We start from the raw sequence: 72,089 nt of genomic DNA, 5'->3' as shown, positions 1-72,089 counted from the left end.
TTCCGGTCTCCTCTCGTTTCGAGTCGACCGTGCAAGTGGTTATATTCAGAATTTACCGGCATAGAACCCGCATCCGAGATACTTTGTCGTAGCTACGTGCGGGTTTCGGGGTTTTTGCGTGAAAGCGTGTTTTTTTCTGAGGCCTGAGATTTTCTTTCAGAGCCATCAAAATTGCTGAGACTGACCGCGTCACAGCAAGGTCGCGCGTGCAGTAAACAAATCGGTCAAAGTGAGTTGCGTGTTTAGCACGAGTGGAAAGTCCTCATGCTCGGCTACCGGTACTTCGTTTACCGGGACGTCAGGTAAGAGGCCCGACGGTGGAGGTACCGGTATTTCTCTCGGTCTCCCCTGCTGTTCGGAGGGCATCCTCACAGTCTGTTTTTTCAGGCGGTGTTTTTACCAGATTTTACCGGCTTCAGCGAGGCTGTGCCCCTGGAGGCTTTCTTCCTATGGGGCCCGTTGCGGGTCTCTTTGTGGACCCTTCCTCGCACAGCGCCGGGTTTGCCTCCGAGTTGAGGGCTTTGGTCGAAGGACTGTCGGGGCAATTGCGTCCCTGGCAGGCCGAGTAGATCAGACGCAGTCGGAGCAAGCTGTCTCCACTGTGTCCCCTCGGTGGGCAACAGGAAGAGACATGAAAGCATGTCTGCATTCAAACACGTCTTATCCGGGAAACCCCCCGTTCCCAGTCACAGCTCTCCAACTATTTTGGGGGGGAGGCCGAGGCTCAGGCTAATTGCACCAGGCCTCCTCTGGAGCCTCGGGCACTGAATGCCAACGAGGTGCTGGCAGCCAAGCCTCCGATCTCGGGGCAGGGCTTTCAGGGTGGAGCACACGTTGACCCCCACTTTCAGCCAGCTAGGGCTCGTCACGCAGTAACGGTACAATGGTAACGAATTTATCCTTGTGTTCGTCTCCGCTGTGGGTTTTTGACTCCTTTCTTATCGACCCACGGGCGTCCCCAGAGGGAACCGACCCTGCCACGAGATGCACAGTCAAACACGCTCCCTCTCACATATTTAAAGTGAAAAATTACGCAGTTCGCTCGCGTTGGATACAACCGGTACTCCGGGCGGTCCCTCAGAGTCTTCCATCTGTATGACTCGGTGAGCTACGCTTTTGGGGTAAGGCGTATCATCGATCCCAGTGATACGATATAGATACCCCCACCCTTGATCCTAAAGAGACCACCTAAGGTTGCTTCAACGCTTATGGGATCACAGGCGTCGGGATCCAAAGCAACCCCGTCGACACATCTCTCCCTGTCCGTCTGAGTGCGAAGTGGGGCGCAGAGCACGCAAACGGTGTTGATGGGCGGCGTTGGTCAGCCGCGGAGGATGTAATGCTTAAGGCCCCCGGGTGGGGATAACATTAGGCAACACATCCCACTGGACCAAACGCTACCCGGTCGGTGTGGTTTCTGGATCAGACCCCATAGCGTGGGATGAGACCAGAACGCCCCCAACCGGATTCCAAGGCTCCTTCCCCAGACCCCGGTACCACGAATTTGGCAAACCAGGCAAAGGGGGATAGCCGCGTTCCATGGGTGTCCATGGGAGGCAGAACGCACCAGCCTCCTAGACCAGGCGACATTTTTACTGGTGGGCCACCGCACATCTACATGCAACACCCTCTAGTGTCGCCTGGCTCTCTTGGCCGGGGCCACTACTGTGCTACGAGACGCGGCCTTAGACGCACATGTTTTCGCCGACAAGCTGAGCCGGGGTACGTCCCCACCTCAGTGACGTAGACTGGACATCCTCCACCCTCTTTATTCAGGGAATGGTGGGTACAGTCTCAGAGCTACGAATCCGCTTGCCAGTTGGTCCTGCCATGGGCAAACGGAGGGCACCCCAAGCACAGAAAACGCAGTGCCCTAGGGCGTCGTCCGCTACCCAGAGTCAGCCAGGAGGCAAGCGCTTATACCCTTCCATGGGAGGGAAGGGTAGTGGCACGCCCCAGGGAGGTAAGAGCCAGGTTGTGGCTCCTCATCCTCTCTGGGCGTCTACCCGGCAGCAGGGGAAGCATGTTTGACGCTCACCTCTGCAACCGGGGGGGGGGGGGGGGGAGACAGGCACGTGTTCGGTGAGTGGCCAGGTCAGAACTTAGTGACTACTTCAGGCCTTGGGGAACTCGCCTCATGGGAGAGGGGAGCACCCCCCCTCGCAATGGCCGAACACATGGCCACACATTCCTGTCGTACAGATTGCGCCGATGTAGTCCGGTTTGGAGACAGCGGGTGACCGATCCCTGGACCTTTCCAGGTGGTGACATCCTGTTACGGGATACCGCTGAAATCTCCATTTCCCCCCGTCAGTGTCTTCCCTGTAGGGCACTGCCAGGGGACTCAATCAGACGGGAAGTAGCAGTTTGCTGGGAAGGATGCCATACACAGGATACATCAGCCGGAACTAAGTCCAAATGTGTTCGTAGTACCAAATCTACAAGTGGCAGGCGTCCAGTTCTGGACCTAGGCAGACTGAATCAGTACGTGCTCCTCGATCGGTTCCACATGGAGACACCATTCAGGGTTCTTCTCTCCATCCACCGTTTTGACTGGCTAGCCCCACTAGACTTAAGCGGGGCCTATCTGCACATACCGATGCACCCAGCAAGTTGCCATTTTCTTCAAATTGCCCAGCTGGGCCAAGTATTCGAATTTTGGGTGCCCCCCCTGTTCGGGTTAGGCACAGCACCCTACATGTTCACCAGAGTGATGAAACAGGTAGGGCTGCTGCTTCACCAGATGTCGGTACACCTTAATCTGTACCCAGACTACTGGTTACCAACAACCCGGGCAAGGGGTTAATAGCCAAACGTGTAAGGCTAACACAGGATTTACTTCACCAGTTGGGCTCGTGAGTAAATCGACAAGTCCCACCTCGACCCAACGCGCAGTTGGTGTCCCTGAGCATGGAGTTTTGACACAGAGGTAAGCTTGGCTTAGCTATTTCAAGCGTGTTGCTTAGCGCTAAGCAGCCTAGCCGAATGCCTAGTCAGCGTTCCCTCAATGTCCCTCCGTGAACTAATGCGGATCATCGGAATGATGACCTCGGTTCAAAGGGTCGTTCCCCAGGCCGCGCTACGCAGTCGCCCGGTATAACGCTTGTTATAACGCCAAGCTCTCCTGTGGGAACTAGATAGGCGGGTTTCGATCTCAGACCAAGTGAAGGAAGCCCTGCCCTGGTGGTCGCCACTGGCCAACCTTGGGCAGAGGGGCCCCCTTGGATCCACTCGCCGCAGGTATGACTCTGATAACAGATGCCTCCCTCCAGGGTTGGAGGAGCGCATCTATTGGACGAACAAGCCCAAGGATATGGCTCCCGCATTAGTTTCGGGACTACCATATCAACCGGCTCGAACTGAGAGCAGTGTACTAAGCACTACCACGCTTTCTACCCATAGTTCGAGACCACAGAGTCCTGCTCACACAGGCAACGCAGCGGTGGTCTCCTTCACGAAGGAGGGCGGCGCATTCCCCATCGTTGTCAGTCCTAGCGGAGCAAAATCCTCCTTTGGTGCCAAGATTATGTGGAGCTTACCACACACCACCTTCCAGGGGTAAGGAACAGTCTGGCGACGCCCTTTCAGGGCAACTTCCTCTCCAGAACACTGAGTGGCTGATACCCCAGTGGGTAGCCTCCAGGCTGTTTCGGCTGTGGATGGTCCAAGATTAGACTGGTTTGCCGCACCCCGGAACACCAAGCTCCCGACGTGTGTAACACTCCTGCTGACTCCAGGAGCCTGGGCCAGGGTCGCTTTGCCACCCCGCGGACCCACTTAGTCGTGTACGCCTTTCCTCCCTTCCCACTAGTTCACCGGGCACCGGAGAAAACTTCGACAGGTGCACACCTGCATATTATCATTGGTCGCACCCAATTGGCCAAGCAGGGCCTAGTTTCCACTTCTGTCGGAAACGATAGTCGAAACACCAGCAGTGCTTCCAGACTTACCGGACTTACCTTACACGCATAGAGGCTCTCATTAGACCCGCACATACGAAAGCTTCTATCTGAGCGGGCTGCCAACGTCCTGGCCAGGGCGAACAGGGATTCCACCAATGCAGCCTACATTTCTAGGCTGCGAGCATACACTGGTTAGTGTAGCGGAAGGGAGATTGATCGATACCATTCCTCTATTGGCCAGGTAGCAGGCTCCTTCGTCCACCTGTTTGACGAAGTGGGTTTGTCCTACGCAGCGATCGTTGGCTACAGGTCGGCCTTGTCCCCCCACCATTAATAATAATAATAAGTATGCACTTATATAGCGCCATATATCCAAAATAAATGTTCATAGGCGCTTTACAAGACAAAAATAAATAAAAATATTAAATCATGAATAAAACATTAATAGCAACAACAAAGAAAAACTACTGAGTTTCAAAAGTCTGTTTAAAAAGATGAGTTTTAAGTTTCTTCTTAAAAATGTCAATATTGTCAGATAGTTTGATATGTAGAGGTAGTTCATTCCATAAGGCAGGTGCAGCATGGCAGATGGCGCGTTGACCGTAAGATTTAGTGTTAATTCAAACGTACGGGAACAAGACTAACCGATTGTCCTATTATTAGGAGACTATTTACTGCTTTCCAGACGCTGAGACCCCATACGAGGGAACCGCCCAACTGGGACTTGTCGGCTGTGTTGTCCGCTCTAGACAGACCATCCTTGGAGCCTCTCAGATCAGCACCACTCAAATTTTTGACGTGGAAAATAGTCTTCCTACTGACCTGCTGGGGGCATTGTCCTTCTCGGATGATGTACCGCCGCTATGGACAATCAAGTTGTGCTAAAGACACGAATCGGGTTTCCCACCTAGAACCAAATCCCAGGACACGATCCTCACCCGATCGTCATCCCCCAGCAGTCAAATTTTGTCTGCCCGGAGGGTCAGGAGGAATTGCTTCTCTACCCGGTTCGAGCACGGAGTTGCCACCAAACCGTACTAAGAATTTAGAACGGGGTGCCAGGCACATATCTTTGTGTTATGGCCCAGGCAGGCAGGATATGCCGGCCTCCCCAATTTCCATAACCAGGTGGTTTACTGCGACTGTATTAGAGGTCTATAATACTTTGACTTCCTCGACAGAGATTGCAGAGACACCAAGTACGAGCGCATGAGATCTGTGCGATTGCTAACTCGCTAGTGCTAGCGTCAGGTGCCCCCCTTCGGGCACACATGGAGGGCAGGCTTCTGGAGAACGCAAAACGTCTTTATCAACTACCACCTAAGAGACACCGAATCCATTGAAAAGGGTCTCTCTAGGTTGGGTCCCGTCGTAGCGGGTCAGTCTTGGTTTGCTGACCCAGCCCGAACGACCGCTAGGGTCCCTGCGCATAGGCAATAAGTCAGTCCGGCATTTTATGCGGACAGATTTCTCTACCATCAGCACTCCTCTGGAAGCTCCCAGGTCCCACTTTACGGCCTATGCTCTCATGCAGAACTGCTTCGGTCTTTACTTTGAAAGCTTACTACCCCCAGTATTGGGTTGGGGTCTAGCCTTCTCAGGCACACCGAACCCTGTCACCATAGCAGCATTTTGGCTCCACAGGCAAGGTAAGACACCCCCAATTTTTTTTTTTTTGTTTTGTTTTTTTTTGGGGGGGGGGGCTTAACTAGGGTGTTGAGTTCACCGGTGACTAGACTAATAGGAGGCTCTGGACGTACACAAATTGCACGGCTATTCCTCCAGTCTAATGGCAGTGCAGAGATAATGCCATACCACTGAAGTAGCTGAACGTAATTGAGCCCTAGTGCATGGAGATTAGCCCAATTTTTAATTTTCCCATTTGTGTCAAATATATCTGCAATATAAATTATTCCTGCATTAAAAAACGTTCTGTAAAAGATACTTTTATTTTGAATGAGGATATTTTTGTTGTTCCATATGATTTCATATTCATGCGAGATGTTTTTTCTAGGCCCAACTTCACTCCACTGTTTTAGTAAAGTGTAATAGAATAATGGGAGTTTAACATTGAGTAAGTCAACAGAAAAATTACATTTAAAAATGAAATCTCCTCCCACATATTCCAGGTAATTGGTAAAAAATAATTTCCAAGGGTGAAATTTAGGAGATAGGTATCGTTTTACCCACCCAACATTAATGGCTTTTTGCATTGCATGTATATCAATCATACCCAAACCTCCTTGGCCTATGTCTCCTATCAGTGTGCTGCGTGCTACTCTATCGTGTCCTTGCCATATGATTGTATATATTTTAGTATTTATGAGTTTAATATCCCGTTGTAGAATTGGAATATGGTTGAAAATAAATAGTAATTTTGGAATAACAAAAGTTTTAATAATCTGAATTTTGCCAATAATTGTCAAACTACGTCTAGACCAGCATTGCAACACACTATTTAAGCACTTTATTGGTATATTTATGTTCATTTCATATGCTGCTCTAGCATCATAGGAAAAGAAGACACCCACAATTTTGATAGGAGACATAGGCCATTTCACCCTGAACGGTCTGTCTTGTACGTCCAGAGCCTCCTATTAGTCTAGTCACCGGTGAACAAATAATTATACTTGAAAATACCACCCAAAAGCAATTACGTAAGTTGTTCACCTCCCATGTTTTTACAACACCCAAAAGTCAACTCTTTCTTAATACGGTACTTTGTGTAATCTGGATAACAAGGATTGGGAATTTCATTATTCCATGCCTTTTTTGGTAACTCTATGCAGCAAACTACGACTGACTGGAGTCTATGGTGGGTATGAACTATGTGAATAGGCGGGTTTGGAGAACCCTCGCCTAAATCTCACCTGTATAATGACTAGTGAAGCATATCCAAATCTCACCTGTATAGTGACTAGTGAAGTATATTCAAATCTCACCTGTATAATGACTAGTGAAGCATATCCCAATCTCACCTGTATACTGACCAGTGAAGCATATCCCAATCTCACCTGTATAATTACTAGTGAAGCATATCTCAATCTCACCTGTATAATGACTAGTGAAGCATATCTCAATCTCACCTGTATAATGACTAGTGAAGCATATCTCAATCTCACCTGTATAATGAATAGTGTAGCATATCTCAATCTCACTTGTATACTGACCAGTGAAGCATATCCCAATCTCACCTGTATAATGACTAGTGAAGCATATCCAAACCTCACCTGTATAATTACTAGTGAAGCATATCTCAATCTCACCTGTATAATGAATAGTGAAGCATATCGCAATCTCACCTGTATAATGAATAGTGAAGCATATCCAAATCTCACCTGTATAATGACTAGTGTAGCATATCTCAATCTCACCTGTATAATGACCAGTGAAGCATATCCCAATCTCACCTGTATAATGACTAGTGAAGCATATCCAAATCTCACCTGTATAATTACTAGTGAAGCATATCTCAATCTCACCTGTATAATGACTAGTGAAGCATATCTCAATCTCACCTGTATAATGAATAGTGAAGCATATCCAAATCTCACCTGTATAATGACTAGTGTAGCATATCTCAATCTCACCTGTATAATTACTAGTGAAGCATATCTCAATCTCACCTGTATAATGACTAGTGAAGCATATCTCAATCTCACCTGTATAATGACTAGTGAAGCATATCCAAATCTCACCTGTATAATTACTAGTGAAGCATATCTCAATCTCACCTGTATAATGACTAGTGAAGCATATCTCAATCTCACCTGAATAATGACTAGTGAAGCATATCTCAATCTCACCTGTATAATGAATAGTGAAGCATATCCAAATCTCACCTGTATAATTACTAGTGAAGCATATCTCAATCTCACCTGTATAATGACTAGTGAAGCATATCTCAATCTCACCTGTATAATGACTAGTGAAGCATATCTCAATCTCACCTGTATGACTAGTGAAGCATATCTCAATCTCACCTGTATAATGACTAATGAAGCATATCCAAATCTCACCTGTATAATTACTAGTGAAGCATATCTCAATCTCACCTGTATAATGACTAGTGAAGCATATCTCAATCTCACCTGTATAATGACTAGTGAAGCATATCTCAATCTCACCTGTATAATGAATAGTGAAGCATATCCAAATCTCACCTGTATAATGACTAGTGTAGCATATCTCAATCTCACCTGTATAATGACCAGTGAAGCATATCCCAATCTCACCTGTATAATGACTAGTGAAGCATATCCAAATCTCACCTGTATAATGACTAGTGAAGCATATCCAAATCTCACCTGTATAATGACTAGTGAAGCATATCCAAATCTCACCTGTATAATTACTAGTGAAGCATATCTCAATCGCACCTGTATAATGAATAGTGAAGCATATCCAAATCTCATCTGTATAATTACTAGTGAAGCATATCTCAATCTCACCTGTATAATGACTAGTGAAGCATATCTCAATCTCACCTGTATAATGAATAGTGAAGCATATCCAAATCTCACCTGTATAATGACTAGTGTAGCGTATCTCAATCTCACCTGTATAATGACTAGTGAAGCATATCTCAATCTCACCTGTATAATGAATAGTGAAGCATATCCAAATCTCACCTGTATAATTACTAGTGAAGCATATCCCAACCTCACCTGTGTAATGACTAGTGAAGCATATCCCAACCTCACCTATGTAATGACTAGTGAAGCATACCCCAATCTCACCTGTGTAATGACTAGTGAGGCACATCCAAATCCACTCATCTAATTGATAATGTACATTAGATATTGTGTTTCACAAATTCTAGTTGTCAGTGAGAGAAATCTTGGAGCCTGCTATATGCCTTGCTGAAGATGGTTATCCTGTACATCCCATATGTGCTTATTCCTGGGAGAAGGGTTCCTTTCTGTTGAAAGATCCAAAGAATATATATGGTGGAGATATGTTATTGAACGGCAAGGCACCTCGGGTGGGAGAAATCATGAAAATGCCACTACTGGCAAATACTTTTAAGGTAAATATAATAATGATTTTCTGTCAGTATTGTGTCACAGCTTCAAAGGCTTCATGGAAGCCGTGTATTCTCATTTTGATTGGATTGAAAATAAAATTTAATGTAAATACATTTTTGAAATCTAAATAAAAATATGCATTAGCAACGTATACTGTATCATGTAGGGAATAAATTAAGTTTAAATAATTATTAATTATTATAACTGGCATATAAACATTATTTCCAGAATGTGACGTAATACAGGACAGATCGAAAATGCATATCACATATTTTGACGTCAGATATTGCTGATTTTTTTTTCATTGTACACACTGCCTGAAGATTGTGCAGAGCTTGCAGGTTTATATATGGTCTGATAATTATAGATTGTGGTAACAATGATTCATTTTGGCAAGCTCATGTGTGTATACTTTTGGAATTATTATACAGTCTCTCCAAAAAAAAGTTGAAATTATGCAAATATCGCAAATGAGCAGAATCGCCAGAATCAATTTTGTGTGAAATATAGAACATGGGGGCGTCAACAAAATTAGCATACAATGTGTATGCAATTATATATTTTTATTTTGTGTTATTTCAGCATTAGTCCCACCATTTCACTTTTTTTTTGGATGTGATTTAATAAATAATCACATGATAGGTGAATATCAGCAGACACAAATGATTCCCGCCCAAGTTTTGTATCAATCCGAGCCACAGGCAGGACAAGTAATATCGTGGGATTACATATAATAATAATAACAAAAAAAATATATATCTTTTAAATGAAAAATGCATGTTTCGCATGCAGTGTCACTTAACTATCTTACTATGATGAAATATTCCAGTAGGAATAGGAATGCGGTTGTCAGCATCAAAACAAAATGTATTTGTTAAAATGTTTGTGGGAATTATTCCTGTTTTGTGTTTTTTTAAAGGAGCTCGCCAGTGGTGGCAAATCATCATTTTATGAGGGGAGGATTGGTGAAGCTATTGTAAGCGTGGTTCAAGAACATGGCGGTGTCTTGTCATTAGATGATCTAAAGAACCATACCACTACGTACGATGAGCCGATAAATGTGGATTACAAAGGTGTACGTGTTTGGGAGATGCCACCGAATGGACAGGGTATTACAGCCCTCATGGCACTTAACATTCTGGAAGCATATGATCTTAAAGGTATTCATATCAATTGTAATTCAATTCATAGGTGTTAAAGAGTTGCCATGGTAATGCAGGGTATAGGGCCTGTCACAATGTTTGACTTTGGTTAATGGCTTGATAAAGTTTGGAATTTGTGGTTTACTTTCACCCATACACAACTACAGATGCTGAACTAATTACATTTAAACTTACATAATATTTTTATTTTGAACAAAATTATGTATATAGTCCATCATCTAGGTCCAAGAAACACAGCACAATGTTACTTACATATTGGATTATGCATGTATATTTGTTTAGCAATGATGTCTTACTTGATTGATTGATTGGTTAATTGATTGATTGATTGGGTTATTGATTGATGTATTGATTGATTGATTGATTGATTGATTGATTGATGTATTGATTGATGTATTGATTGATTGATTGATTGATTGATTGATTGATTGATTGATTGATTGTAAGACCTTGACCCTGTCGCATTGACTGATAAGCATCTGTGCATATTTACACCATACTGTAAACAATTGCACAAATGATTCATTGGACATGTCTGCACTGAACAAACATGTCACATGACACAAAATGCTTTGGTTGGTTTAATAGATATCCAGGTTAAATAGGTTGAGTTAAATAGGATGAGTTAAATAGGTTGAGTTAAATAGGTTGAGTTAAATAGGTTGAGTTAAATAGGTTGAGTTAAATAGGTTGAGTTAAATAGAATGAGTTAAATAGAATGAGTTAAATAGGTTGAGTTAAATAGGTTGAGTTAAATAGGTTGAGTTAAATAGGTTGAGTTAAATAGAATGGGTTAAATAGGTTGAGTTAAATAGAATGAGTTAAATAGAATGAGTTAAATAGGTTGAGTTAAATAGGTTGAGTTAAATAGGTTGAGTTAAATAGAATGGGTTAAATAGAATGAGTTAAAAAGAATGAGTTAAAAAGAATGAGTTAAATAGGTTGAGTTAAATAGGTTGAGTTAAATAGGTTGAGTTAAATAGGTTGAGTTAAACACAGTGCATGGCAGAAACCTGTACCTTAGTTTATAAATGCATTTATAAATATTTGTAAATACTGACGTTTCGCTTTCATTCAAATTTGATTTTGTAATTGTGATTGACTTGAATGCTCAATAATATCTACACCAATACTGCACATGCATGCCTTCAAATATATATATGAATGTAGCGTAGTATCTGCACCAGTCCAATTATTCAAATTAAAATGTTTGATGATAGGATGACATTGGACTAACCTATCAATATAATTAATTAATTAATTAATATTAATAATTAATATATTAATAATTAATATTAATATATTAATTAATACTTGAAAGTCTAATTTCGCTGTGATTTACAATGATGTGGATTCATTGATTAATTGTAGAGATAAATAAATCCTATATTCCAAATAATTAAGTCACGTGGACGATTACAATAACAATGGCAAATTTGAAGAAAAAAAAACTCTAAAAACGAAATATTCATCTTCATGGCATAAATGTTTTTCTTTCACACCAGTGTAGTTTCCAACTGCTTTAAAGGACACACACAAAAACCAGATGTGAACACACCAAATAATTTAAATAATTTAAAATGTGGATTGCAAACATGTTAATGAATCAAAATTGGATGGGTGCAATGAAGTAGATAAGGCCCTCTAAAAATAGCTTGTTTCTGGTAAATGTGTACATCAATAAAAGCAATTCATTTTATTTGCATTTTAACTCACTAAAAATACAGTAAACTGCTTTGATTTTGCAAGAGGCAAGTTTTGGTAAAGATTTTGTGTCAGTGAAAATTTTACTAATGACATGGAGATTACAACAACTTATTTGATATTATGTCTCCATGAACCCTATTAAATTAACAAATTTCAAAAAATTCTATTAGCAAAAAATAAACAGAATATTGAGGTTACTATAATAACTGATTTCCCACCTAAATCAGGAAGTATTTCAGGTTTCTTCAGATATCAGCCAAAGTGCATTGTACACAAACAAAACAGATACATGAAGCTAGTGGGGAAAGGCTACAATGGATGTAGTCAATTCCAAGCAAACAGGAAGTATTGAGGGCAGTAGACTAATGTTCACCGATTTCTGACTTACCTTGCAAACTGCAAGTAGAATGCAGGTGACGAGTAATCACCAGATTTTCATAATTTGAAAATACGCTTACCAAACTGTATGCGTCAATAGTATATTAATTGTATACATATTCTGTACAAAAAGTATACTTATTCAAAACTTGGTTTTGAATTTGGTATGTTTCTGTGTTTCAATGTAAAGTTAATGAGAACTCATTCTATTGAGAGCACATACCATACAGCACCATAATTGAATGTATTTGCAGGCATGGGTCACAATTCAAGTCAATATCTGCACACATTGATTGAGGCACTCAGGTTGAGTTTTGCCGACACTACTTGGTACTGCACAGACCCATCAAAAGTAAATGTACCAATCAAAGAACTGCTTTCTGAAAAGTATGCTGCTGAGAGAAGAAAGCTGATTGACGGGAAAAGGTAATTATATATTACCATACAGATATTCTATGAGCCTCAAACATATGATTAATCTGTGTGATGGCATACTTTGGACTATTGTGAACTTTATCATAGAGGGCATACTTTGAATTAATGTGAACTTGGTCATAGAGGGCATACTTTGAATTAATGTGAACTTGGTCATAGAGGGCATACTTTGAATTAATGTGAACATGGTCATAGAGGGCATACTTCTGATTAATGTGAGTGTTTTATGGGCTCATACCACTAATTGAATTTCCATAGACGACAATGTTAACATATGACGAGATTGCTATATGAAAATGACGAAGAAAGTTGAAAATATGGCTCAAAAATGGGAAATCAACATGCCAGTAATCAACCATATGAAAAAAACTAACATGTTGGCCAGCTCAAACTCTTGCAAATCTCAGGTAAACAAGACACACCTACTGTATTTGGATTGCACCAAGAGAAATCACTGGAAAAACACCAAGATTAGAACATCCATTAACACACAGAATAAACCCACAGGTACACAGCCGCTAAGTAGTAAACAAAAGACCACATGTTGGTCTCACCTCTGACCCAGGTGATTACGCCCTCAAACAGGGAGCACCTGAGAAAAATAATATTTAAAAAATTTCATTGGTTCTTGCTGGGCATTTAAATTGAGGGCTACGAGCAGCCATTGGTTAATTAGTGGCATGAGACCTTAACTCCTCGTGCATAGAAAACCATTACCCTATACCCAATACTGCTTGATTGGTTGTTTCAACAGAAATAATTCCAGTTTATAGAGTGATCAGCTAAGAAGAATGAATGAACAACTTTCCTGATAGAAGGGAACACATTGAAATCTGTACTCTACCCAGGCACCCTATTATTGCATAGCCTAAATTAGAAGTAGGCTGTACAAGTACATGGTGTCTATCACCATAGTTCACACAACATTTGCCACATGACCTATGTTTTACCAGTCACAGAACATTATTACCAACTTTATAATTGGTGCTGTTTTATAAATTTATAACGTTAAATTGTAACGAATAACATATATTTGATTTTAGAGCTATTACAGATGCAACTCGAGGTTCTCCGTATAGTAGTAGCGACACAGTATATTTCAGTGTTGTCGACGGCAACGGTAATGCCTGCTCCTTTATAGTCAGCAACTATATGGGATTTGGTACTGGATTGGTTCCATCTGGATGTGGATTTACATTGCAGGTGTGTAAAAGTGGTATTCTGGAATGCATTTAGTTTGTAGTCTTAGTTGTATGTGTCATATATGAAATGCAATAATTGCAATATTTGCAAGATATCCAGATAAGAAGCATCTTGCCAATAGCCAAGAATTTCAGCAGATTCAGATGTGATTGTGTTCTCAGCATCTTAGTGTGTTATATGTGTTCTAATCATATGGACTGTTTGACCAATGATTGGAGTACAGCCTTTTCAATAAATCACTATTTTTTCTAAAGCATTCCTATAGCCTTTTTTTTAATCAGAGTCTGTACCTGTACATTTACGCCTATTACTTCTGGATTTATGTTTCCACTGTGTACAAATGAACTTTGTATGTGTAACATTTCATACTTCCTTGTTGTGTTCCATGTGTTCTGAAACATGATTTGAAACTGCATGGTAAGATTTTAGGTAGTGCAGCGAAAAAAAACAACTTAGACTCTAAGTGTTATAGTGACTTCAGTTCTCAGCTCAGTTCTTGAAAATTAAAATTAAAGGTAAAAATTCAACTCAGTTTAACGAATAATACAACTTTAATAATAATACAACCTGCATTCCAACTTTGCAGATATGTAAAATATAACTCCAAGAACAAAATAGTCACAGGTGTCTGAATTATAAATAAGTTACTAACATTTGTTAAGCTATGTTGAAGACAAGCTAAAAAACACTCTTGTTGTTTTTAATTATTACCTTTTATATATTACAGAACCGTGGTGCCAACTTTACCTTGCAACCCGATCATCCAAATGTTGTTGCTCCAAATAAGAGACCATTTCACACTATTATTCCTGCTATGGCCACTTCAGCCAAGACCGGAGAGTTATTAGCCAACTTTGGTGTAATGGGAGGATTCATGCAGCCACAAGGACATGTACAGGTGAGTTATTATGCAACTTTGGTGTAATGGAGAATTCATGCAGCCACAAGGACATGTACAGGTGAGTTATTAGGCAACTTTGGTGTAATGGGAGGATTCATGCAGCCTCAAGGACATGTACAGGTGAGTTATTAGACATCATTGGTGTAGGGGGGATTCATGCAGCCACAAGGACATGTACAGGTGAGTTATTAGCCAACGTTGGTATAATCGGAGGATTCATGCAGCCACAAGGACATGTACAGGTGAGTTATTAGCCAACATTGGTATAATCGGAGGATTCATGCAGCCACATTTATAAAGACAACTATGTATACACTTTGCTTCAGGTACTGCTAAACATGGTAGAATTTGGCATGAATCCACAAGAAGCACTTGACCAGCCACGTTTCTGTATCGGACCTGGGCATACTGGAATCAGTTCAACCATTTCACTGGAGCACGGGATTGCCTCGAAAACAGTTCTCGAGTTAGTAAACATGGGACATTTAATTGACGGCCCAATAACTGGTTTAAACAGATCAGTTTTCGGCAGAGGACAGATCATTACAAAAGGAGCCTGGTGGTCAGCTGGCAGGAATCCAAGTGACCAATTATTTGTTTGTGATGATTGTAAAGTATTATGGGCTGGTTCTGATCCAAGGGCTGATGGGATGGCAGCTGCTGTTCTTTAGAGTAATGCTTTCTTGCAGACTATAAAAATAGCAATTTGAAATAGCAGTGGCGATATTTATAGTTGCATTTGATTAAATTTTGTGAAAAATCTGTGTATATTAATTAGCTAAGTTGCTTATTAATTGTTTATAGTATGTTTTTTGGTAATCCTAACAGAGGTTTTCAAAGATAGAATGAAACTTAATACATGGATACATATAGTTATAGTTAATTGTCTCACACTACTGTAATAAATCTGCATAGGCTAACTAGGTAATTTGCACATAAATAACAACTACATTCAGCATGTTGTGTTGTTTTGTAAATGCATACTTTTTGAGCAGTTAAGTGTCTAACATGACTTTAGAAATAGGTAATCTGCATATGTTAATTAGCTAATTTACTTGCTGCTTCCATGATTTGTTGATATCCTAGTAATAGTTTGCTGAATTAGAATCAAACTTGGCACATGAATGCTATTTTTGTAGTTGCATGCCTGATAATTTTTATTTCCATAAATCTGTGCATTTTTATTATCTGTTTCAGTTATGTTTGTATCTTTGAAGTGGTAAGGCCAAATGCAGAAAAAAAAAAACTTTGTATGCGTTTGTTGTATAGATGAATATCTGATTTAATTTAGTTTTTAATAATTAATTTTCAGCCTAATTTTACAGTTGCATACTGTATGTAGTTGAGTATCTGACATTATCTGAATACTAATTAAACATTTTCAGCTTCTAATGCTTCATTTTGTATTCTAACAACATTTTAGTTAAATGGATTGAATCAGAAGTGGCGTTCACGTTAGAGATCTCGGCACTTAAACTTGTGTGTGAACAGTCGGCCCGAGTCAGCTGTGGCGAAAAAAACTTGATCTCGGTCTGAACATATATGCTCGACAACACATTTGCTTCCTCAACGCTCGACACGAATCTTAATCATGCCCTCAGTGGTGAACACATTAAGTGTGGAAATATCCCCAAAATACTTTCAAGTTTGTTGAATCCCAGGCGTTGTCGCCAGTACGATGCTATGACCTTTGTTTTTAGGTTCCATTTCATGCAAAACTTGGCATCTCGCAGTGAACGAAAAATGGTCTATTAGCATTGAAGTGCAAGACTATAGTCAGTGTACATTTGGGATATACCATAAGCATAATTATTGCAAATAGCTTGTAATGACAATTATTGTAAAACATGATTGAGTCGGCTACCTGTTGGATAGAAGCTGTCTTCCAGTATCTGATCATGTAAACAATTATGAATATGTAATATTTCTAGATACCCCCAGTAAGATTAATCTTTCATAAATATATGGTACTGTACGTTAAGCATTTAAGCTGTCGGCAAAAATATTTGAGGTTTACTACCGGTAGATGGTCTTTATAAGCATGCTAGGGCAATATCAGATAGAACACAATGAGATACAAAGAAATAAAACGCTTTATTTGCACAAGTTGACTCTATAGAGTCCATATGGCACTTCCATCTCTCAATTCTAACCATGTTAAAAACACATTACAAACAAAGCATTCTCAATCTTGGACGCAGTGGGTTTGTATTTAAAATTCACCACTTGGAAATTTACTGTGGTGGTTGTATTTGTGATATCAAAGTTCAAATTTATGTTTATATGGGCCACATACAAAAACGCTCAGAATTTATCAGTATTTTAACATTGTCTAAAATAAATAGTTTTATAAATCTAATGTTAAACAGTTTATTATAATATACCAGTAAATTTTTTTTGCCAGTTGTTGAGCAGCAGGACATTAAATTTTGTGTAAATGATGCATTTTACAGTTGTTAATGCCGCATAAGACCAATATTGAACATAAGATGCAACTGTTTTGCTTCCAATGAGATATACCTATATTTGTAAACAAGATGTTTACACTTCATATTTGTTTATACAAAAAAAAAATAGACTACATGACTAATTGATTCCATTTGGAGAAAATACACAAAAATTGTACAATTTGATTGTAATATATAATTTATGCAGGGATCATGTTTAAAAAGAAAATATTTAAAAATAAATATCTGAAGATCATAATAATTTACCAGTTTCAGTTTTTGTCTTTTTAAATACATCAAAAAAACGCCTTCACATAGACAATAGATCAAAGCTTTCATGCATGTAAAAACTCACCCGCCCTTTTAAAAAAGTCTGGCGAGTAAAAGTGTAGCTGCGACCTAGTCTACATTTCCTGTTTACTACATAATAGAAAGCCTGTTTGTCTTGGTTTTGTTACAAGTTGAATACACATTAACATACATTTCCCACTTGAGACAGATACTAAGATGGTATTTAATTTCTGACTACTGTAAAACATTTTGAAAAAGCGACATGCAATTTTAGCGAATTGTGGGAAAATGACGCAATTGCGAAATGTTGATTTAGCGAATTGTGGGAAAATGACGTAATTGCGAAATGTTGATTTAGCAAATCTCTCTTGTCATTGTTGATTTCCTGTTTTCACAATACTTGTCTGTCGCGTGCCAAAACAAATGCGCAGTTAACAAAGAAAAACTGTCAAGTGTAATTAAGAAGCGCTCCAGATTACTGTATAAAAAGCCCCAAGCCTTGGCCATTTTGAATTTATAATAAAGTCATTAGCAACATTTTGAAATAGCGAATCAGTTCTCTCGCTAAAAAGACATGTTTTACAGTATCATCCCTCCCAAGTCAATGCTATGCATGCATGCTACATTTACATACAAATTTGAAACTATGCATTGCAATGAACACAAATACAGAAATACGTATAGCATTGTCACTTGATTGTGAGCCCCCACTTCAAAGAATGTGCAAAAGGGGCCAGAACACAAAACAGTTGTTTCTTGTATGCTTCAGGTACAACAAGATGGTTTGTAACTGAATATAGCACCAAACATTCGATAGAAACTTGGTTTAAAAACATAAGTTCACTTTATTAAAAGTCAATGACTGAGGGCACTTTCCATAGAAGCATCCAATCTTGCGCCAAAACAAACAGTAAAATAAATTAAGTCCTTTTAGAACTTCAACATTTGCATGAATAACAGTAAGTTAGACAGAACCTGGAAATAATGACTGCCAAAAAAAAAATTAAATATAAAACAAATATACAACAATGAGAATTAAGTAAGATAAATTGTGTATAATTCAGACTAGTTTAATCCAAGCTTGGTGACCCCCAGATAAAACTTCTATAAACCAAACCACTCTCTCACTTGTGTTCAGTTTATACAAATATTTAAATTCCTTGAGAGTCCAGTGGATGGTTCAGTGCATGTAAACCATTAGAAGCACATCTCAAATAGCAGTGCACATGAAGGCACAAATTGTTAATGTTGGTGGGATGTTAAACACACCAAACCCGAATCAGAAAATGGTTGACATTTGTTAATGCAAACCATTTACAGAGGTTTTTAATATACAAGCGTATGTGCTTCTAAGAACGGCGGCGGCGGCGGCGGCGGCGGCGGTCGTCTCGCAGCGAGTGTTTGAATTTCATGTAAATAAACAATGAATTTTACATGCGTTGTATACGTTGTTACGAGTCCCATATCGAACAGGACGCAGCACGACGACTACCGCCCTTTAAGAGAGTGCACTCAACTAAATAACTTTAGTCGCCGGGCAGCACATGTTTAAATTTAAAGTAAACGAAACAATGTAGTTTACACACTTAATATTTGTCGCTATGGGTCTCATATCGAACAGGATGCGATGCAACACCTGTTGCGCATTAAACTTAAATGCCCATCGTTTGCACTCGCCAATCCTTATCATTTCCTACAGTGATGCATCACTAGATTTGGTGAATCCTAATTAAAGCTGTATTGTCACCTGTATCAAATGTAACAGTTCCAGACTTTTGTCAATAGCAAACAATTGTATGACTAATCCTATCATTGGAACTTATAGAATAGCCTTTTTTTTACTCAAAATTCCACTGCTGAGCAAATGACATGTTTGCAGTTTTGTTTAAAGAGCACCTGAAAATGCAATAAATGATGACAATTCATAATGTCCAGTCAAAAAATAACCTTGTCAATGAGCAGCAAAATCAATCACGATTCTACACAAATATCTCACGAAAATCTCCATAACTTTTGAATTGATACGTGGCCCAAATCATTTCTTATATTACATGACTGCTATTGCATGGGACCCATATTGTAGAACGACACTATTACAGTGATGCGTTAGGATTGACCAATACAGTTTCATGAATGTTTTTATATTTTGTGAAAAGATTGCTTATTGCTCTACATGGTTATAAGGGAGGAGTGAACATTATATTATTTTACCTATATTCACGATTTTTAGGAACTAGAGATAATGAAACAATATGTCAGGAACTATATATTTGAAGATATACCGGGTAGCAGTTTTTTTTACATTATGCTAATACTTTGGTGATAGAGCAAGTTATTACATAAAAGCTCCTCCATGTCCACTTCAAACCAAACCAAACCAAACCACATTGCTGAAACTGTACTGGTCAACCTTATGGTGCATAAGCTGCATTATTTGAACTGGGTGGGTTTATACATCGCAGTATCTTAATATTACTAATGTTGTTCAAATCAAGTTAACAGGATACAACATTACGTTAAACTCCTGAGGTTGGTTATAACAACGGAATACTCTGGCTTTTAAAAAAAATGTGATACCAATGTTAACCGTACTGCTGATATTAATCTTTTAAGCGCCATAATCAACTTTTGTTACCTTTTACAAAATAAATATTAATTTTTTCAATAATTTTCCCATCTGATCCAAATTTGACAAATACATAAATACATGCAAATTGTTGCACAGAAATGTTGGTGGGCGCTCAATCCAAGATGAGAACATTTTTGTTTTTATATTACAATCATCCTATATTCAATCATTTTATTTTACCAGACATTTTTGTTCATATTTCGCTATCTTTCACGTCATCCAACAATATACAACAATTATTGAACCTCATAAGCTGTTATAAATATCTTTAGAAAAAGTTGTGTAGTTTATCATAAAAGTAGTTATCAGAAGTTTACAAATGGGACAAGTAAATTAACAAAACTATTCTACATAGGGACAACAGCAAGATTATAAACAAAAGAAAGATTGCACGGAATCAAAATGTACCAGAATTACTTTTCATTTTTTCTACACGGATTATATTCACTCAACTTATACACAAATTATTTTATATGCACATATTCTTTTTAAAAAAACAACGGAAGTTGGGCAATAACAATTATACAATATCCTCTTGGCACACCGTTCAACATACATACAAGTAGTTACAGCATTTAACTTTTTTTCAAAATTTGTACAAAAAAAAATTAAAAATGTCCTTATTGTGAAAAGCAATCAGCCTGATGTTATAATCGCTTCAATGTTCTCTTTTTATCCTTTTTCTTTTTTTCTAAGGCTTTTTTGTCACCGGCATGTTTCTTTGCCATTGGTCCATTACATGAATATTCGCTGGCAGCGGAAGTGGAGGGAACATCGTCCATAGTGTTTTTACATTCTTTGGATGTTCTAGGTGGGACAGCATGAATTTCTGTCATCATTTTTGCTCGTAAAGAATAGTCCTCATATTGTTCAAGTAAAAGTTTTCCTGCTTCTTCATTGAGCGCAGACTCCGGGTTAGGATAGATTAGGAGACATTTGATAGTCTGTAAAACAGAGAAAACAAGTGAACAACAATAGCAAGAGACTGGAACACTTGGGTCAAACCAACGTCATCAGGTGCAGGGCTTGAACTTGGTACTTCAGAGGACACCCAGTTTCAAGTTCAAAATTTATAAACTGGGATAAATTAGGATATAGGAATACACACCAATGCAATTGGCTTTGGTGCCTCTGTGAAGTTCAAGCTGCAGGAGACATCAATATAATACTGAGAGACATGTTTATTATCATTAAAAGAAGCAATTACATTTCACTCTATTTCATTCAATTGCAGAAATTGCTGAAGGAATAGCGAAGCAAATTAAACAAAATGTATGCATAGACAGTCTCAAATGTCAGGACACTGTCGCTTGTATGTGTCCTAGTGTGTGGCTTAATGCGCTATTAAAATTTGCACACACCCCTGTAAAAATAGTTTCACAGGTTCTCACTTTATAATCTCTAGATGTACAGAAAACTAATAATCAACTTTACTGGTAGCTGGATAGGTTGCTCACGGTAGCTTACAAACACTTGCATGAAAAGTAAGCCTTCGAGACATGTTAGATAGACAGGGCTGTGTGTTCATCTTCCTATTATGGCATTAAGGCAATTTAATGCACTTATTATTGTGTCATTCACACCCGGTTAAACTCAAGCACCTGAGGACCTGTGGACCCAAATGGGGTATATTTGTACACATTTTCTGTAAATGACACTGAATTTAATTTTAATTTTGAACGGGCCAAATCTGACATTGTTTCAAGTTTTATTGAATATTGAAATTTACACTACCATTTTCTGTGAAAAAAACAGACTATAAACTCTCGAGGATCCAGAAATTCAGTAAGGGGGTGTGGACTATTGATGTGGCCGAAGGCTGGGCTATGGCTGGGCTTGGTTGTCAATTTTTTTTTTTTTTGCCGGGTGAAGGGGGTAGGCCTCCCCCTAAATCCATGCATGATAAATGTTATTATTTTGGGGATTGTGCAGCACATTTAGCATATTAAGCTGAATTAAACAACCGGGCATAGTCCATCCTTTTTTAATTTTAAAATGTCTCAAACATCAACATGTACATTAAGCCATGATAATGCATTTGATGAAACTTCCAATATGTTTGTCATTCTAATTGAAATGAAAAACGTATTTAAAGAATTAATTGAAATAAATGTGTGTTGTCTAATTTGACAGTACATGCAAGTCTAGTTTTGCAACATTGCTAATTGTTGTTTTGATTAACGTTTGGGTCTGAGACTAATTTAAATATTATACAAGGCAAAGGGGTATCACAAAATAATTTAATAGAATTTGGCATTTATGACTATACAAGTACACTGGCATGATAATATAGACAATGCAAAAAATAGTCATGATATGGTGATCACACATACAAATACCATATTTGCTCTAGCAAAGATAACATCAATAGTTCCAGTAAACCTGTGTACAGCAGCCACCCTATGAAAAAATGGTCCTTATATAGAAGTTTTATGGATTGCCAACTCATACATTTGACATGAGTGCTCAAAAAAAAAAAAATGTTTTGAGTTGATCGAAATCAAAAACTAAATCAACAAGCCATGGATGGCACAGTCCTCGTTAGTTATCAAATTTAAGATATATAGTTTTGTTTATAGTAATATAGCTGGAATATAACCATGTCAGGAATAAGATTTTTTAACATTAAAATGATTGACATTTTGACATGGTCGTCAAACAAGTACTTGTCCATATTGAGAGATATTGCTCTGGAACAGCATTCAAAATCAGCCATTTTGAATACATATATATATATATATATATATATATATATATATAACATGATGTATAACGAATATATATAAAATTTGAATATAAAAATAAAAATAGAAATAGAATAGAAAAATAAAATGAGGTGCATCAAGAACCCGTAATGTCTAATGTATGTACCAAGTTTGAACGTAATCCATCCATAAATGCCAGAAATGCTTGATATATGATTTTTTAGCACAAAAATGGCCACCATTTAGCCATTTTGAATAAGATCGTCAAACCAATATATCTGTCTATGACATGATGTATAATGAATATTTAAAATTTGAACATAATCAGTGAAAGCAAGTCAGAGATACGGCACGAGAACCACATTCATTAAAACAAAATGGCTGCCAGTCGGCCATTTTGAATCTTATCTGAAAAACAAAATTATTTGCATCAAGGTCCCATAATGTCTAATGTATATACCAAGTTTGAACAAAATCCATTTGTAAACAGCTGAGAAATGCTTGATTTTTAAGATTTTTTAGCACAAAAATGGCAGCCATTCGACCATCTTGAATCAGATCGTGAAACAAATTGACGTGCATATGTATAATATCATGTATGATGTATGTGTGAAGTTTGATCGTGATTGGTCCAGGCATTTCTAAGATACAGGTCCGGATGCACGCACAGACGCACGCACGCAGACACACAGAGGTCAAAACATAAGTCCCTGTTTTCGAACTGCATCCGAACAGGAACTAAAAATACTCGTACCTGCAGAATGAAAATTACAATTGCAATATGGAATAGAACAAGTAGTTTTCAAGCACAACATATCTATGCACAAAAATATATACCTGTGGAAAAGGTAAATGTTTTACTTCAAAATGTTTGTGATTAGTGACAAACTCTGTAACTTGCATCAAAATCTAGGCAACCAGCTACACATGTATATGCAGAAAGATACAGCCAGTTACACTATACAATTACTGTGGTAGCCAATATTGAGGAAATGTACGTCGGCCAACTGATGAACTCGTGCACTCACCTGTTTATTTTAATTAAATTTATAAGGTTATTTTTGGTTCCACCAACATGGTTCAGTGTCGTTTTTGTTTACATAAGAATGTACAGCTGGTTTAATTACCTTTTTTTTTTAAATGTGTATACTAATATTTTATATTGACACACCTCACAATAATATAAATACTGTATTTGTTTGAGAAGTGTGTATCTTGAATGTTGTAGCTAGGATTGTTATTGTTTGTTCGATATTACATGCATTCTATTTGTGTTCATAAGTCTTGTTTCGTCATCAACAATGGCGACCAGACTTAGACCAACTTTACTTGGCTGTTTCATAAAGCAAAAGCAGCAGCAAATCAACACGCAAAAATTGTAAATCAGTGGGCAGAAACTTAAAAGAAACAGTTCATGCAATGTGGGAAGGTGCTTAGAAATAAAGGTACATGAAGAAAAAGACAAACAAACAATCTGAGAAGAACTAAGACTAATAACATGAAGTAATAATAATGAATGACTTACCAAAAGAACATGTTTAATTCCTAATTCAGGCTTCCAATCTTTTTTCAATGTATTCACACAAATTTCACCATTACTAGCAACATTTGGATGAAAAATTCGTGTGAGAAAAAATCCTTTAGGTGGAACTGATGGAAAACCTTTACCTAAAACTAACTTAACTCGAAATAAACCACCAGCATAGGGAGTTCCTCCTATGAATAGAAAGAAACATAATATATTAGAAACCATTTTTGGATATTATAATTATTAATAAGTTTGTACATAGTGAGATGACACAATTTGTACTACAGTGGTCAAAATTAAGCTATGTCCACCTAGAAATTGCCTGTCCCTGGGAACAGGTGAATTACAGCAAAATGCAAATTGGCTGCCCCAACATTTCTCAGACTTGCTGTAAGATACTTGCTAGCCAAATGGGAGTGATACATTCAGTAATTGTGACAGGCAACAGTATTCTCCAACCCTGTTTTTTCAACCCCTGTTATAGGCTACACACCACAATGTCAGAGAACCTAATTGAAATAGAGAAAGAGGGAGGTGGTTGACGGTGTTTCCTCGCTTCACCACATACATATACCATGTTCTACAGCATACGTACAAAAAAAATGCGAGCACCGTATTCCTCCCTATCTTGGTAATCCATAATATACAAAACTGCATGCTTTGGTTCTTGCAAAGGTCTACTGGAATCACAATCCCAGTCTATAAGATGCATAACATTATTACATTTTTATGTATTGCAGTTTATTTTCTTTCACCCCTAAAAACACGTTATTTCTACTACTGATATCTAAATCAGCAAAAACACAAAAAAATCCTGTCTGTTTCACTAGTTGCCACCATATGTGGGTTCATAATAAAAATCATAGAATGAGAAATGATAAATTGATGTCGTAACGGTGAGTCCACAAGTCTCCAAAAGTTATGACATGTCTGCCTGTCGATACAAAAATTAGTATGTTATCTCATGAATCGGAAAACACTGGACATCAGGAATGTTGCCTTTGAAATGCATGTATATTCTTTGATATAAATGTTGTTAATTTTCACAGGTTTTTAATCCACTATTTAGAAGCATATTAACTAGGTTTTAAATTTACAGATTTGCCAGTGAAACAATGAGTGTTAGAATTGTAATTTTATGTGTTCACATGGATTTATTTAGCAGATTCCCCATATTAATGAAAATTAAACCCAGTGAATAAAAAATGCATTTACTGTAAATTTAAATAAGACTGCCATGTCACATGGGAAGGCCCTCAATTATTGCGCACTTATACAGACATCTTGGATGATGTAGTTACAAATTTTCTTGTAAACATGTGTAAAATAAATCTCTTGGTCTTGCCCTGATGTTTGAGGGGTATGGAAGTTATTTTTATTTGTGATGCTATGAAACTATGCAATCTTTTATGGCTGCAGAATACACCACAAAACTAGAGAGCACTCGTAAAATGCAAACCTCCGCCAAGCAGCTCATTTTTCCACATACACTGACTTTATACAACCTAAAATTTTATCCACATTATTGGAAACATACAATTTGGAATTATACATGCATCACTATTATTTCAACAGTTATTGATATTTTTTCTGATGGCAGTTTTCTTTCGTATATAACTTTTTTTCGTAATGTTGGTAACAGACAAACCAACACTAGGTACTAAAAATATAACCTCTGTTGCAGAGAAAGTACTTCATACCTCTTGATCATCAGGGGAAGGCCATTAGATTCTGTCATACTACTGAACAAATCCTACCTGGCCCTTCTATCGTGGCCTGTATATCTGTAATGTCTTCTTCATTAGGATAAACTTTAATGCCTTCGGGTGGGTTTGATGACAATTCAGATATTTCTTTGGCAACCTGTCTTATGGTTTGAGGTGATAGATTTTCCACATTGGAGCTCTGCTGTAAAGATGGCAAAAAACAAAAATCTATTAATCCACAATTAATTTCTATAAAAGCTATTCCTGTAAATACCAACCAAATGTACATTTATACCTACTTTGTCAAGCAACCATAGGCCAAAAATAAATTAATGTTTCCAATAACGTTATTTTTTCGATAAAATCCAAGCGTTTATTTATTCTAAGCAAATGTGCTAAAATTTATTTTAAGCAAAGTAGCTATTGTTATTCAAACAATGTTGCATTTTTTGACTTCATGTACCATTGTACCAACTATGTAGTGAATGTATATTTTTAAAACTAACTTAGATGTCATTTTTCACATCTGTGATTATGTTTTTACAAAAAGTACAACTGCAGAGCAACAACTGTGTAACACTGTGAAATCATACATTTACGGTTATTAGGGTCTTGAGACTATGAACAAAAATATTTATGGTCTAAATTTGCATGAAATATGCAAAGAAGCCCCTAAACGTTGGCAGTTGTCTGTTTCCCCTTAGATAGTTTATTCAAATCAATGCTTCTGTTCTGAATTACTGTAGCCATACATGTAGTAAGTACCGGTAATTCAGAACAGGAGGAAGTGGTGAATCCTAACATATTTCCTATGACTCGTATTCCCACCATTTCAAGTAATAGTCTCAAGATCGCAATAAAGCATATGAAAGTTGTCAATGCCAGTAGCCATGTTAAGTTACTAGATACAGCTGTGAAGCACTGTTACCATATATCTGAATGAACTGCACAATGTCCACAATTACCGTAAAATCTCGCTTACTCTAAAAATTGTTTTTCTTGGATCAAATTTAGGCTTTAATTATTGAAAATGAAAAACCACTGAACTGATAGTACTTTGTGTTAAGGACACAAAACATCCTGAAAACATTTATCTACTGCTGTAGAAGTACACACAAAAATAACATACATTTCTGAAGGTTCTAATGGCATTTACTGTAAAACACTTACCATGTTAGCGAATTTGACTCAAAGCATGAATTAATTGAATCTTAATTTAGCTAAAGTGCCAATAATCTTACTGTGAAAATATACTCTATTCTAATTAGCGACATCTTAATTAGTTTTACAGTATTCAGTCATGTTTGAGTACAAAAACTGTTATTTCTTTGATTTGCTATGAAATATATGTAAACTTCAAGTTTGTTTTATCAAGAACGATTGTTTTAGAACACTCAATTGATTCTGTACAAATTCCGCATTCTGTCATGTTTTCTTGGACACAAGTTGATTAAGAATGCCGTTAACCAATCACAATACAGGCTAGTGCTGAAGACATCTTCCGATTATTGACTGGCAAAAACCACATTCTGGTATTAAATTTCGTAATTTGCATCAGGTTGCAATACGTTCCTATGGCATTGATTATTACATTTTAAAAGTTAAACAAGTACTGAAAGAATGTTAACAGCTTTCATGGTGATGAAATGTAAATATAGGGGAAAAGGTATATTTGCTGGATTTTATTCTCACTGAATCTTTCCTTCAGCGAAATAGCGAAAATGAATTCCGAGCAAAAATAAAGTACATTATTATACATCTGTCACCGTAACGTTACAGCGTGCAGTGATTTTGTGATATTTTACGGGGTATTTTCATCCTACCATATTAGGAAATGCGAATTCCAAATATGGAATGATTACGCGCTTAAGCGTCCACTAATAATAAAAACAAACATGGCTGCTGCCAAGGTTTGATCGGACTCCACACACAGAAGTTCACTGATTCTGTTCTAAACATTTTGGATTTCGGCATTCCCAATGGGTATCCTCAGAAGGAAACGATGTATAATAATAAGGTTAGTACAAGGATACCTCAAAGTATGCACTCAGACATTACACTTGTAATGGAGAATATAGAGCTTGAATTACTTACAGAATTTTAGTGCCAAAACAAATCAAGAATGAACAGCTTAGACAGTAATGTGACATACCATACCATACAATATATTTTATGTTAGTAACAATAACTATTTGTACCGGCATGTACATGTACTGTAGGTATTATATCATAGTATGCAAAACCGAATATATTATTCTATAGGCTGAACAAAATGAGAACAATTTCAACATCAGAAAAGTGTGACCTGATAAAACCAACGCTGTGTCAAATTTAAATAGCAAATGTATTAGTATGTAATATCATGCAGAAAAAAACAAAGGAATATCACTGTTTTCATTGTTAGAGAAAATTTGTGTAATCCTAAAAAATTACAGAAATCCATGACAAATTGACACATATGGTAATCCGACTACAGTTGTACATGTACTATTCAAGAGTACTGATGACTTTCTGAAAATGATGGAGAAGAAAAAGTAAAGATGAACATTGAAAGAATAATTATAAAATAAGCTCATCTTCTCTCGCTAAGGTACGCTTATTAGGTCATCGCCTCACCACTGATCCTCTGTTTAGACAATGTGTGTTAACGTTCGCAATTCAACTTTATGCTGCACTCACTCTGATTGGGCACATGTTTTACAGAAGCGTCCAATCAGATTTATTTCAGTGAGGTCAAATACGCAACCGTTAACCTTTTGATAGAATTATGACAGGTTTTTGAGGAAGAATGTTTCCATCAAGTTGCGTAAGCAGTCGATTCAGACGATAATGCTGCCCAGGATCATATAGTCTCACCTACTAGTATTTAGACCTGTATGTACTTGCTATCTACACTAAATACATGGGATGTTTCAACTATTACAATCCTTGGAGTTTTCTTTCTGTCATATAGCATAGAGATCAGTGAGGCCAAGAGATAAAATTTACTGATGGACATGTCAAGGCTACGAGTTCATAACTTAATGGTAATGGTAGTTGCTAATATAAAACTATGCAAATATATTGATTTCAAAATTTTAGCAAATTTGTTACTGACAAACTGAGATCATAAAAATACCAATTTAGACAAAATCCAGTATGGCATATGCAAAGATATAACTATGCACTGACGTGTAGTACCGACCATTCGTATAAATGAACACATCTCTATAGTCTGAAGGCTTTTCCAGCACAAACCATTTCATAACCGAAATTTTCAAATGTTCTATTTTTTTCTTCTAAACAGCAAGCCTGCACTGTATAATACACACTCGGAGTTTGCAAATTGCACGGATGCGGTTATCAAAGACACGATTGGCAACAGAGACCAGAAAAAAATCGCAAACAGAGAAAATGACAAACACGATCGGTGGACACAGCGCTTAGCTTGCCAGTAGCGAAACGAATCGTCAACAAAAAAAACAAGGCAGTTGGAACATTAAACGAGCCTCGCTGACGATATTACTCACTCAAAAATAAAATTCACAATATTGAATACTTACGCCAGACATTGTAGAGGACCAAAATCTAAAATACAACTGAAATTTGTAGAAAAATCGGTCAATTTTTAGGAAGGAATGCCAATAATGCCAATTCCTTGTCCACTGCGCTAAACAATATGGCTTCAAATACGAATATGAAAATGGACCAATCAGCGCACAAAGATTCGGCTGGCCGCGACCCAGAAACATCTCAACTAACCAACTATAGAGGGCAGTATTACAAATCATTACCTGTCGTAGCATGACTTTTTTAACGTTTTTTTAAATACATATTTAAATTGTACATTTGCAACAGATAAATTAAAATTCTAAAATTAGTTCATGTGCCCCATGAGTTTCTAGGAAACTTAATCAGCGATAAATTATCCTTATAATATCGCAATATTTATTACTCATACTTCGTCGGAACGCTTAAAATTTCCCTTAGGGAACAATGGCTACATTGGAACTGAAGACGAAATATATGCATTAAAGAGAGCAGAAAACTTCAACTACAATCATGGACTCTAAGATACAGTGAAATACATTGCATAAAAATACAAGCTCGCAAACTAAAAAGTAGAACACCTATACAATTTTAAATCCTGCTGGTGGGATACCAATGCTATGTATTCGTTGCAGTATTGTTTATTTCTTTTTTTGGCTTCTTCATCATATTTTTTTCTCTGATTGTTGTAAAATGTTGTGGAAAACTGCTGTAAGTCTTCCACTAGAATATGTTATTTATGTAACTTAAAATTTATTTAATGGGCGTAGCTTGGTAAATTTATTAACAAATTTACCCCCTCCTCCAAGGCCTTCAAATATTTAATGCATGTAATTTATACAATTTAAAAATATTTACACAACAATTTTAATAAAGACATATTGCAGTACGGGATTAAAAATTGAAGTAGACAATACTGTTTAAAAAATCAAAAGTTTCTGGCTCTGATTGACATGTACATGTACGGTGGTACATGACAAAGTTTATTTAAAAATTGAAAAACTAAATCCATATTTTTATATTTAATTCTATTGCAGAGAGACATAATATGCAAGAAGACAACAAATCTTTTGTTGGATGATTATGTTCATTTAAAATACGTAAGTCACGTTTCTGCAATTTATAAAGATTGTTGGTTTGAGCGATCACCCCGACACAATATAACAATAATCTAATAGTGAAAGAATAACAGCATTATTGTATGCCCACCTATTTTACACTGGCAGATAACATTTTATATATTCTCCTTAAGAATGCCTTTAACTTACCAACAAATTGACTCATAACCTAAATTGCACTTTTTTAGTAGGTCCTTATTCACGTGTATTAATTTCTGGCGTGTTGTCACTACTGTCTTTGTTTTACATGTGTTAATAACTATCTTTGGAAAGAAATATATTTTTTTTTATTTAATGTGTCTTCCTGTTTCGATTTGAATTTCGACAGATTTACACGAGTATACTATTATTTTGCCAGCATTTAATATCAGACAGTTTTTCATTTCAAATACTTTCTTGAATCAGTATGGCTTGTTATTTTTTTTTTTTACAAATATCTGTATTTATTTAATTGTTTCAATGAAGGATGGATAAGTTGTCTACTTTTTCTGTTACTTGTCTTTGTTTAGTGGTTGTCATAATATGTGTTTCGACTAATTATTTTTCATGTATCGTCAATAATACCATTTACTATTTAGTTGTCTATTTAAGGACACTGCCTTTTCACAAGTTCATTTTATGTATTCATTACTCGGTTAGAATATTTAATCATTTGTCTTTTGATAAATACATCTATTGGAAATTCTTCACGCATTATTTGGGATGCTTTTCCTAGGAATAATCTCAAGAAGTGAAACATCTTCTGACCCAAATATCACTAGTTAATTAATTTATCAAAGAGGGAGAATAGTGTTTTTAAATTTAGATTAGTTCTTTCAATGAGAACAAAGCATTCTGCTCTTTCCTCTTTTTAAAGATTTAATCGCCTCCCTGAATTTGCCATTCATGATTGGAGTGATTCCCAAATACCTGGCTGTATTCATTACTTTACCCTCATAGTGAAATATGTTTTCACTTACAGTCGATTATATTAAGAAGGTCAATAGTGTATTTTTTTAATTTAGATTAGATTTATCAACAATTTTTTCTTTCAATGGGAACAAAGCATTCTGCTCTTTCGCCTCCTTGATGTTTTCACTTAACAGTCGATTAGCTTTCATTCAAGTTATAATTTCTATTTTTTTTCCTGTGTTAATAGATAGCTTCCTATAATCTCCGTGTTTACGCTGAGAGATGATCTATTTTAGACGCTGTATATGATATGCATTATGTTGTGTGTATGAACTGTTGGTGTGTGAGTTGAAAATGTTGGACAAGTCATTGATAAAGAAATTAAACATAATTTGATTCAAGTTGCAAAATTGATAGATGGAATCGTGTAATCACTTTGACGATAATCATTAGCATAGTGTTGCCAACTTGGAGTATGGCAAGTGAACTTTCCGATTGAGACCGTATAGTACAACTTGGAGTATGGCAAGTGAACTTTCCGATTGAGACCGTATAGTACAACTTGGAGTATGGCATGTGAACTTTCCGATTGAGACCGAATAGTACGGCCAGTAAAATTGACAGATTACAATTGAATCAACGTCGAAACTATTTTTTTTACGGAAGTTATCGTCAAACTAGTAATCTAAGGGTAAGTAAGTGTTTGTTATTTTCATCATCAATTGCGCCATTACTAGTATTGTCAATATTTGGGAACAATAGTTTGTAATGTCAGTTTCAAAAGTTTGAAATAAGTCAAAACCTTTAATTTTGTATACCAGTGAATTTTCCGGAAAACATAAATACAGCCAATAAACCTGTGTTTTACACCAGAGGAGGTTGTCATTAGTACCGTTCATAATAGTGATGCATGGCAATATTTTTAGAAAGCATTTTTGCATAGTATCATGTTTGTTGAAACAGTTATATTTTGATTATAACCCACATGTTTTTTTTAAAAACACTATAGTTTCTTGTATTTGTTTTCTATGTCCAAAACAGCTATTTCAAAAGCAACCGTCCATTAATTCATTTATTCATAATTATGTACCTAGTTGAATACAGCGTAGTATGACAGTGCTCTTCACGAAATAATGATAGCTGGTTAAGTTGGTATAGAAGTGAAGTCTATATTATGTATTTTCAGACACGCCGTATGGCAGCTATAAAATAGTGCTTGAGTTAATTATATAACAACTGGCACTGTTAACACGCCTCAGTCGTCGTTCAGCGCGTATTCGAATTTTATGTGAACAAAACAGTCGTTGTATTCTTGGTAGAGACTTACACGCAGTCGCTTGTGTGTTTTGAATAAAATAAAATATTACGTATAGCGAAAGCCGGGTTACCGTGGAACAAACATATAAATAAAATAAAAAAAACATACGAGTGTATAAATGGCGAAAGCCGGGTTATCGCTAATACGTCTCATGTGACCCATGTCGAACACAGTGTCTACTCTGAAAGACGGCAGGCGGATAATTTAGCCTGCTGTCATATCCTGAATATGATATAAATTAGCTACACGCGTACCGTATACCATACAAACGCCAAGGTACTATGTTTACATGTATGTGAGTGTTGATACGAATATCAACAACATTCTAGCGCAGGTTGGCATCTTCTATGGGTGATATTTGGTCTTTTCTTAATTCACAACATTATAAACCTTTCTTTGGGAGGGTCATAAACGGGGAAACGGAATAGCGCCCTCAATCCTTCATTGCATTTCGCTTCTGCAGCATTGTCATAGTAGTTTTGTTTTGATTTGTTTTCTTACTCGTACCTTAATTTTTGTCCGGTATGTGTGTTTTTCTTACTACCAGTTATACTGATTATATTTTTGATATTTGTTGCACACACAACGTGGTGTATGTTCAAAGACAAGATGACCGAGTTATGGAATTTAGCAATGTGTATCAATAATAATAAGCAAATAACTTTTAGGGTGTAAATTTCAATGGGAAAACAAAATACGAAGTACACACAACACAGACAATGGTGATTACATGCCCTTGGCTCGTCGCACAGACCATTACTTACACCCTAGTAATAAAAATACTTTTAGCTGCTTGCACCCATATATGCCTGAGCTTTACGGGCACGCCACCTTCGGAAAACTCAATCAATCCATGGTTAGGGCGTAGACGTAAATAAATGTATTTCTATTGAACAGACCAGTAGAAAACAATATATAGTTATTGCACTATTGCCAGTAGGAGCCAATAGTCAGCTAACAAATACAATAGAAATGCCTTTATTTTCGTCTGCCTTGTCCAAGCATCGACCGAGTTTGCCGTTGGTGGCGTGTTCGCGAAGCCTCAGTCGATTTTATGAGAATGGATCATCACCGTTTTGTCCCGGAGAGTTTTGAAACAAATTTATGAGAAAACCCACCCCTTATTACATATACACTAGCTGAAAATAATATTATTGGCACATATCATGTACCTATCATTTACATATATCATTATCACATTATATCAACACAGCGAAAATACGACCCCCTTGATTCCTGAAAATCACGATGTCAACAAGGGAACCCTTAGGTGCCTCGTATATCGGTTTGGGGGTGGTCGTCTTCTAGTTTTCGTACTAATTTTGAACACGGGCGAATCCTCATATATCTCATGTAATCATAATTTGCGCATATTCATAAAATAATTTTCATCAATACTAATAGTAATCTCAGAGCACATTTACTAATCACCACATATACCGCCTACGTCGAACGACTATACTTAGTATATCCGGCTTTATTTTTGGCAATTGTGGCTGAAGTCCGTCTGAAATCGTGGGTGTCACTTTTGTCTGTTGTCACGACGCTTGCATGTTGCGGTTGATCCATCCAGAGCGAGCCTGGAAATTTGTCATGTGATCTTGACTACGTTGCATCTTGAATTGGGAAATCCCCATTCCACTGACACGCGTAATAATGAAACACTAGTACATGGTTTCTTTCGCTGCAATGGTTCTAGCTTACCTATGTGCATGATTGTACCTTGAAAATAAAATTGAATGAGAATTTGAAGAATCTCAAAGGCGGTAATAGTAGTGCACACGTTGTGCAATGAAGCCCTACGTACACAGTAGTAGTGCACGCGTTGTGTAATGAATCCTCACGTGCACAGTAGTTGCGCACGCGTTATGCAATGAAGCCTTACGTGCACGCAATATGCAATGAAGCCTTACGTGCACGGTAGTTGTGTTCGCGTTGTGCAATGAAGCCTTGTGTGCACAGTAGTAGTGCAAGCTTTGTGCAATAAAGCCTTACGTGCACAGTAGTAGTGCACGCGCTATGCAATGAAGCCTTACGTGCACGGTAGTTGTACACGCGTTATGCAATGAAGCCTTACGTACACAGTAGTTGTGCACGCGTTATGCAATGAAGCATTACGTGCTCAGTAGTTGTGCACACGTTGTGCAATGCAGCCCTACGTGCACAGTAGTTGTGCACATGTTGTGCAATGAAGCCCTACGCTTACAGTAATAGTGCACGCGCTGTGCAATGAAGCCCTACGTACACAGTAGTAGTTCACGTGTTGTGCAAGGAAGCCCTACGTGCGCGGTAGTTGTGCACGCGTTATGCAATGAAGCCTTACGTGCACAGTAGTTGTGCACGCGTTATGCAATAAAGCATTACGTGCTCAGTAGTCGTGCACGCGTTGTGCAATGAAGCCTTACGTGCACGGTAGTTGTGCACGCGCTATGCAATGAAGCCCTACGTGCACAGTAGTAGTGCACGCATTGTGCAGGGAAACCTTGTGTTCACGATAGTTGTGCACGCGTTGTGCAATGAAGCCCTACATGCACAGTAGTAGTGCACGCGTTATGCAATGAAGCCTTACGTGCTCAGTAGTCGTGCACGCGTTGTGCAATGAAGCCTTGTGTGCACGGTAGTAGTGCACGCGTTGTGCAATGAAGCCCTACGTGCACAGTAGTTGTGCCCGTATTGTGCAATATCAATACTTGTAGTTTACAAATATTATACACTGATAGCTACCAAAAACAATAGTTTACAAATACAATTTGAAGCTCATATTGTCACTGAGCATTTTCTAAATAAAACATGTTCCGTTTTCATGAACATTTGAGCATATGATGACACGATTCATCACATGTATGTCAATGGTCAACTTGCTACTGACACGCGGTATGTCAATATACACTCCGTACTTTTTTTTCTCATGTGTGTGTGGTACTGTGTGCTAAAATAGAACTCAAATCATTATTAACATTATAGTGTAGTGATGCAGAAGTATTAAGAAATAAAAACAAATAATGACAAATAATAAATCAAAAAAATATTTAAAAAATATAATAAAAACAATCCCAACAAAAAGTCATATTTAATCAGATTTGTTATCTGTCATATTGTATGAATATATTATAATTACAATAGCTGAAAACTGATGTAGCAATAAATCTGCATTTTAATCTACCCTGCCCTTCATCGGCGCTTCAATTTGAATTTCTATTGGACTAGACACTAAAGGTATATCACCGAGTTCAAGTACATGTACTATAACTTGATTTCATTCGAGGTAAACAACGGAGCTAGAACAACCCGCGACAAACTTTCAGGGCGTCGCAATAGCCAACTGTCTACTGACACAATATAGGATTTATAATTTCGAGAACTGTCTTTTTCCAGTCAGTGTTTGAAGTACAGTACTACATTTAGAAACATGCAAATACACACGTTCCGAAACAACATTACAACATCGAATTTGTCTACATTGTGATACACATAAAGTAGAAGATGAAGAACATTTACTCATAGTTTGTCCAAAATACATGACATTACGACAAGATTTGTTCTCACATATAATACTCCCAAAAGAAATTAAAACTAGTAATAAACAATTTCAATTTTTAATGAAAATTAAGCATGTCGCATAATACATTCCAACTACGCACAAAAAAACGTGATTTTAACTTATTCTTTTTTATTTCCATTTTTAAATTCATCTTAATAACTTTTTATATTTCACTGCTATATACTGAAAGAAATGTGTATTGTATTTCTAAAGATGCAATAAACAATTATTATCATTATTATATTATAATATGCCAGAGAACAAGGAAGTGTGATCCTGATCTAATTTATGCAGCTGGTCGAAAAGTCATCATCATGATGTCATACCCTACATCCGGGCATTTGTAATGGCGGCGATGTTTGCTGAAAAATACTGTTTGCAGGCACCCATTACCTTATCGGATACAGAAAGCTAGGTGAGCTTCCTCTACTTTCTTCTTATTCCCTAAGTATTGCAACAAGCGAATCAACGTTTTCACAATCGTTACCTCATATCTTGTTTTGTCTTGTACAAGCCCAATTACATTTTAGAGCTGAGATCACAAATTTAGACTATTGTATTGTGTCGATAACTGGAGTGAATGACATACGACCGAGTTGATGGAAGTCCGCTGTTTTGTAACTCTGTCCTCAAAAAAGTGACTTTTTACCCTTCTGTCGTGAAATGATGGGCGCCTGTTTGGTATTTACGTCCGACGAATTTCTGAAATGCCTTCGTGAGTGACAACAAGGGTAGTTTTTAATCCACCCACTGTATGCTGCACAGTACGCCGCGCTGTACATTATATGTATTATTTTTGTTGTCATCGTATTTTACGGTCACGGGTGCTTCCACTCTCTGGGCCACTGAATTGGAAACCAGGAACAATATTCTATATTCAAAGAATTGAAATAATTCATTTTAAATTATTTTAGATTATATTTTGCTAGTTTCCAAAGCTAATCCCCCCCCCCCCCCAGCTGCCTGTGCTCTCACGGTAGTGCAATCTGAAAGTACTGTCTCAATATACATTCATATAATTAATAGCGAGACTGGTTTTACAAAGCTATTTTTTGAGATTATACATTATAGATGTCGGAAGACCCAGTGATCCTAGTCCTGGAAAATATATATTCAGTATTTCTTAAAATTGAGTAATGCCGTTTGAGTAATATGTAAATCTAAATGTGGGTGTCTGTTTGATGAGCGTGTCACTGATTTGCCTGTCATTGCTTTGATATATTGCTGTAAGAGATATATTTTAATAAGGGAGAAGTAATGACAGTGTTCTTACTTTTAGATTCAGGTACCCATAAGAAGTGTTTTTCATTAATTGTTACAATAAATAGCGACAGAAGTTTTGATTGTTATTCAGGGTTGTGGGTTTTATCAGGAAGTAGTGATAGCAACTTCATATATTATCTTGTTAACATTTAATAGTAGTTTCAGTTCTCCTTATAACGAACTTTACAGTACATCTACTTATTCACAGAAACACAAAGATGACAAACTATATGACTAGTAAAGAGTTTGTCACCTTTGGGTTTCTGTCAAAGATATAATGACAAATCTTTAATAATATGTCAACAGTGATTAATCGCTCACGTTAGTGACTTTTGTCATTTGCATCAAATGGATTCTAGTCCCACCCCTAGTAATGCAAGATAACATCTTTGCGTAACGATCTTCTGATTTCACAGTCAGCTGGTGTACAAGTGGTAATAAAATAAATACGACTAATTTGCCGATATTTACTACATGTATATGGGGGCAGCCATCTTGAATATGGCTTGAAACTAAATAAAGAGAGAAGTTGAGTTTCTGACAAATCAGGGGGGAAATACCAAACTGTCATAGCCAAACTATTTGTTATGGTACACAATGTGTGTAAAATACATTGTTTGCTCACATGAAATTCAAACACTTGTCGTGCGATGACCATTGCCTTTAAGCTAGCCGCTAATAAAATTCCACTGCATTTTTACAATTTTACAATGAAAATTTCTTGCATAAGAACACTTCATTTCATGAAGAACCTAGACATTAATCCAGGTTAATTGAAACTGAAATCGTTATCTAACTGTAAGGCCGTCGCCAATTAGTTCCTGAGTTTCAGGCATTTCATGTGTTTCGCTTTCAGAGTGTATTCTTTTGAAAGGTTTCGTTGTAATAATCTGTCTGCATAATAATATTGTGTTTCTGGGCAAAGTAACAGTAGAGCACATGTTCCTGTGATCAATATGGTAATACCATATGATTTCATTCATTTTAGTGTTAAAAATGTGTGGCCTGTATGCCACATTAAACTACAACACTATTGTCATTCTCACCTTACAGACGCAATAATGGTGGCAGATGTCTAGTAAAAGCTGCTGCTGTATGTAGAGAGTGTATATTTATGGGGTGACAGCTCTGAGAAAAAACTTTTATTACATGGCGAAAGAAGTGGGCATTGAGAAATAGGTCAACTAGAATATATTTGCTGAATAAATTGTTGAGTTAACCCATAGATGACCTTAGTTATGGTTTTCACACCATAGTAATGAAATTATAATTTTGTTTAAAATTAATAATTTAACATACAGTACTTAGTCTTATACAATATTTTGAATTTGTAAAATAGCATGATCACCATTCAACCAGTATTATGAATTTATGGGTTGTCTGTACACCTACCTACCTACACAGTGCCTTGTTGACATTTCACTTTATGTGGGAGGGCTTGCTCAATGTGTGTTGAACTTGTGATAATTTATCATGTCCCAGGGCTACAGTAGAGCAATAAGAAGGAAGTCTACTAGACTGTGTATCATTGGTACAGGCAAGTGGGCAGATCATTACCTAGAATTTTATTGTAGTACCTGAATAGCACTGCATTAAATGGTGGGAGACATTACGTATTATTGTCATTGGTTACTTTAAGAACAATTAACTCTGTATGGTTAGTTGACTTCTCCATTGTGTCTGATTCCAGTGGACCATCATATGACAGTATTGGTTGTCTGCGTTTCTTCATATGGTTCCATGTTGATACTAAACATGTTTTGAGAGTATGACATAAAGGCTATAAATAGATATGATGTCATAAGCATGAGGTATTTTACATCCATGCTTACAGACACTTAAGTCCATTACTGCTTGCCAATCGGTATATTATGTATGTTATCATCTTTTGGGTTTTGTTGTTTCATATGTCTGTGGTAGAGAGAGAGTTGAAACATGGATAATCAATTAGAATTGTTAGTATGCTAACTTCACAGCACCTGTTTGGATCTTGTATATTTTACACTTAGCAATGTAACAACTTTCATGACATATAATAATAATAATAATAATTTATTATGCAACTGTAATCTGCTGTGGATACAGTAAGGTAAAAGTAGTGTAAAATAAAACAAATAAAAATAACTACAAAAATAGTAAAAAATTAAAATAAAGCAACTAAAAATAACTACAAATTTAAAAGTTCTAATAACTACAAGAAATCAAAAAGTGATAAAAATACAGGAAATAAAGTAAAAGTAAAGGTTCTCCCCACCCAGGGGTTTACACAGGCGGTGCTTTGTATATGGTATTATGTATAATTACAAATGTCATTGTCATTGGTTCAGAACAGCTGTACTTGAAGGCTTTGTATAGTAGGATTGCTTGAACTGTTATTCTGCCACCAAGTATAGCACAACAATGTTCACTTCCCATATCCTGTGCATGTGTTGTTTATTTTCCAGGAAACTTGAGTGTGATTACCATAGTAATGATGCCCATTCTTATGATAATATCAGGTAATATTGCTATTAATTATGTTAATTACTCTGATGTTGTGGTTTAATCCTGTGTTCATGCATCCCGGGTATATTACTTACTATTACTTTTATTCACTTTCATTCAGTTGTTTATTTGTCATCTTGTTTTCCCAGCAATACAATAGTTTCAGGCTCTCATTTGCTATAGGGTACTATGCATCTGATAGTGTTCAACTTGTAAGCAAAGATGATTTTCTACACTTACTAATTTATTTTAACAGAGTTCATTGCAAATAGTCTCTTAATAACAGTAGATGTTACTCTGTTTTTTAAGCTGACCATTGTACTGCTGATTACCACACGAAAAAATTAAAAAAAAAAAGTAAAACATGTTGTAGTATTGACTGCTAACTCATCCAATTACCACTTAGTTTCTACTATAGAAAGTCAAAAATGAGTTTTTCACTTTGAAAACAACCATAATCTACAAACTCTGCCTTGCCTTTCTCAGATTCAATAATCAAACACCAGCATGGCAATGTTTTGGTGAACTTCTTTAGGAGTATTTACTGTATTACCACTGTTACATCGGTCAATCAACGGCGAATGTAAAATCATGATCTCTGCGTTGGAGATTGTAGTATGCTTATGTAAATGACAAACAGTCATATATTATTAATTATATATTTCATCCACGATGTAATTTTAGCTTAATATGTTCTTTTGGACACTTCTTTTCTAGTAAAGCAAATATGGTAACTCGCCTAAAGTCTATAAACTTGAGGCAGAACAAAGTCATATTGACCTCTGACGTAATGCTCATTATTTTATATCTTGCACTGAAAACAATCCTGTATCCTGTCAGTAAAAAGTCATTACTGTCATGTTCAAAAGGGCATCTTTCTTAATTGGAAAATGTGCCACATGTTATATTATGTAACATTCAGACTCTTTACATTGCTACAATGTAGCAAGTGATGGAAATAGAATCACATGACTATTGACCACTGTATACGTGGTAGTGTAATTTGATGTATACCCTAATAATCAGATATATTATATGTGGAATTCCCATCTAAACCTAAAAATTTTTCAGGGGAAAGGTCTTAAAGTAATTTTCATTAACTGGTCATTATTTGTAGGCCACAGAAAAATACCTAGTGAGATCTTTGAATGGGAGTTCAGTGACCATTTTCTTCAATCCATACTTGCATTCTTGAGTTCCACCAGTACCGTGACTGTCCATTGAAACTTTCTCAATCCTTATATTGTTTCATTATACCAACAAGTCTATGCTTAGGTACTGGGAACATTTAACAGTATAGTAGTGTTTTATGTTTGCAACCAAATAGAATGATAAACGTCTTTATACGTGATTAGAATAGAATTTCTTGAAAAGAACATCTTTAAAGTGCATGTATCTTGTAGTGAACAGGATAATTTATTGAATACTTATAAAAAAACTCATTTCCGCTTCTGAATCCACTAAGTAAGATGAACTGAAAATTCGACTGGCTATGTAGTGAGAATCACCTAACTTTTTCTTAGCATGGAGGTAATAACACAATGTACATGTATATGGGTTTCCCAGTCTAATTAGCAAGAGATTATACTATAACCACTCCCTCCCTGCTGGGGTTTCGCTAAGTTCTGGAGTAGGCAATAGAAAGGTATAGAAAGTAGGAGGATAAAATGTAACACTTTTCTGAAGGTTGCAAGTAACTGACTGAACAAGCCAAATAGACAGCATGGGACATGGGACTGCTACACAATTTGTTGATTTTCATAGGCTCACATTAAAAAAGCTTTGTATATTGGTATCTCATGTATGGTAGAAAGCAGTTTTATAATTTACAGCTTATTTAGCATCTCTGCATGTGCAGTCAAACCTATGTTAATGACCACCTTTACATGTTTGTATATAAAGACCACCTGCCTGTAGTGACCCTTTTTAAGCAGTCCTAAGGCATAACATATATTGTATGAGCAAATTGTGCATAAAGACCACCTGTCTAATTGGATTTTGTCAAATGTGTACATCATTATTGTCTCTACAAATATTATTAAATATTACGGTATGTTAAATTAGTGATTCATAAAATCAAAATCCAATCTACATATACATGTAAAGGCCACTTGTTTATGAAGATCTTTTTAATGAAGTCCTTGGGTGGATAATATAAACAGGTTTGAGCGTATCATATACATGGGTTCATCTACTAACTACATGTACATGCCATCTAGACTGTGGTAGATGAATTTGTATGTCCATGTTGCAGCAGCAGCAGCTGCTGTTATTGTTCTCAATGTGTCATGATCATTCAATGCTATTATATTTTTTTAGCTTTATTTCTATGCCTGGACATACAATGAAATTTAGAAGTACCGGGGGTAAAACCTTTTTTCACTAATTTTCACAGACATATTTTTCGCTGAATCTGATGGCGTTTGCATGTAATTTTGTTAGTCGTAAACTATGTTGATGCATTACAAAACACCAAATTGTTGATTTTGATCCAACAAAATTTTCCCATGATACATTTATTTAAACTGCAATCAATAGTCTAGTATGTTACACTGGCAGTCAGTGAACTCTGGTTAGCCAGCGAAATAGTATGCGCTAAGTCACAACATAGTTTTTTGGACATAGTGTTTGGTTAACTTCCTTTGTGAACAACAATTTAAGTTTATAAACAAGTTGTGTAGTTCGTACAATTCCAGGCAAAATATGAGTCATTGCAGGGTGGCAACTTATGCACTTCCATACCATGATATGCCTAATGCAGAGTAGCAACTCACACACTTCATGCTATAATATGCCATTGCAAAGTGGTGACTTAAACAGAACACAAGCAGTGCACTGTTTTCAACATAAACAATATGAATGGTTTAGGAATTATCAACAAGTTATTTCCTTCTCTGTCTTGTTTTAGTATTTTTGTAATCAAGAATCTCTGGTCAGCGGTGATTATTCGTTAAATGGTGACTGTGTGACCCTATGTCAGTTTTCTGGCAACACTGTATTCCTGAGTTCACCAGCAGCCTGTCTAAGATTCACAACATACTCTGGCTTCCTGTGTTTTCACAATGTACCGTACTTGTGTCACTGAATGTTGGTGCCCCACCCAACAGTTGTATTAATTGAATTCAGAGGTGTGCCAGTTCCATCCCTGTCTGTGGTTCGAAGGTACAAGTGTCTTTGATATATGATACGTTGTAGTGAGGTCAACAAGTAGGAAAGATAACAGGGGTTGTAATTACTTGAGTACTATTCATTGGATTGTGGAAATAACCATAAACATCCTTGCATAAGTCTGTGTGTCTTGCCTATGAAATAAATGAAACACATTGGACGTGTGGTTCCCAAATGACCACTTGACTTTACATAGACCAAGTTACAAGTCTGATTTTACTGTCAAGTGCCAAGTAATATCTTTATGTATAGGCTTTATCTGACTTGAACAAAATCTGCATATTGATCAACTTATGAATATTTAAAAATATCTTGTAGCCCAAAAGCCAATGACCAATATCATCTTTTGAATAGCTCAATAGACAGTATGTTTGTCAGATTGTCTGTTTTGTGACCTCTGAGTTTGAACTCTGCCTTTGTTGTTTCTTCAGTGATTCTTGGTCAGTGTTGTTGCGTCTTTGATGTCATGTGATTTATATAAAAGTATTACGACAATAGACTATTTTCATTAGTCAAAGGCCCTCACAGTTTCCTGTGAGAGAATCCTTTCAGGTGAAGTCAGAAAGAGGCTTCTTGGTAAAACCATGTTTTTATGGACATGTATTAGTGTAATGTCCTGCAGTGGAGCAATCTAATTGGTTGTTAAACACTGGGTGGGTTTTAGGTAGGAATATGGCTTTTGCTTCCCAAGGTCGAACAGCTAAAATTGCTAAGTTGTATTTATATGACAAAGCAGTATCCAGTCGATAATGGTTTTTATTAGCTCCACTGTCATCGAAGATGATCGAACAGAGCTCTTAGGTTGACTGGACATGTTGTTGTCTGTCCATCGTACGTTGTTCGTCAATTTTTTTTTCTCCCAAACCGTAAGCTAGATCACCATGCTATTTATAGCACAGCTCTTGAGGTGGTTCTCTGTCAGATTTGTTCATTTCATGACATCACATCCAAGTCTCTGTTTTTAGGGAATATTTTTGTCATTTTTTGTCAAAAATGATTTTTTTTCAACAACTGCTTGTCAGATTGCATTGAAATTTGGCATGAATGTTCTTGACATGGACTAGACTCTTGAGTTATTAATTAATTTCATGAGACCATATGCAAGTGTCTATTTTTGTTGTTGAATATTTTTGACTTTGACCACCTGCAAGATTGCTTTGAGATACATAATGCAGGCACATGAACTGATTCTCTTTCAAATTTGTTCATTTGATGAAGATATCGCTGTTTTTGTAGAAGTTATGAATTTTTGTGTGAATATTTTTTTTTTATTTTTTCACTTTCCCCTAAGTAATTTTTGGGCTATGTATGGACATGGACTGTAATAGATAAGTGTTTTGTTAGGTTCTGAATTTACCAGGGCCAATGTTTTTCAAAAATGTTGAATTTCAGGTTAAGGTCATTTCAATCAAATAACCTGAATTGCATGTTTCTACAATTGACAGATGCTGTGAGTCGCACTCTGCTGCTTGGGTAGCAGGGCTTCTTTCAGACAGGAGAACAGGGGTGCAGCGCCCTCATACCCTGTGCACCCTCTTACCAAACCTTGAACAGTCAGTAGATTATGATCAGTTATAACAAATATTGAGTGTTACCAATGGTAAAATGTTTTTCTAGTAAAAAACCCTGTGTAGTATTAGAATGGGTCAGAAATACACACATTAGATGCAATATACAGGATGTAACCTCTACAGAATATAATTTATTGCTACAAATTTCAAGTTCACTTGAATGCGAAAAAATGTCATATATAATGTACATGTATTTAAGTTAAATCAAAGGAGCCATTCTCTCTGCCCCAGTCTGGATTGTCGCTTCCTTCTGTCGGGTGAAGAGGAAGTCTGTTTTATTGTATGAAATATAGTTCTCTTTTTGATAACATTGAATAACTGTTTCCTTCATGATTAACTATGTGGAATAATTGAAGGAAATTACATGAAGCAACTACAATCGATTTTTCTAATCGTTAATAAAAGGAAATAGGATTCTTAGTTTTGGATCTATACAGATGTATTGATTCATCAGTCATAGTATTTTAGTACAATGTGTAATACATTTATTGTGATGTATCTCTGATGTATAATATTGATCTATTTACCTATTTGCACTTTGACTATAACCACCTTATTGGGTTAATTGTCAGTATAGCAAAGACGAACATGTGTAATTTTAGAAAGTTTTCGTTCTGTCTTGCACATTGCATCATGGGAGAAGTCACAATTCAATATAGCAATTCAATATGAATAGCAATTCAATATGAGAAATTCAATAAGAATTAGCATTATTTATGCTTAGTAATACCAGTGTGAAGGCAGTGTGATGTGGTTGCACTTTTGATACAAATTTTCATGGCTTGAATAATGTGAACCTTTCCAAGAAGTCCCTCATTTGTAGAAGCACATGTATGAGAACATGGCACTCATCATGGCTCCTCTTGGGATAAAGCAATTTTATCAAAAAGTATTTTGTATGAAAGGTTGCCTCAAAATATTGTAAAACAGTATGAATATTGAGTACTTAAGCCTTAGAATAAACATTAATTGAATGTTTTTTTATTTTTCTGCAGGTCATAAAGTCTTGGATGTTCTTTGTTGTTGAAAACAGAATTTCAAGCGCCAAGTCAGAGTTCAAATCTGGCGGGACTTCCTCCAATGTTGCATGTCACCCCTCCCCTCGGAGGGGCGGCTGCGACATCCTCTTTATCGACCACTGCAGCAACTAATTTTTCTACAGCAGCAGTAAATTTCCCAAATGTGGCAACTAATATAACAACTACTGTTCCGGCCTCTTTCTCAACAACAGTGCCTAGCTCTTTCACCGGTTTTACCTCGGCTTCAACATCATCATGGCCAGGTGTTACGGCAACCAACTCAAAAGAAATAACAAATCTAACTTTGTGTGGTGCAGGGAACCCTTTTATAAAAGGAGGTAGTTTACCAAACCCTTTTTCAATCTCAAGGCCAAGGGTTGCTGCAATGGGGACAACCACAATAACTACTATTGGTGTTGGAGACCTGGAAGAAGCTGAACATCATGAACCTGTTATCAAAAGGGATCTTACAAAAAACATGGATGGTAAGTCACTTTTTCATTGTTCATATTTGATTCCTGTAAAAATTTATTTCAGGGAAAGCTTTGCGTTTGATATTTCATAATGAGAAAATGTTGAAACTGATTCAAATTTTCCAATTCCTATGTTCCAAGAGTTGATCAAATAGTTTCCACACTTCTATTGTATAATTTCTGATTGAATAATAGTGTTTGTTTGACAACCCCCAAAGCTATAACTCGGTAACCCAAAGTTATCGCGTGGCAACCCTCAAAGCTGTCATCGAAAACTGAGACTATTTATTTCGGTTCTGTGCGTCCATGCGTCCATTCGGAGCTATTTCTCGAACACCCTTTGACCGATCTCGTTCAAACTTGGCATACAGACAATGTATGCTGACCTACATACATTGTATGCGCGCCAATTTTCGTTATGATTCGATTAAATATGGCTAACTCGCAGCCATTTTTCCTCACGGCCATTTTGTTTTTTTCCATTTTCATGCTGATTCCTCCATAAGATATGGCCTGATTCAGCTCAAAGTTTGTACATAGGTACTATACTTCAAGATAACACAACACCATGTTTTGTTTTGAGATTTTATCAAACTTGACGAAATGGCAGCCATTTTGTTTAATATCTTAAAATCATGTGTCCAGAACTGTTTCTCAGGGCTGAATAGGGCGATTTCAATCAAACTTTGTATAATGATCATGTATATTGGGTTACACGTGCACGTCATATTTTTTTAAAAATGTGGACCAGAATGGCCGGCTGACTGGCGGTCATTTTGTTTTTAACCTTTTTTGTGCTGATTCCCCTGAAAGATATGGCCTGATTCACTTGAAAGTTTGTACATAGGTAGTATACTGCAAGGTAACACAAGCACATGTTTTGTTTTGTTTTGAGATTTGATCACATTTGTCAAACTGGTGGCCATTTTGCCAAAAAACGTAAAATATCATTCTGTAACATGTCCGGCACTGTTTCTTGGAGCTGAACAGGGCGATAGGGCCTGATTCACTTCAAAGTTGAATAGGGCATTTTCAATCAAACTTTGTATGATGACTTTACATATTAGATTACGGTGCAAGCCATATTTTGAACAACAACATTGACTGGCTGCGTTTTTCTTTCATGCTATTTCCACGTAGGTACTATACTGACAGTAACACAATCTATAATCTGTGTTAGTGTTAAAAAAACATTGATCTTTCATTTCTACATGTCACTTGTACTGAACATTTACATCGACCACAGCTAATACTTAATGGGGACTATGCATTATCAATGCTTGTTATTGTTGTTTCATGTCTTATGGTGTTGAATATGATTACTGTACTGTCTGAACAACATAAATCCATCTATTTTAGTCAACAACAACATAGTTTTAATAAGTGAGTGAGTGAGTGAGTGAGTAAGTGAGTGAGTACATGTACATTACCATAGACTCCAGGAAGAGCAAAACTACTGGCTATGGATTCATTAAATTATGAAAGCGACTTTGGGGAACCTTTCTTCAACCTGGCTTTGTTTACATCGGTTATGTAGTTCCATGGAACATGGTATGTGGTTTCTGTGGCAAAATGCACTATTTGTACCATCAGCCCGGCACAAAAATATTTTAAAGAAAAATATTTGCAAATGAGCATCTGATTTCTCTCAACTTACTACATACCATCGGGTGGATACTTGCTGATATTAGAGTGACTCATGGTACTGGCATTGCTAAACAGACTTGTACATTTAAGAGGCCAACTGATATACCCGTATCAAAAAGTGCAGTATTTTAAATATAGAACTGTATACTTATTTATTTTCAACCATCACATTTCAGTCTTTTAAGTGGGGGTTATTAAAATGTCACTTTAAGCCCCCCCCCCCTCCTCGCCAAAACAAAGATTTTGCTTCTCATCCTAGTGAAAATTTAAAAATAATGATATAATTTTGTTTGTATTAGAATTTATTAACAATAAAATATATGCTCAATGTTTAAGATTTATTAAATAATGCTTTTTACAGACATTCATTAAAGGTTGATTCTGGTTAACAAAACATCTTCTGAAAATCAAACATTTCAGGGACTGTCATGCCAATGATTATCCTAAATTAAGTCTCATTTGGGAAAATAACACTTAAGTTGTAAAATTCATACAAAATCTGTTAAGTGTTTGTAGCATATAGGTGTAACTGAAGCTGCCATGTATGTATCATTCACATCATGATGGATAGTCAATGGTTCTAGTATGCGAGTGTAAATGTATGATTGCACTTGTAAAATATGATTGAAAATGAATTCAGTCAGGACTGTGCTCAAACTTGTACTACCTGATAATGACATCACTTGCACAGAAAACACAACACAAAGAATGATGACATCACTTGCACTGAAACACACAAAATGATGACATCACTTGCTCTAAAACACAAATACTGATGGCAGGGTGATAAATTCTTCATGGGAGTAATACAGTGCCGGTAGGGTTTCATGTAGCATGTAAAAACATCTGGGAGCATTGACCGAAAAAGATTTCAAGAAAAATATTAAAATAATAATAATAATAATAATAATAACTTTATTACACAACTGCACCATCAGTGGGTGCTGTATGATAAGGATACAGATCAGAAAAAACAAACACAAATAAACAAAAACAACAAAAGTTTCAAAATTACAAACAAATCAAAGGGTATATATAAAATATGTATTACAATTAGGTTTTATAAATTGTATTTTTTAAGTATTTTGCAAGTGCAGTACAGTGCAGTGAATATTAAATTTTGGTTAGTTGTACTGCACATTTCTAATTTACAATCTTCTAAGAGGGTATTTCTTTCTTGAGTGAAGAATGCAATTAGTTCTGTTGAATATTCATGAACTTTGTGTATTTGTTTCCCATATGATTATATAAATAAACTGGCAGAAACTTGACAACAGCTGTGTTATGACAATATCAGTTTTCACAAGTAACAAAACATTCTGCCTTTTCTGGGATTGACATAGAATTTTATATTTCACAATGTTTCTAAAGTTGTTTAGATAACTCTACACAGACAGTAGAGCATTTAGAGTTGATTAGAAGGGCCAGCAATGATATTTCTCAACTTGAAGTTTGGTTGGATACTGTTCATTATTATATTTCACCCCAAACCATGGAAATTATATTACACACTGAAATTATTATGACTTATTTCAATCATGAATGTTAAAATCTGACATCTATACTTCATTTAAAATAAATTTGTAATGCCAGTATTAAATAAACAGGATGGAAATATGAGGTTTACATTTATTGTCATTTCATATGGTGTACTAGTATTCAAATTTATTTTCAGAAGTTGCCCTTTTGTGAGTGGAATCTGTTGTTTTGTTCTTAACTTTGTGCTCATTGTAAACATTTACTCTGTGTTTACTAAGGTGTGTGTTACACTGTTTTGTTCAATTGCAATTGTTTATTTTGATTTCATTAAAAAGTTACAGCTTTTTTACAGTGAAGTTTAATAATTAATCTCTGGCAATGGGACAATCACGGGCCCTGTCTTTTCAGTAATTGTACAGACACTGATAACAACTATTAGTACTGTTACGTCCCCTTTCTGGGACATTTAAATATTGACCTCTGTCAGTTGTGAATCCAATTCCTGGTATTCTAGAGACAAAAGGATGACATTTGACATATGCTGGAAACTTAAAGAGCTACCCAGCATCCTTTAAGTTTTAGAATGAATCATTTGTCCTTGGGTGGTAAGGCCATTGTACTGAGGTGAACCGTTCTTTCTTTACAGTACTAGTCTGTTCATTCTCCTGCTGAAAGTTCTTATTTAGTTGAAATTGCTATTGGCTTGTAAGCTTACAAAGATTGATATTTCCACAATCTATTCAAAGCAGAAGGTCAAAGTTTATTTGAGTGCCCTCCTGTGCATAAATGGAACGTTCCAGTCAAGACTTCTGACTATGCATCTTGGGCATAATTGCCATAGTTGTTTCTGCAGCTATCCTTGCACCAGTGTCATATTTCACCAACAGTTTATCATTATGTCTGTCTTTCCCTGGCTTGCCCTGGAAAGCAGTGTAACTGCCTAACAGTCTCGAAAAATGTTTTCAGTGGCAGCAGCAGCAAAAGCTTTGAGACTATGAGGATTCACCCTGATACAAGTCATCATTACTGTGAATAACCCTCTGTAGGACAGGCTGTCGGGATTCTATTAACTCTGGGATAAAACGTGGAATGTTTTTCTGTGTAAAATAACCCCAGCTGTTCATCTGTTGTTGGATTTTAAAAAAGCCCCAGCTGCTTGTACTCTCCTGATGCAAAACTTCATACGTTCAACTACATTGTATTTGGGACCAAGTATGAATTTACACAATTCTACAGTGTGAATCATATGTGCATATACAGACAACACCAATTGATGTTGATATTCCTTGCAGTACATAAGCCAGTAGGATTTTCCAACTATTTTCCCAAGTTGTCGGCCATCTTGAAAGCAGCTTGGTTTCTATCATCTTGTCTTGATCAACACATTCCATAAGTGTAGCTTTGCTTGGAGTGCTCTCGCTTGAGTTTGGAGTGTTTGTAAAACTGTAATACAGTCAGTTCAGAGACTCTCCTGTATAGTACATGTACTTTGACTAGGGCTGTTATTTTATCAGCAGCTTGAAGGTCACGGTTAAGTAGCATCCTTGGGTGCAGTACTGTTTCTCATATTGTAGCTGTTACAATGGTGGTACCTCTGTGCCGTGATCGCAAAAGGAGTAGTGAAATACAAAGAGAATCTACAATGGCAGTACAGAAAAATAAGAAGTGTAAGTAAGAACAAAAATTCAGTGTCTGCATGGCACATCTTGCCCTCAACTTTAGAGGTACAAAATGTATATGCATGTCCTGACCCACTACATGTACAGTGAATACAAGGGAAGTTACAATCATTTAAATTCTCTCATGAAGTTACTCCATGATTCTCATAAATATAACGCTGTACAGTGCTATAATACCTGCACGTCATGGAGCTGACTTTGATAAATTGAGAAATAAAATGTCCACTTCCTTGTGGAAGTTCAGACTCTATGGAAGTAAATCTATGTCTGAAGGGGAGTTGATATTGTTATAAAACATGTTGTGACATGTGACTGCTTTTCAATATTAGGCAAGCAGTCTTTATAAACATAATTCATGTCCCGCTAATACTGTGCTGAAATTTGTGAAAAATAGCAGCGGTTATTGACTGATTATAATGCTAACAAAAATTTGTTTCTGGTCACTGTGCTAATCAGTGCAAATAGGCCCGCTTGTAACTATTTTTTTTCCCAGCCAAATCTTTTGTTCATACATGTATATGTTGTGTGCTATTAGTGTACCAGTACAGTCGCATTCTATTTCTTGCATACACGCGTTTTATATTTTATATACTGAGGGTGGAAGGTTGTAGTACTTCTGTAGTTGAAGTGAGGTCATTGACTATCTAAACTGCCAGCCCTGAATAATAGACTTTAGTACAAAAACTGAAAAGTAGGACATAGTAGCCACAGAGGTCATGAGACTTGGTCAATATGATAAAAGTTCAATTGCAGTGCTCTAAACTTGGTCAGTCAACATGTGTTTTTGCCAGATTGTTGCACGTGTTCAGCTTGTTTGCTCATGTTGCCCTGGTATATAGACAGACTTCAGCTTTTAATATTTCATTGGATGATGGGATAAAAGATTGATTGTAATTGTCTCTGACCAGCTGCAGCCAGGCATTACTTCTTTGTGATCACTTCGTAGCTTGACTGTGCATTATCATGTACATGTCCCTTTGATGATTTTCCATTATGGTTTTACAAGGATTATTGGATTTACCCTAAAGCTCAGAATAGATTTTAGTTTTGAAAACAAGTTTGCATAAATTTTTTAATTGCAATCATTAGCGTTATACAATGTCAAAATTAGAATACTTTAAAAGTGACCCCTGCAAAACTGCTTCGTAGATTACACTTTAATTTATTCACTGGTACATCCAAAGCTATCAGATAGTCCAATACGTGATGTAATTTTGTTATGATCTCTGTGAATTACAATCTTTAATTTCGCGAGTCAGTGAAAAGTGCAAAATTTTGTAGTGTTGAAAATTTCACTGAGGTTGACCTCAGACATGGAGACATGGAGGTTTTACAGTGTTTAGCAACAACTTTTCATTGTGAACACTTTTAAATGATCAGACCATGAAAATATAATGGTTGACTTTATTTGCATTATAAATCAGTTAAAAATAGGCATTTATAATTACTATTCAACCAACGCCCATCTAACAATTGATTAAATGGTATATGCACAGTATTATCTGCTCCCGGACCTCTTCAACTTTAAACATACTTGATATTTAGTACTGTCTTGCATTTATAATTAAGGCTGAACTTTCAAATATTTAGTGAATACTTTTTATCTTGCATGCATAACAAGTAGCTGAGTTTCCAGACCTACTGTGATTACTTTACCATGCAACTATGATGAGGTACAACTCAAAGGTAGCAGTGAAATTTTTAAATTAAATTCCCATGTCACTTTCCAGATTATATCAGGTGCAAATACACTTTTAGGCTTTCAATTTAAATAGAAAACATATATATGCATATTGCGATCTTGTCGGAAAACATGTGCTTTTTATCTGTGGTATTGAAAATCATGTAATGTCATATTATATTTATCCTCTAAAACTGCTGACTGGTGTTCTGTACCTCCCAGAAGGTCTCATTATAACAGGCCATGATCCTTTGTGGTGTGTTGCTATGGTTACTAGGCTAATGACATCAGCAGCATACTTCCAGTAAGGAGAAACTAAAGTTGTTTTTGGTCCCCCAAGCACACGGATGGGAACCTTTGTGTTTTTCCTGTCTGGGTTTTTCCAGCTTGCCTGGCTGTCTGTTCCTCGGCCTGCTTGTCTGTCTGTCTGTTCCACCAATATTTGTTGATCATTGCAATAATACATTGAGATGACGGACAGACCTGATCGGATTTTAATTCAAGTTTGTGCATATCAATTACTTAATTTGCACAATTGAAGTCAATCCATCAATTGTGCAAGTAATGTATATTTGTTGCACTAGTTTCCATAGCTTATTGAGACTCTTGGCAATCAAAAGTTCAATGTAGGATAAAAACTTAATTCTTTTAGTTTTCTCCCAAACCCCCCTACCCCCACTGAAATTTAATTAATAAATATTGACCATGGCGTCAGACTACATTCACCATTAAATACAAATTGATAATCGGACAGTAGTTTGGCATAGCAGTTGGTTGTCGGATGAGTGTAGAAAGACTGCACTCGAACCAAACCATTTTCTCCTCTTGGACGTTTTTCTTTCATTTTCTGTTATTTTTGTCCATGATTGGATAGAAAAAAAACGAACTACAAATACTCCAATATTTTTTTGACTTCATTAAAAAATAAAATCGTTTTTGTAGGATGGAAACTTTTTGAGGTCAAAACCCCCCACCCCCAAACTAAAGCAAATAAGTTTTTTATCCGACATCGATCTTTTGACGTCGTCCCTTATGTAGTGCTGTTCCCCATGCTCATTGGAAACTACATGTACCGCAGTCTATTTTTAAATTAAAATTTTCACTTTACCAGAACTACATATTTAAACCAAAAATCTTGTTTTGATTGCTCAAAAGTTAACAAGACTAATACTCAATTTTCCTAAATTGGTTTAAAAAGAATGTCCATGCATCATTCAACACACGTAATACTAGATCAAACTCTATTGATCTAGATCAAGAATGGTCAAGACTGGCTATATAGCACTGGATGTATGAGTGATACCAGGATTACCGTATATACACCACAAAGTTTGTATCTCTATAGCTGGTTGTATAATCAGCATGTGTGAACATCAGGGAAATACTGTGAGCTGTTTCATTTTTGGTGCTACAATGTATCAATTTTCATAATTTGAAAACAAATAATGCTGGGTGTGGATAAAATTAAGACTCCATGTGGGTTTTGTTTTAGCATTTGTGAAAATTTGTTTGAAAGTTGCTGTGACGCTGTGTTTTTCAGACCTCTGTGAAATTGGCACAGTTACACAACTTAGACTTGCATAACTAAAATGGTTTACAGGAACCTAGGAATGAAAATGGTAGATTAGACAGCCTTTAGTCTGAAAGTAGTAACAGCAACTAAAGACAAGAGATTACATACATTAGTATAGGTCACACATTTGTTTGTCCATCATTAGATTTCATTTAAGTCAGTGTAAAATGTATTTAAAGGGGAACCGCTCAATCCCATGGATTGCACCAAAGAATCATGGGACACTATTGTTTATGTTGTTTACAATGTTAATCTATCTTTTGTTATCCATTGTTATTTTAATCCAGAAAGTAAATTTGTTGTGAAATTAAGCTCAACTGGAAGGTGCCCCTTTAAACAAGTAAGGTAAATGCAGATTGTAGTTTATGTCAATATTTCTATACTGATCTCATGGTATTTATGGTACCCTGTGTTGTCACAAATTAAAAAGAAAACAACTTTTTATTTTCTTTCCGGTGTCGACTGATCGTCTTGTAAATGATGAGTTTGTGTTAGAAAACCATTTCTCAGTATATCATCTTTGCCATCATGTCTTACTCCATTTCCCGTAATATATGCGTGCCATTGCCATTATGTCTTAACAAGTCCCAGTCAATTTTCCAATATATAATATATCTATGTCATCATGTCTTAGAAAGAATATGTATGGTAGTCTTCAACCAGTTTTAGTCTGTTTCCCATGATATATGTATGCCATTATGTCTTAGAAAAAACCTAGTCGTCAACCAGTCTTAGTTTGTTTGACATTGCATTACTTGTAATTTGATGGATGTATAGTTTCATCAATTCTAATGACTACAGATGCAATTTCTTTTTCTATTAAAATTGTGATAAATGTTATCAATTTCCTGTCTGATAGAATACTATAAATGGCTTTAATTTTTTTCAGTGACATATTTATAAGTCTGAATGACCAAATTTTATGGCATTGGGAGTTCTGGAGTGATCAGTTATTTTCTTAATATTTATTTCTGGGAATGACATCAATTTGTGAAAAATAGTGGCAGCAAATATATGCATGTGTGTGTAGGGCTGTAGATTGCACCCTGAAAATAAAAATGAAAAGATATGTTCAAAAAATCAATAATGCCATAGTCTTCAGTTTCCATTATAAGTCCCATGTGTAATTCTACTTTTAAACAATATGCCAAGTTGTTCTACCATCTACTGTCCCAAAATTGCTAATGGTCAAAACCTTGTATCATCTATCTTTATTGTAAGCAGAGCTGTATGTTTGTTTCCTTCCAATATTCTGTACTACCAGATTGTTTTCTCTCTAACTACATTGTATACATGCAATATGATATGGGAGGTCTGGTTGAGGAAAAACTACTGAATCCAGTTTATCATAGTTAGCCTACCTGTCTGTCTGAATTGATTTCCAACTTTTCACATGACTGTTTTTCCTACTTTGCTGTAAAGTAGAGTAGCCTATGAAAGAATTCAAAGCATGCCAACTGTAGTAGGTTAGAGGTATCACACTTCTAATTAAAAATAATTGAAACAAAGTATTTGATGGACATATTCTGTAATTGCTTCCTGCTTGAATCAGTCTCAACAACTGTTCTTATAATTGAGAACTTGTAGTTGAATAATTTGTGATGGAAGTGCATAAATTATAAATGAAAATGCACATAAATCAGAACTTGTCATTAAAACAACAGGAGCAAACTTAATTTTACTCGGTATGTGGCAGTCTAGTTTCTAAATTATCTCACCAAGCCAGAATGGTAATTATTAGAATATCAGCAATGTTTTTCATTGGTATTCATTTTCACTGGTACATGTATTTAATTTCTAATAAAATAATGAGTTCTATTAAAAAATTCACATGGATTTATATTTAGCCAATTTCATTTATCAACAATAATAACGGAATAGCATAGTCAGCCCCCCCCCCCCAAAAAAAACAAACAACAACTGGTATTCCACACATGTAGAGGTATGTCATTGATCTGGTGTTACTTTCTCTCTGTAAGGATGATTAAAATGGTTGTATCAGTCTTGTTTTTTGTTGTAACCTTGTAATGACAGCTCATGGTAAAATTACTTCTGTCAGTAAATATCAATGTTTGTGAAACTTCATACAGAGGAAAAAAAATGTAGTGGTATATATATTATATGCGAAATCATTTAATGAACAATGTCACACAATTTCCACATGTCATTAACCATTTATTAGGCCTGTCTAGACCTGTTTCACACATGATATTGTGGGTAACTAGTACACATGCATCATAATGTGTTTCAAAATGGCCGATTGCCAAAATAGAGGCTTTATATGATCTAATGTTTTTTATGGACAAAAAGGGCTTGCATATATTGTTCATCATGCATACTAAATATGCATGGGAACTAGCAGACCTGCTGAGTAATAAATCTTACACACCGTTGCCTGCAGCCTTGTATTACCGTACTGATTTCTTTATTTTGTTGTCTTTTAGTGCTGGCACTGAAACTAAAACAGAGAAGATCAAGAGAGGAGCTTGTAAACCAAGGCATTATTCCACGTAAGTTGGTTTTAACAATTCTTCAGCATTTTATTAATGCTGAAACATTTGTTTGTATTTATGTGTGTATTCTTTGCTAATAAGTGATGAGTTTATATGAAGATTTGTTATCCAAAAAGAGTTCACTTTTATTAAAAAGCTGTCTGTAATCAGCTCTCCGATTGGTTGCTGATCCTACGAAATTCGAGTGTGATTTTAGTAGGCAGTTTGTCAGATGTAGATAACAGGTGATATACGCCAGGGATCATTTATGAAAAGCATCTTTTTTAATCAGATTACGTTTTAGTGTAACACGATACTTCTTTTGTTTAAAGCCGACAAATCTAGTGTATCTTACTGTACCTAATACTCAGCTCTCACATTAACCTTTCCCTGTGGTTTATCTTTCTGAAATTGAGGATAGACATTTTAAAAAGAATTTTAAAAACACTATAAATTTGAATAGTTGGCCAAATAAAAAAAATGGAAAAAAAAATGGGTACCCGAAATTATTTCCATAGAAACATTGACTATACGATTCTCTATTGTTTTAAATTTTGGCACATTTTAGATGTGAAAATGTGAAATTCATATAATTTAGCAAATTTCATGTAATCCCCATCCCAAATGTTAGCTGCGACCAATTTTTACATTGTATACTGTATTATTTTTTTCACACATTCTTATTTCAAAATACAATGACATATAAATCATTTGGTGACATGTTTTGATTTGTGGTGTAATTTCAGTAACCAAGTGCAAAAGGTTGTTCTCGATGTCTATATTTATTACTGTATCCTCAGAATTGTTTATTTAGTAACACAAGTAATCCTAGTATTACTTTATGACAATAGTGAAGTACCTGTAAAGTTGAGAAATTTATGACCTTATTACCCTTATTTAAAAAACTATTTTCTTCCTCTCTGGCTGTGCTCCAAATCTGTGCTGAGCTGATTCATTGTTTTCTGACTTTACACAAGATTTGCTACCAAGGTTTCTGGTCACTAACTTCCACTTGAGTCACACAAACCAACAATTACATTTATTGTATATTTGATTCCTCAAAACGTCAAATGAATAAATTTTTGACCATTTTTTCAATTCCTAAAGTGAGTTTCCATGGGTACAATTCACTACGTTCAATTACCCACCATAGACTCCGGTCAGTCAAAATGACTATTTTGAACTGTATGCATTAATCTGCGATTCAGCCAATGTGAATAGGCGAGTTCCGAGAACCCTCTGCCTAAATTTATTGGTCTGTCATTTATTTGATCCCACTTTCACTTAGCGTAATGTTTTCATTATGTTAGGCACATACTGTAAAAGAATTAATTATTCACTGGGTTTTTATTTTGCTCATTTTGCTGACTGGAAAATGTGCTAAATTAAAACCCAGTGAATATGTAAAATTGAGCATACAACACATTATCGAAATGATATAACCGTGAATTTAAAACGCACTGAATATGCCTGAAATGGTAAATCAGCGAAATTTAAACCCAGTGAAAATTAGTCATTTTACAGTAGATTATTCCAACCCAAAACAGCAATTGCTGTATTTACAACTTGCAAATTCAAAAGGACAGTATTCTTGCTGGAATTTATTTTTCGCTGATTCAACTCTTCGGTGAAATGAAAGTCATCTACAGTGATACATGCATGTTATTTTATCTGGATGACCTCATCTGACATGTGCACTGCTATGGATCCAATTCATGTCATCTGTGGTCATAGCGCTACATGGTGTTATGGCCTCTTCACCTCGCACATTCTTCAGCATTTTATAGTATCGTAGTACGGGTAAAACAAAAATCGATACTGGTGCACCATACACATATTACATAGAATAGTTGATTTTTCGTTTATTGCAAGATCTCGCCCAAGTGCTGATTGAAAGTAGAACTGTTAACCCTGGTTTTGTCTGTCCATGAATGCATCTAACCACAATTCTTCAACATTGTGTTTTTTCAAATCAATATAATTTGACAGACTGAAAGCAATTTCTTGGATGCTAACTGACTAATTTTGTTCAAAGTGGGCATATACAACATACAAAGATATACATTGTAATGGTGATGTTTTCTCTAGGCATTTTTAGCGGTTTTTTTTTATTATGACAAATAAATATGCAAATAGTATTACCGGGTAATATGTGGATTTGCCACACTGCATGAATATTTAGTTTGGAAGAACACTGCAGGCATACTTGTACGTGCAATGGTATTAAAACGATTTGAATAAGTCTGTCTGTCTGAGACATGGATCATTAGTCTTTAGGCTTGTGTTAATAGCTAAACCATCATGTTACTGGCCAGTCAGTGAATCTACTAGTACATACATGTATGTTTAACTGTTTTACTTATTTGATTTGCAGCATTGAAAACACCTCCGGCATTTCATGAACAAAGACAAAGGCTTGTTAGAGCACAGGTAATGAATGTTGCACATTGTAATTCAGATAGCATCTACCGCTTCATGGTTTTGTTTGCTAGATTCATATGACTTGTGATTACCAGTAAACAACTTGCCATGCCAGACATCTGAAATTTTGCTTTCCATACTCTATATAGTACTGAACTTATGTTCCAGGTTGGTGTGTCATCCATGTTTAATATACGGCAGATGAATACTCAAATCTTTTTTATCACCGTGTCCTGCTTCCTAGAAATGTTTGCTTAAGGCGGAACAATACCTTGTGTACGTCATCTCAGTGTGTGTTATGTTTTCAGCCTTTTAGCCATTTGTGTTAGGTTCAGAAAGTGGGTAACTGTGAACTTTTGAATTAAGCTATGATAGCAGCGACAAATGTGCTATTAAAGCCGATAAAATGACTTCCTGACAATATGCGCTTTGCTATGTCTCGTACACTGATAGATGATTTCATGATGGCTGTGTTTGAACTTTTTCTACGACAGCACATACATTGTAGTTTTGTAAATTCTTTTTATTTTCCTGAAATCAAGGCTGTTCAGTGATTTTGTTGTTGTAAATTGATGCCCACTTCATTAAATAACAGTTATTTGAAAATTTACTTATTTCAATAGTGACTTTTGTATGTAAACCTAAGAAACGCATACCATGAGGTTATTATGAGAATACCTCAAAGTAAACAAAGAAAAGTGTTTGATTATGACGTAAGCGTAACACACAATTTCCAAATAAAGAAGACATTCAAACACGTTATCTTGATTCAACAGTCTTAAATATAAATTAGTATGACTAAAATCATGAAAATGTGTCTATAATTATAATTATTTTTTGGGGGTAAATTATCGGTTTAACTTAAAATGCCACAGTTGTTACATACCCCCGGTAGTATACATTCAAATAGTATGTGTTTTATATATAATCTTACGTGGGACCCATGTTGAAGATGACAATTGTGACTACTCTAGTGTTAACTTAAAATCTCAGTTGACCTGAACATATTCATACAATGGTAGTTGAATATATTACTGAAGCTAAACCTAACTCTGGTACAACATCAACTTTGTTTCGATTCCCAAAGTATTTATAAAAACCACACCATATTATTTATGTAATTTCTAGTAAACATGGGAATGTAAAGTAAAAGGTGTGAGTCAAGTAGTAAAACTTTCCTACATAGCTCCACATACTGTGCTTGATTTATTTGTACATGTACCATACATTCTGTGAGTGGTTCAGTATGGTGTAATGTCTGTGGTGATTCACCATCCTTGGCATGTTGTCGGTAAAGTTACGTGATCCATGGAAATCAGTGGACCTTGTCAGGAATAATCAAGGGAGGGAGGGGGGGGGGTTGTGTTTGTTGATCTACACTTTCTTGTTATGAGCTGCTTTTGTCTAACATTTGTCACCAGTTATCTAGAATTTAAGTTAGGTGGCACTATTGACCTAAGGACTAACTGGTCAGGTTAGCAGGTCACTTCCACCATGTGTTGAGCAACTACAAGTTGATTAATATGTCCTCACAATTTGATTCTAGGTTGGTGATCATTTGCAGAGGAAGATTAGGATGAGACCCGAAAGAGATGAATTAGTCAAACACCATATATTGGAAGGTATGCCTCGGTACAAGTATTTGATTCAGTGGCATAATTATGTGACATGTCTGCTTTTTTTAAAGTTTTTGTCATCAAAGCCAAATCAGTGTTGTCTAGATTAATGCAAGAATTAATATAATCTTATTGAACAGAAAAATAAGTGAGAAATAGTATTTGTGTGCTGTGAGTAAAGTTACTATGTTTGTAGCACTTTCTGGCTTTTGTTTGCTCTGATGTTGCCTTAGTCGACAGAGCAAAGTTGTCAGCAACTTAACATTTTCAACTTCTTCTTTCAAAACCATCAGCTGTATGGGGTTCCTACTCACTGCAAATGTAACTTTTATGGTCCTCTCTCAGATTTGTTAATTTTGTCAATATCTTCAATTCTCAAATTTTTTTTTAGTAAAAAGTTTTTTTTTTTAAAAAGTACTTTTTACTTCTTTTTGAAAACCTTAAGTCCTATTGCTTTGATATGGAATACATTGATAGCTCAGCTTGACCTTCTCTCATTTCTTGAAGACAGCTTCACTTTTCAAATATTTTTGATAAATTATGATATTATGAACTAAAGCTGGCTTTTAGTAACTTCCCATGCTTCCCAAAAATTGCAGATTTGTGTTCACCTAAATGGATCATTGTTTAAAACATTATTTTTAATTATGTTATTATGAATATCTCTTACATTAAATGCACGCCTTACATTCATTCTGCACTGAGAATTTCTTTCTTTAATATACTGTGGTGCAAATAGTTTGCTAAATTAGCTTAAAGCGCGGTAGTCGTCGTGCTGCGCATGTGTGACATTTGTGTTGATAAACATTGCTTTTCCCCACAATCCAATGCGCTCTTCAAATGGAAATCACAAGTATGAGGTTTGACCTGGGCACGACTTGCACTGATTACTGGCCGTGACTCCTTCGATACCTTCCAATCACCTAAAATTACTAATTAAAGCTTGGAATCATCTCAGTTTGTACTCGCTGATCTTCGCAACAGTCAAAGTCTCCATCTTTGTTTATATGAGACCCATATATCTCGCGCATGCGTGGTGCGACGACTACCGCGCTTTAACTAACAGCAGAGCTATATCAGCTGTCAGGATGCTTGTTGAGCATGCTAATTGCGTTCACAGTCAAAACTTTTTTTTAAGTTTCAGTTTATTATCAAAAACCCCAACACAGGTGTATTTCCAGTACCCGGTATACATTACATATTGTATATATGGAACTGTATAATCTTCCTTGCTATAAACGAACACCACATACTCATAAACTTTCTCTGTTTAAATGGTTTTCTAGAAATAAATATTAATATTCTGTAGATTGTAATTTATGGTTATTAAAACCTGTAGTATTTGTGTTACAGATACGAAATATGAACCGCTAGTTCACAGTAACCAGATGAGATTAAAACGTGCCAGGTTATCTAGTGATCTTAATGAAAAAATTAGAAATAGACCTGGACCATTAGAGCTGATAGAAGGAAATATTCTTAAAACAGAACCAGCTGTTGAAGATGCTGTAAAAAGTAATTGAGTTTTTATTAACTTTCTTGAGATTGGCTTACACTCGTTTCATAGTTTAGTGTGTATCTTTTGACTTTGAAGTCAGTGTTTTACTTTGTAATGTAAAATCTGTATTAGAAGCCGCACCCATTTTTTTTTTGAACAGTTGAAAACCCAAAATTCACCATTTCCACCAAGCCGCATTTCCTCTGTTGCATTGTTCTATTTTACCGGTATTATTAGCTGCTGTTTCTAATACAGTTTTTACAGTTCTTATGCAAACTAATATTTGGGAAATGAAAGCCCCAGATCAAGAAATATCTGTTGCAAGAAAGTTGTCGCAAAGCATGCCGCATGTCAACATAATTTTCTAACAATAATGTTCTTTCTTCTGAAATATAACAAAATAAACAGTTAAGAATTTCAGAGTTGTGTGTTGGCTACTGCATAGTGTAGAACACTATGGAACATGAAAGTGCATATCACTCTATTCTGCAACACAAGGACAACGCTTAGAGTTCGTCGTAAACAAGTTTAAATTTGACATACTTTTCATGTCATGTGATGTGCTTTGTTGGAGTTTGCCTGTATTAATATGCTTTTATTTTTACAAACACTGGAATAATTGCATAATTTTTTATTGCCATCTTATCAAAATGTTATCCATATTCTGAGTGGATGAAAGGGAGTAGAGTAATGGTCTATTGTCTGATTATGTATAACAGTGACAGAATACAATGTCCAAATATGACAAATAGTATGTTTTGATAGCTATTAAAAATACATCTTTGCTAGAAGTGAAAAAGAATTCATGTTGGCAGCTATTTTGTAGCAATGAAATTTTGTCATCATGAACTACATCAAACATCCTAGTAATGAAAATTCGATATTTTCCAGTATAACAATCTCAATCTATGCTCTGTCATCTCTTATACAAAGTGTCGATAGTACTTTTATATGTTTATGTTCATACACATCTAAAGAGGTAACTATTATGCTTTGACTATACCTAATAAAATACCCTTTGTTGTCTTAGGTGGAGATGTGCCGTTTTTAAAGACTAACAGTCTAGATGTAGATGCAGATGTTTTCAATGATGATACGCAGGAAATCAGTGATGATGCCTTATCGCCTCCACAACCAATGGAGGCCGTAGCACCAGGTGGTCTTGCATCCATCCCTTCACCTCCTGATTCTTTGGCATTCCTGACAAAACAAGAGGATGAAGAGGAACCTGACAACAGATATACCATCCTGCCCCAGCAGCATACATTCACATTCGCTCCGACTGGCAACGCTAACACAGTTACAATGTCGACTAGCAGTCTCACTAATGCCATTAATAGGGTTACTCAAGTTGTAAATCAGCAACAACAGCAGTTCAAACAGCAGCAGCAGCAACAAATGCAACAGCAGCAAGCTGCAGCATCCCTGAAATCCGGACAGCAATCAACGAAGCATACAACACGGAAAAATAAACAGAAAAAGACAAAACCTAAAGAGATAAAATTTCATGAGTATAAACCACCAAATGAACAGCATACTAAGAGTGAACCACAACCATCAATGGATTCTTCATATTCTGTACTGTTACAACAACAGCAGTTGTTTCTGCAGTTACAGTTGCAGTTACAACAACAGCAGCAAGGACATTTCATATTACCAAATCCACCTATTAATCCCCAGCAACCAATAACGACAGCACAGCTACAGCAGTTGTCTCACCAGACCACATCAACTGCTACAGTAACAACAGCTACTGTCTCAACATCTTCATCCATCGGAAGCCCAAGCCCAACTAGCAGTACACCTCAGTCAAAGCAGACAATCTGTAAATCAAAAAGCACAACAAACTTGGAAGATATGAAGGTTCCCGAATTAAAAGCTGAACTGAAGATTAGAGGACTGCCTGTATCTGGCAATAAACAACAGCTGGTGGAGAGGTTGAGAACATCTTGCAATAAACTCAACAATGGCTCAACAAGTGCTACCACATCATCTAATAGCACAACAACATTCACAGCATCTAGTGCATCAACAACTGCTACTACAGATGCTTCAAATCTACATAAAGTTGCCAGCGCACCAAACATGATAACTGAAGACAGCCTGAATGCTAGCTTGAACAGTGCACCTGGGTCTTTGAGCTCACCACCAGTGTCACCAGGCGGCAGCTCAGAGTACAGTCACTCCATCAACTTGCCCAATTCACCAATGAGTGTAGCAGATCCAATGTCACCGCCACAAGTCATAATGCATACTCAGCATCCTCTCACGGCTAACATCACTCAGGTGGTGAGTCCAGCACAGAAACAGACAGTGACAGTCACTCAACCTACTGTTCAGCCTGTGACATTTAGTATATCAGCTCCAGCTACACCAACGCCATCAACCACAGTTAGCAGTCTGGCAGCTCCAATGGATATTGACAGTAATAGTAACATGGGAGCATCTACCAGCGGAGGTGAAATGATGGATATAACTGATTTTGACTTTGGTGACCTTTCAAAAAGTAACGAGATCTTGATTCACCAAAGGCGTCTGATTGGAGCTCTGCAAGAACAACTTAGATCACGGGATCAGCAACTATTCGAAATGCAGCGTCAGACAATACCAGAACCTCTCCTGTCAAACCCGCCGTCGCCACAAAGTGCACCTAACCAAGCCCCTCCCCCTCCCCCACCACCGCCACCCCCGCATCCTCTGAACTTCTTCTTAGATTCGGAGCATACTTTGCCAAGTACTCTATTGACTCCCACCACCCAACAAGCTAAAGTCAAGTCCCAGGTACCACCAGTACCCAACCTTTTTGAAGATTCAGAAGTACAGGTGCCCAATCAGCAACATCCTTTGATTGTTACTTTACCAGACGGGCACCAAACCATTCTGTTTACAACAGCTACAGGCCAGCCTGTTACCAACTTGAGTAACAGTTCAATTTCAAAGTCTGCATCTCTACCGAGTAGTCCAACTGGGACCACCACATCACTGGAAACTCCGGGGATCCCAAGATCTACAACCAATCCTTCATTAGAAGACACAATGAGACTACCATCATATTATGAGGCTGTTAGCCTGAAAAATGTTAGTTGAAATTTATCTTGTTATGCCATTATTAAAACTTTGAATTTTTAACAATTCATTTTTGTGTGTTTCCAAGTATTGTGAATTCATTGTATAACTTATTGTCTGAATAATTACTACATGTAATTATGTATTATGTTGGTTTTTAGGGTAACAAATCAGGAAAACGTGCTGAGAAGGATCAATATTTGGAAGATTTATTGGAGACTTTAATACAGAATGGATGTAAGTATACTGACAATTTGATGTCTGACCTAACAATTGTTACACCAGATTAGGCATCTTGCCAAAATTAAGAGTATACGTACACATACAGTGAATGTGTAGGTGGTAACATGGGCCTGTTCTTAGCACGGGCTAGGTGGCGCCATCAGTCGGTGACCTTTGTTAAGCCGCTGTTTACAAATGCAAAATTTCTGCTGCTGACATGTTTCATTCTAATTTTGAAGCTACGTGCACAGGAACGTGAGAGAAGACGGACCCAACTTATGCACAGAAACAGTATACAGACAGCCAACCAGATTTATTTTGTAAACGATTGGGGCTGCTGTACGCTCTACTACAGCGACCCGATTAGTGTGGAAGCGTGTGTTTCTGAAAGTCGCAGATGCGTACATGTCGTTTTGTGGTGTAATGTAAATTTGCACACGTGATATTGTACTAATAAACGTAATAAAAATAAAATTTTATTCTATCGACTATTAGCAAACTGACATGTTTTTTTTTCAGCCTGACAAAGCAAAGTATTTTTGCACCCCAGTCTTGCTTCTTCCGGGAAAGTCGTCTATGGAGTTGTTATACGAACATAGGACAAAGCAACATTCTTCTAATACTTTTGTTTAACTAATTAAATTTTTGTTTCTTAGAATTGAACATCATGCGTCTTCTAGTTTGTGTCTTTGTTACGTCTGAGCTCAGTTGCCATTTGGAGAAAGTTGTATATATTTGATCACATGCATAATATTCATACCCAAAGGTCGCCACATAGGGCGCTTAGCTCTGGGCTAAGCATTCGCGTACACTTTGTTAGCCCACGCTAAGGGTCTGGACCACGTCTTAAAATCGAATCAAATTTTACCCGTGCTAATGAATTTGACCTCTTAGCCCGTGCTAAGGAGCTGTACGTGAACACAACTAATGTGTTTCATACATGTACTCGGTGAATCACGAATGCTGTATTACAGTTACTAAAACCATTATTCATTGATTTCTATTAATGGTAGTACTTTTTTTTTTTAAACAGATAATCCACCACCATCAACGCCAAGGCATTTTGATGTACATTCATTCCCTACAGTGATAACATCGACCACCACTGCAACACCAACGGCTGTTGTGTTCACTACAGTACCAATATTGGCTAATACAACACCCCAGAATATCCCTAGCAAGACGATCATTCTAAATCAGCCTGTGACAGTTGCAACTAAACCATCATCTCTAAATAGACAAGCACCTCCTGCTCTGACAATCAACTCAGCAATAAATGCCCTTGCTCCATCTGGGGATAAACTATCCCAGTCTCTCCCTCGTCAAGTTTTAGCGACTGAACTGCCGATGGACGTTGATAATGGGGATCCCAGTCTGGCTGCTCTAGATCTAAGTACATCTGATAGAGATATGTTAGATTTACAGAATAGCAAAATTGACACTGCTGGTAGTAAAATGCCGAAAGTCAAGATTGAACCTATTGAAATAGAATCACAGCACTCGCCATTAGGAAGCACACCAAGTATTGATTCTGAATTGAACTGGTTAGATTTGGTGATTCCTGGCTCCGCTACTGGACTTACCCCTGTCAGTGGAGTTCCACCAGCTATGAATTTTTCATTGGATCCATCATCTGCTCTTGGATCAGATCCGTTCAGTATAAACTTCTATGATCTGGCGGATGTCAGCACTCCTACTGAACTGTACCACTTGGAAGGTGACCAATTAGACAACATACCTATAGATTGATTGCATTGCATTGCATGTGGCTAACTACATATAAACAACATATGTAATTCTGCCTACCATATATATATATACATTGACCAATTTACAGCTGTTGTTTGATGGTATTATACATCATAAAAATGTTTGTATTATATATAGATAAGACACACCTGTGTGCTGTTTGCCTACCAGGCAATAGCAGACAGCTTTTTTCAATGTACGAAATTGGAAAATAGTGCAAATATAGGCCCGCCCCGTTTGCTGGAGATTATTTTTGCAGGTGCACATAATTATTAAAATGTTCTCTCTCACTATGACGGGTTAGTAAATAAATAAAAAATCACTGTATATTTTTTAGAATTTCTCCAATTTTTAGTTGTCCATTTGTGTAGATATGTGTATTTTGCTGAAATTCTGTTGCCATCTGAACATTCCAGGTTGTGTAGAAAGTCATTTATATACACATGGCATGTTGTAAAATGGAATGCAATCATGTAAAATAACAATAAAATTACGTCGCTGCACGGTGTTGAAAGAAGTGTGCCAAATTTCATGCAATACAAGTTTTATTGCTTTGACCAATGTGTAGGTAAACAATTATGTGTAGTAATTTGTCATGCGATCATTTTACTGTGTTACCAAAACAGGTGCATGGGATTATTAAGAGCAGAAATTCTGAGAAAAATTAAATCACATAGTTTAATAATTGACCTAATTGTAAGCCACCCACAAAGAAGAGGCAACAAAATTATGCATTTTGTTTTTGAATAAAGTCATGTGGCTACATGTATACATATAGATACTCCTGAAATTGATTTGAGTTGAGCATAACTCAGAAAAACAATACGTCTGTTGCACTATGTCTGTGTATATGAAAAAACAATGCCCTGTTGCCAAGCAAAAAGGTAGTAGCCATTATTATGTATAATCACATTAGCTTTTGTATTGGCTCTTCTTTGCGGTTGTATATAGTGTAATAAATACGCACTGCCTTTACTTCTATCCTTGTACATGCTTGAAAGAAACAGGAAAGTATTTTTGTATATTTCAAAATAAAAAAAAAAAAAAAAGGCTGTTTCCTGTCAGTGGCAAAACTGGCTTTACATATTGCTATGTATAATTACCGCACTATAAATTGAATAGATGTACTACTCTGAATTAAAAATGTAGTTTGCCATTTCTTTGTGACAAGGCTGAGAAAGTAAAATAAAAATATTGAGAAGAGTCATCTTGCACATTTCAGATAAAATGTTTTATTTTAATGATTTGATTTTTGTCATTTTGTCCATGGAGGCTGTTTATACACTGAAAACAAGTTCTCCATGAACAAAAAGTCTACACACGTTTGTAAAAGTAATTATAAGTAAAAAAAAATATTTTTTAATGTTACATACCTAATGCACACTCTTGTAGAATACCTTCTCAATAATTAAAATGTTTGTTAATATTCAGTTATTTAATTTTGGCAGATGTTATTTTCTTATGCCTGCTTTGTCCATGGTGCAAAGAACACTCCACTAATTTATTGCTGCTAGGGGTATTCAACGTTTGGTTGGAATACCCTTAAAATACCAATCAAATTGGTAATTACCACAAAATGTTGCGATTACCACCTTTTTATGTGGTTCAATGGCATATACTATGCAGCACTGTCCATGTTCTATCACTGCTGGTCAATGCTCAAGAAAATAAAAACATGTCATTTGCTTGGAGAGGACATATTATGTCACGTTTGTTGCTTTAATTCCAGCAAAATATCATAAAATAAATCATGTGACTATTATTTACTGGTCCTCTCAATTAGTATTACTATTTGTCTGCGAGTAAATCTAAACTATACCCAGATGGAAACAAAATTCTTGTTTCTGCTACTGTGCACTGGTTTTTGGTCTGAATTTAAAAAAAACAAACTAAATAAACAAACGCTTCCTATGACATTTAACCGCATCGATTTTAAAAAGCAATTGACCAAAAAATTATTTTGGATCTTGTATATCGTGTGTGTAAAATGGTTATAAAGTAATGTCTGGTTAAAACACAATTGTTTTGCAACAAAACAATTTGAGGTTAAAGTTGTTCCATTGTGCTTAAATTATTCATATGTTTAATTAATAGAAAACAAAATTAATTTTTACAACTGTACTGGGCTGGAATCCAGTGTTATGTTGTATATTACATTCAATCTCTGAATTTCTTTACCCTGAGCTTTACCTCCAACCCTCACCCCACCCTCTATATTCAACCAGATGAACAATACAGTAGAAGGGAACCTAGCTTGAAATAAGGGGAACATTCCACAGTATGCAGTTCATTGTAGAGAATAGACTGGGCTTAAATTTGATTTTTTTTTTTTGCCTGGTTGATAAGATTTCTGTGGCAGACACAGCAAATTATGGACATTGTGTTCTTTATAGCTTGCCATTCACAATTTGCCATGAAATCTGTATTATGTTACCAGGTAGTGTATCTTTTTTTTCAAGTTTTGTACAGTCACTTTATTCACTTTTCTTTTAAAGTTGAAAATTTTGATTTTTCTGTACCATTTTATTCTGCATGTATAATGCCATTAAAACATACAGTTATTAGAATTTCTGTTGTTGCCTCTTTAATGTTTTGTAGTGTCTGCGGGTGTTGAAGAAAACAGTTGGTTTGTTCATTTCTTTCTTTTGATATTCCAAAAGCCAGAAACTAATTCAGTGTACTAATTCGTATTGAGTGCTGATTTTGCTCTGATACAAATTTGATATTTTTCTGTTATGTAGGCGATTACAGAAAAAGTCGAGGCAAACTCTGTTCTCCCAGTTGAAAGAGTTCCACAAATGTAAGAAGCCAAATATACATTTTCTTTACATCCATTTTCATTCTTTAGATATTCAAATTTACATCCTTCTTGTGTAGTCCTCTAGCAAATGATTGTGGGTAAATATTGAGAAAATAGAGAAAATGTTTTTATCTATTAACATGAAAAAAACTGATATGAGAATTAGTTCAAGTTTTTGGTGTGCATATTATTCGTATATATTATTATAGTAATGGAAATTAGAATGTTACAAATGCACATAAAGTAGAGATATTGCCAAATATGTAAAATAAAATTAGTTATTTTGGTTGTTAAAAATAGAATGACACTTTCGTTCCCTTTCTGTGGTCAACAGGTAATATATCTGTATAACCTACTCGCATCAATAAATTGTATAAATATCTGAAAAATTGAGCATTTGACAGAAAAACACAAATGAATATTTTCAGTTCTGTTACCATGACAACTATTGTATATGCATATTTTGCACTGGTACATGTATGCTACCATGTTCTAAACTTTCAACCAATTTGAGGTTACAGAAATAATCAATTTCTCACAACAGTGGCTATGATGACATACTTTACCCACAATCCTTTGCTGTAGAATCAAGATGATGGACAACATAAAACTGATGAAAAGTTGAATATTTAGATAATAAAAAGTGATATAAAAAAAACTGTAAATTGCATTTTCTTACATTTGTTGAGCTCTTTCATCCGGGAGTGTTATGTTGTTAGCTTTGACATTTTCTTTTAGTGTCTGCCATAAGTCTATATGCTTATCAATTATCTTAAAAGTGTATAGGTTATGTTTTGTTGGAAGTCAAAAACAAAAGTTCAACAGATGTTCAACTTGTATATTAGGTAGTTTCATTGCACAAAACAAAAGTCTTGTTCAAAAATAAAGTACTGGTTACAGTGAATTTTGTAAAGCATGAATGTTTTACATTTGAAAGCTTGCAGAAGCATGACAGTAAACCTAACAATGATTGAAAAAACCTCCATGATTCATGAGTAAATGACATTACAAAATGTCTTGTATAGCCGATGAAGGTTAATGTTATATAAATTTCCATAAAAAAAATATTTACTATAAATTGTGATACAATAATTCTGCACTCAACAGTCTACTTTAAAATACTTTATTTTAGCTGGAATTAATTTTCACTGAAGAGACTTTTTGAACGTTTTGTATGAGATTTATTTTCACTAATTTTTGATGAGTTTAATGTAAAATATAGGAAAAAGGTAAATTCACTGGATTTTATTTTCACTGAATCATTCCTTCAGCCAAAATAGTGAAAATTAATTCCAAGTGAAAATACAGTATTTTACAGTATTCATATGTTATAACTCGGATGTCAGGATGCTAAATACACAAAATTTATACTGTTATCTTTTACTACTACCAGAAATACGCAAAATAGAAAAACTGATCAGCAATATTAATTTGCATTGTAGACCTCATAACAAACTTTTTAGGGACAATTCAATTAGTTTGTTGTTGCGAAGTGTTTATTATAATGAAGCGAATAATGCATGTTATGAGCAAGAAATATGCAATATGTTAATTATATCAGGAAATTCATTAGAAAAGTGTTCGTTATAACAGGATTATCACCAATCACAGGACATGGCTGACAAATTTAAAAAGAAGACACAGTGGCATAGTCTTGATTTTGTCGCACCTTTTTTTATCATTTACAGTAAAATAATATATTAAATTGTTTTATACCGTCAATTATCTGCATGCCGTCAATGACATTAACCAATGGGCTTACTTCTCCAA

The 72,089-nt window shown here is 36.2% G+C and overlaps 3 protein-coding genes across 6 annotated transcripts in view; 2 read left to right on the top strand and 1 right to left on the bottom strand.

The window, feature by feature from the left end:
- The window catches only part of LOC102809314 (uncharacterized), a 22,345-nt gene extending 5,523 nt beyond the window's left edge, over window positions 1-16,822 (top strand). Inside the window, exons 4-9 of the mRNA XM_085502170.1 lie at window positions 8,725-8,931; window positions 9,849-10,089; window positions 12,432-12,603; window positions 13,656-13,815; window positions 14,543-14,713; window positions 15,043-16,822. Of these exons, the coding sequence (XP_085358296.1) occupies window positions 8,725-8,931; window positions 9,849-10,089; window positions 12,432-12,603; window positions 13,656-13,815; window positions 14,543-14,713; window positions 15,043-15,387 (1,296 nt within the window). The 3' untranslated portion in view covers window positions 15,388-16,822. The remainder of the gene's footprint in view (window positions 1-8,724; window positions 8,932-9,848; window positions 10,090-12,431; window positions 12,604-13,655; window positions 13,816-14,542; window positions 14,714-15,042) is intronic.
- On the bottom strand, window positions 16,792-29,691 carry LOC100373734 (ubiquitin-conjugating enzyme E2 S-like). Of its 2 annotated transcripts, none has more exons than XM_006821752.3 (4): window positions 29,565-29,691; window positions 26,074-26,224; window positions 24,314-24,504; window positions 16,792-21,027 (listed from the first exon to the last, which is right to left on the bottom strand). In XM_006821752.3, exons 1-4 carry the CDS (start codon window positions 29,571-29,573, stop codon window positions 20,731-20,733), a joined length of 648 nt encoding a protein of 215 aa, XP_006821815.1. In that variant the 5' UTR covers window positions 29,574-29,691; the 3' UTR covers window positions 16,792-20,730. The 2 variants fall into 2 exon arrangements, with proteins under 2 accessions (XP_006821815.1, XP_077868978.1); XM_078012852.2 differs by having other exon boundaries at window positions 26,074-26,221; window positions 29,565-29,687.
- Window positions 29,692-36,747: 7,056 nt separating this feature from the next.
- On the top strand, window positions 36,748-70,086 carry LOC100374790 (uncharacterized). 3 transcript variants are annotated; one of them, XM_002738952.4, is made up of 9 exons: window positions 36,748-36,833; window positions 45,900-46,408; window positions 56,900-56,965; window positions 59,322-59,377; window positions 60,915-60,990; window positions 62,338-62,499; window positions 63,513-65,560; window positions 65,710-65,785; window positions 66,804-70,086. In XM_002738952.4, exons 2-9 carry the CDS (start codon window positions 45,985-45,987, stop codon window positions 67,517-67,519), a joined length of 3,624 nt encoding a protein of 1,207 aa, XP_002738998.2. In that variant the 5' UTR covers window positions 36,748-36,833; window positions 45,900-45,984; the 3' UTR covers window positions 67,520-70,086. The 3 variants fall into 3 exon arrangements, with proteins under 3 accessions (XP_002738998.2, XP_085358294.1, XP_085358295.1); XM_085502168.1 differs by lacking the exon at window positions 36,748-36,833 and adding an exon at window positions 39,957-40,179; XM_085502169.1 differs by lacking the exons at window positions 36,748-36,833; window positions 45,900-46,408 and adding an exon at window positions 50,363-51,189.
- The last annotated feature ends 2,003 nt before the right edge of the window (window positions 70,087-72,089 follow it).

This window comes from Saccoglossus kowalevskii, chromosome 8, assembly GCF_978046115.1.
Source record: "Saccoglossus kowalevskii chromosome 8, keSacKowa6.1, whole genome shotgun sequence".
In the NCBI taxonomy this organism is placed as follows: Eukaryota; Metazoa; Hemichordata; class Enteropneusta; family Harrimaniidae; genus Saccoglossus; species Saccoglossus kowalevskii.
Note: the sequence above shows the minus strand (reverse complement) of the source record. Positions and strands in the feature narration are given on the sequence as shown.

Excerpts from the sequence above, each read along its gene's own strand:
- LOC100374790 (XM_002738952.4), top strand. The coding sequence starts at position 45,985 with ATGTTGCATGTCACCCCTCCCCTCGGAGGGGCGGCTGCGACATCCTCT. Across the intron at positions 62,500-63,512 it reads TGTTGAAGATGCTGTAAAAA|GTGGAGATGTGCCGTTTTTA; the intron begins GTAATTGAGTTT and ends TTGTTGTCTTAG. Across the intron at positions 65,561-65,709 it reads AGGCTGTTAGCCTGAAAAAT|GGTAACAAATCAGGAAAACG; the intron begins GTTAGTTGAAAT and ends GTTGGTTTTTAG.
- LOC100373734 (XM_006821752.3), bottom strand. Across the intron at positions 24,505-26,073 it reads GGCCACGATAGAAGGGCCAG|GAGGAACTCCCTATGCTGGT; the intron begins GTAGGATTTGTT and ends TTCTATTCATAG. Across the intron at positions 21,028-24,313 it reads GAATTAAACATGTTCTTTTG|ACTATCAAATGTCTCCTAAT; the intron begins GTAAGTCATTCA and ends TCTGTTTTACAG.